Here is a 72,089-nt window from a genome sequence, read left to right as displayed (position 1 = left end):
TTTTATTTTTACAGGTAATCCGTGGATTCTACTGGACAAGTGGACGTGAATCGAAGAGTTGGAGGTAGGTAAGTACGTGAGTGTGTAAGTGTGTGTAAATAAAATTGTACTGTCACAGTGTGTGTGTAGTGTTTTTTGGGGGGTATATTTTGTAGTAGAACTACAGGTACCAGTGAGCCCATTATTTCCCTACATGCTGGTACTTGTGGTTCTCCAAGTACCAGCTTGCTGGGGAGGCTTGCTGGGACTTGTAGTTCTTCTACAAAAAACAATATTCTTTAATTTTACACAAAGGCTATCAGCCTCCCATCCAACGCCCACGGATGGGGGGACAGCCTTGGGCTTCACCCCTGGCCCTTGGGTGGCTGGAGGGGGGGACCCCTTGATTTAAGGGGTCCCCATTCCTCCAGGGTACCTCGGCCAGGGGTGACTAGTTGGGGGGTAGTGCCACGGCCACAGGGACCTATATAAAAGTGTCCGCCGGCTGTGGCATTATCTCTGTGGCTAGTGGAGCCCGGTGCTGGTTTAAAAAATACGGTGGACCCCTACATGTTTTGTCCCCTGTATTTTTTGAACCAGGACCAGGCGCAGAGCCCGGTGCTGGTTGTTTAAATATGGGGGAACCCCAGTAATTTTTCCCCCTGTATTTTTACAACCAGGACCGGCACAAAGAGCCCGAGGCTGGTTATGCTTAGGAGGGGGGACCCCACGCAATTTTTTTCTTTAATTTATCACACTTTCACATCCCTACCCACAGATAAGCATGCACGGATCTCACTGATCCGTGCATACCTATCAGTATATGGATTAAAAAAGCAGGTCTATTTTAAAACTGCTTTTTTTTACGAATTCTATGATTTACCGGCAGTGTTTGGCTTTTGCCGGCAGTGATTGTGAATACGAATTCTTAGTAAATTACTGAGTTGTATAAAATAACAGGCGTGTTTGACCGATGGTGTAGTCATTCGTATTTGTGATCTCTGCCGTTAAAACAAATATGAATGCCCTCATCACTGCCGAGATTTCTGTTTAGTACATTCCCGAGAGGGCACTTTGAAAAAAAAAAAATCGGTAAAAATCTGGAACTTAGTAAATATACCCCCCGGTAAAATAAGACTTGACAGTGTAATAAGACGTACATAAAATGAGAATGGCAATACATGGTTGTAGTCATAGTTGTATATGTTCTGGAAGTGACTGTAGACATGAGCATTTTATGGCCTACCTGATACAACATCCATGCTTATGCATACAGTCCGTACTCATCCCCATTATTAGAAAAATATATAATCCATGTTGTGAAAAACAGATCATCAATATTTATGGCACAAAATACTAAAAAGTGGCTGCATTCCCAGAATAAGCCACATAACTTATGGAAATATTTCTTTCTTTTGTTCAGTCTTTCACATGATGAAAATGTGCATATCATTGCAAAGTCTGTCACTGCACCAAACTCCTGTTTGCAGTTAAACCGACATGTGTTGTGACAAACAGCTGAAATGAAATGGAATTTTTCCCCTTTGATGCGGCTCTACAAAAATCAAACAAAGAAAGACATACATTAATTTTGAACATGTGCAGAGACTTGGATTGCAGCACAACACCAAAATGTGTTGCACATTGTATTCAAATGGGTGTCGGAAAAGTTAACTTTAATGGCAAACATGTTTCAAAACTCATTTTGCTTCATACTGAAGAATTTCAATAACTCGGTTATGACTGAAAGATCAGACACACTCCCCTATATTCTGATATAATGGTCCAGAGAAGAGCCCTTTCTCCCATTTGGAAAAGACACATTAGGCAGCCTGATCCTAGGAACAGGTGATCTCACCGTGGATGCTACCAAGACCCTCATCCACGCAATGGTTATCTCCAGATTGGACTACTGTAACCGCCTCCGATCTGGCCTCCCTGACTCTTACCCTCTCCACTCCAATCTATCCTTATTACTGCCCGGCTCATCTTCCTCTCCAAACATACTACGTCTTCCTCCCCTCACCTACAATTCAAGCTTTTTACACTCACTTACAAATCACTCACTCATTCATCTCCCATTTACACCTCTGACCTCATCTACCCTCACACTCCTGCCTCCCTCTTTGCTCCACAAATGAATGCCGTCTTTTCTGCCAACTGATTACTTCCTCCCGCCTCCAAGATTTTACTCATTCTGTTCCCAGAATTTGGATAGCCTACTGTATATACCTGACTCACGCCTCTATACAGAAACATGATTGGAGATGTGAAATGCCTGCAATAAAAATACATTATTCTGAATGTATGACGAGTCTGATGCATCTCAAGATGTACCAAGATCTGTGACAGCAACATATGCTTTTGGCACAGAGATGTGGCTTCTTAGTGATAGCAGCAAATGCAAGCATTACCCAATTTGTACACATGTAATACTGTAATGAAGTGTCATGTATATAAGTTATAATAGTAGAGAGTTACCACCTGCGCACCGAGGCGATGCTGTCTAATGAATATGGCGAGCTGCTAATGTTTGTAGGTGATCTATCCTACTACGCAAATTACAAAGTATGGGAAACACTGCGCTCAGCCCCTGATGTCTTACCGTACAGAATGTCAGTGTTATCTCTATGTACATGCAGTCTGAATTCTTAATGTGTTGTAAATGGGAGCCAAATGTTTCATCAATTTATGTCAAACAGGTGAAAAATGCACAGTGTGGGTACCAAAATAACCTTTTAATGAGGAGTCACAGTGCTCCTACCAGACAACTTGTTAATGCTGTAAGTTATCCTGTTCGCAATGAGAAGTTAATTCTGTCCATGCAAATGGCGTGAATTAGTCCCATATAAAATCCCTTTAAAAGTCTCTAATCACTATTATTTGTCCAGCAAAATTACTGCACCTACATGATCCGATTACCAAAGTATATGATCAAATGCTGATCGCAAATGGATGTGGTTTAAAGCTGGTATTGCGCTCGGAGCAATCCTTGGTGCTGCTGACCGCAGCAAATGTTTAGTTGAACAATACAAATACGTGGTGGGGGATATATGTTCTGGGGGTGCGGTGTCCCGTAACCCTCAGGTACATATATTTACCCTTCTTCTTCTGATCGTCCTCGTCTGCCGGCTCCCGCTGCGCTTCCTTCCTTCCCCGTCCCGGTCCCAGGCAGGTGTGGATCCTATGTGTGCAAGCCTACACACTGATGAGTGAGCCTCCGGGACAGCGAGACCACCGGCGGCTGCGGCACTTCCGGGTACTGTTACCCTGGTGTGGGTGTTCAGTCCCTGGCACGCTGCAGCGCTGACGGCAGCTCAGCCTTAATTGGCCTTCCTCTGGGAGTAGTGTATAGCAATCTATACACTACTCCCAGAGGAAGGCCAATTAAGGATGAAACGCGTTGGAGAAACAAGACACTTATTCACATAGACTATCTGCAAAGAACCGCCGATAGCCTCCACCGACTTGTTCCCCCAGTCTCCTTCACTGCTAGTGAAGTGGAGCCACCGTCAGCGCTGCAGCGCGCCAGGGACTGAACATCCACACCAGGGTAACAGTACCCGGAAGTGCCGCAGCCGCCGGTGGTCTCGCTGTCCCGGAGGCTCACTCATCAGTGTGCAGGCTTGCACACATAGGATCCACACCTGCCTGGGACCGGGACGGGGAAGGAAGAAAGCGCAGCGGGAGCCGGCAGACGAGGACGATCAGAAGTAGAAGGGTAAATATATGTACCTGAGGGTTACGGGACACCGCACCCCCAGAACATATATCCCCCACCACGTATTTGTATTGTCCAACTAAACATTTGCTGCGGTCAGCAGCACCAAGGATTGCTCCGAGCGCAATACCAGCTTTAAACCACATCCATTTGCGATCAGCATTTGATCATATACTTTGGTAATCGGATCATGTAGGTGCAATAATTTTGCTGGACAAATAATAGTGATTAGAGACTTTTAAAGGGATTTTATATGGGACTAATTCACGCCATTTGCATGGACAGAATTAACTTCTCATTGTGAACAGGATAACTTACAGCATTAACAAGTTGTCTGGTAGGAGCACTGTGACTCCTCATTAAAAGGTTATTTTGGTACCCACACTGTGCATTTTTCACCTGTTTGACATAAATTGATGAAACATTTGGCTCCCATTTACAACACATTAAGAATTCAGACTGCATGTACATAGAGATAACACTGACATTCTGTACGGTAAGACATCAGGGGCTGAGCGCAGTGTTTCCCATACTTTGTAAGTTATAATAGTGTCTGGACAGAGAGTTTAATAAATGTGAAAGCTGCATTTTCCATGTAAAATACAATTAATTATAGACAGAAATATAAACTAAAAGAACAAATTCAGATGCAATCAGCCAATCAGAAGTGGCTGGTGATCAACGTCATGAGGAAACGGTGGATAAAATTGATGCCAAATAGATGTTCTCTGTGTTTGTGATGCTTTCCTCCAGACACTCTAGTTTCCTCCCACAAAGCCCAAAGAACATAATTCATACTTACATAATGTTTGCTGCTCACCTCCAGAGATCTCACAAAGGAAAGTCCATGGTATCAATGTGGGGGTATGGTGATGTCAATTCAGTCATCATCCACCCTCCTGCTGCACCTGCTGGTGCGATTCATACCCCTTTCACATCGCACAAATAAGCCGGTATCAACCCGGTATATTGCCGAGTCAACATAGATCACTGTGTGATGTGAAAGGGGCCATGGAGAATTCCCGGGTTGCCTGACCCGGTTATTCAACCCAGGTTATAACAAGTGTTATTCCTGGGTTGAATACCTGGTCAGTTGCAGTGTGAACGGGTTCCCGGGTCAATGTGACCCAGGACCTGTTCACTACAAAGGGAGAGGCGGTGCGGAGATGAGCTAATCTCCCAGCTCTGCCTCCGCCCCTCCACCACTGCCGGCTCCGCCCCCGCCGGTATGGCAACCCGGCCCAGCATATTGCCAGGTTGGGAAACCTGGTGTTAGGGTCCAATGCTGGCTCCCACCTGGGAAGGACCCATTTCCTATTCCCAGGTGGGATCCGGCATTGGAGATGTGAAAAGGGGTATCACTGTATCACATGATTCCTCACAAATTATATCATCACATTCATCCTGCCAGTAGGGTGGATTACTCTGCCAGGAGTCTGTGGAGTCTCACAGACATTCCTGGAGAGTAGAGAAGTATGACATATTAGTAGGTTAATTGGACTCTGAAAAAACTTGACCTTAGCATTATGTATATGTTAGGATATCTAGGCTGTAAGCTCCAATGGGACAGGAACTGATGTGAATGATTACTTAGGGTGAAATATATTTGATTTCACTGCCCCGAGCAGTATTGCATGCCCGACGGCAGCTACTCAATTGTTTCTGTTGATGGGCGCAATGGAATGATTTCTGCTAGCTGCCTCCTGAGGGGAGAAATTGGTGAAAAAGCCATGTTTTAGGCACACAAACTGCTGGTTGGGCACACTAACCAGGACTTTAGCTGGGTTTAACTGTTTATGTGATTAAACCTGGTCTATTTGGGCACAAGGTGGGTGCAAATTAATTGACCCCCCCCCCCCTTAAAATAGCAACTAGTCCGATATATGGCGAAAGGTGCTCTATAAATAAATATTATTATTATCGCCATCACTGTTTATTATGCACCAAGTGTCATGCACCGCCAAGAGATATTACTGCAGACAGGCACATATGTCTTTGTCCATGACTAACTTGCTTGCATTTACAGTATATGAAACATGCACTTACTGTTTTTGTCCTATGCTACAAACGATATGTTAACTTTCATTTGCTGTACTTATCAAGTTACACTATTACTATTTTTTTTGTACAATGACAAAGAGATTCCATAAATGAATGCTGCCTCTCCTCCCAACTAATTACTTTCTCCCGCTCCCACCTCCAAAATTTTGCCCATGCTGTACCCTACCACTGGAACTCTCTCCCTAGCAGAATCTCCACCTCTCTATAAAATGTCAAACGGGCTCTCAAGACCAACTTCTTCATCAGAGCCTTCCAGCTTTCATCCTAACTCACTGCTCCATGCTCCTGGCTCACTGTCCCTTTTTTCTGTGCCACTCCTGTCTGCCTATCCCTCCCCTTTAGACTATAAGCTCTCACAAGCAGGGCCTTATTCCCTCATGTGTTTTTCCTTCCCTCACTTAAACCATCATCTTCCTACCTCCAACAACAACACTCCAAACTTTTGCGTTCAGCTGTTCTGCTGCTCATTTGGGTCTTATGACTGCTAATGCAGCAATGTTTACAAAACTTGTAGTCTAGGTTTTGCTATATTTTGTACTGTAAGTAACTTTTTCTTGTTTTGCTCATACGGTACTTTGTAAGGCATTGTGGCACCATGTAAATAAAGCATAATAATAATAATAATAATAATAATAATAATAATAATGTGTAGGATGTGATTCAATCTGTATATGGACAGTAAAGTAAAAAAAAAAATTCTAGCCCCCTCTTCCTTATGCCATCATATAAATGAAAGGAGAGGTTAGAGTTCAGAGATCAAGTAACAATCTCTTGGGAAGGAGTATGAGTGCTGAAATTCAGATGATTTCCAGAGATATTTGGGAAGATTAAGTTATAGAGGGACATCCAAGAAAATTACTTTCAACTTCATATAAAAGAGATATCAATATGGCTCTTTAGAGAAAGCTGTGTTGTTACAACTTTACTGTCATATATCAGTGGATTAATATGGTTAACATCTTATTATCCTATTATTATTTGCTGTTGTTGTTAGGATCTCCTGCTCTGTGCTGCCACGTCGCCATGGCAACCGGGAGGCAAGTGTTAGCGAAGTAACCTGAGCGCAGCTGATACTCCGGTCCGGGTTTTTACTGTGTAGTGGTTACAGGCTCTGTGCACGGCAGTGAATCCGGCGCTGGTTTTGTGCTCACAGTCTGTGAGGTCTGAGTGGGGCGTGGACAGCACCTGCTATATAAACCATCCTCTCAGGCTAGGCAAATGCTGCTGAATCTTTGTTTGTTAGTCAGTTCCAGAGAGTTAGCTAGTACTGTGTGACTTTGTATTTACTTGTTGCTTACTGCGAATAGGCCTTGGGATACGGTACTTCATTCTGCCAATCCGGACCTAGCAGTAAGACTGGAGTCAGTTGTTTGACCTGCTGGGGTTCTTTTGCTATTCTGTGAACCCAGCAGGTTTGCGGCTGTACTCTCAGACCTGCTTGCTTAATCCTCCCTCACTGTGCAGGGCGTCCAGGTGTCAGTTTAGTGTCAGTAAGCTGAACCTGTGCCCTGCAAGTGGGGGTTAGGATTGTGGATACTCTCCTTGTATCTATATTTCTATCTCTGACCAAGGAGTTTATTCCCGCACCCGTTGGTAACCCTTTGGGTTTTTTTCTGTTGCTCTTAGCAACATCATTTCAGGTGCTCCACATGTTAAATCACTACACATCGCTTCATTGTCCGCTCTATTCCATCTGAGCATTCCTGACACTAGGGAGACACCCAATTCCTGAGCCTTTGGGCTTCTCCGTTCACTTTGTGTTTATTAGTTATTCCATCACCTCCTGTGTATGTTATGTTATACTGTCTGTGAGTTTGTTTGCTTTGCTTCCCTCTCTGTTCATACACCGGTATACTCCTGTTAGCACTGGTGTGCGTAACATATTCAGCAGCCCTACTCCTGTTGAAATTTTGTGGGAATATGGAGCATACCCCTCAAAATACTTTGCAACAGGTGGTCGATCAGGTGCAGGTCCTGACTCGACAATTTAATGAGATGTCCATTAAAATGAACACCCCGCAGGCCGCTAGCGGAGCTCCCGCAGCAGCAGCGGCAAGTTCAGGGGTTAAGGAGCCGAAAGTAAATCTCCCGGATCGTTTTTCTGGAGATCGCTCGCAGTTCTTTTGTTTCAAGCAGAGCTGTAAGCTATATTTCAGACTTAGACCCCAGTCTTCTGGGTCGGAGATTCAGCGGGTGGGCATGGTGATTTCCTTGCTACAAGGAGACCCACAGGTCTGGGCATATGGGTTACAGCCTGACTGTCCGTCGCTTAAAAGTGTTGATGCTTTTTTTACGGCACTGGGCATTTTGTATGATGACCCTAAGCAAGGGCAAGGGCGAAGGCCAGCTGAGGTTTATAGTACGGAGTTTCGGAGGTTGGCTCATGATACCCAGTGGAATGACCCAGCCCTGAGAAACCAGTACCGAAGGGGCCTTTCTGACCAGATAAAGGACCAACTGGTACAATATCCCTCGCCTGATAGCTTAGATCAGCTCATGCAGTTATCCATCCGGGTGGATAGACGGCTGAGAGAGCGTAGGCTTGAAAGGGAGACCGCAGTTTCCTTTTTTTCCAAGGGAACCTCAGACTCTGAGGAATATTCCGAGGAGCCTATGCAGATTGGGGCTACCCGCCTCTCCTCGCGTGAGAAGACGCGGAGGAGACAGCAGGGTTTGTGTTTGTACTGTGGGAATAAAGGTCATGTTGTAGTATCATGCCCAGAAAAAACGGAAAACTTCAGGGCCTGAGGGTGATGGGAAATATCCTGTCAGGCCAGAAGTCAGAATTTCCCAAAAAGACTTTTCTCATTCCGGTGACTTTGGAGATCCTCGGTCAAACTGTCAAGACTGAAGCCTTTGTTGACAGTGGGGCCGATGGGGTTTTCATGGACCGTCAATTCGCCCTGGAACACTCTGTTCCCTCAGTACCTTTGGCATCAGAGATTGAGATCTGTGGGTTAAACGGGGAACCATTGTCCCAGGGTAAAATTACCTCCTGCACCAGCCAAATTCCTTTGTTTATTGGAGCCACACACTCTGAAAAATTGTCTTTTTATGTGACTGTCTGTACTTTTGCCCATTGGTTTTGGGGTTACCCTGGTTAAGGGCCCATAACCCTCAATTTGACTGGGTCTCTGGGGAGATTCTTAGTTGGGGTAGTGATTGTTTCAGGAGTTGCTTGAGCCTTCCAGTCAGGCTCTCGCAGCTAAGTTTGCCAGGATTGCCAGGATGTTATGCAGATTTTGCGGATGTGTTCTCCAAAAAAGTTGCGGAGGTACTACCTCCCCATCGCCCCTATGACTGTGCCATTGATTTGTTGCCGGATGCTAAGCTTCCCAAGAGCAGGTTGTACTCCCTGTCACGTCCTGAGACTCAGGCTATGGCAGAGTACATTCAGGAGAACTTGGCTAAGGGATTTATCAGACCCTCACAGTCCCCAGTTGGGTCGGGGTTCTTTTTCGTGGGTAAAAATGACGGTTCGTTGCGACCCTGCATCGACTTCAGGGAATTGAACCGTATCACGATTAAAAACTCGTACCCACTGCCTCTCATTTCGGTTTTGTTTGACCAGCTTCGTACTGCCACCATTTTTTCTAAGATTGACCTACGCGGTGCTTACAATCTAATCCGAATAAGAGAGGGGGATGAATGGAAGACTGCCTTTAATACCCACTCAGGGCATTATGAATATTTGGTGATGCCTTTTGGGCTCTCTAATGCCCCGGCAGTCTTCCAGGAATTCATGAACGATGTGCTCAGGGAATATTTGGATAGATTCATAGATGTTTATCTAGATGACATCCTAATCATCTCTCATTCCCTGGAGGAACATCGGAAGCATGTACGCTTAGTCCTCCAGAATCTCAGAGACCACCAGCTTGGGGCGAAGCCGGAGAAGTGCGAGTTTGAAGTCCAGCAAATCACATTTCTAGGGTATATTATCTCCTCAGAAGGTTTCCAAATGGAGGGTTCTAAGGTACAGGCAGTCCTGAATTGGGTGCAGCCCACTAGTTTGAAGGCGCTTCAGCGTTTTCTGGGCTTTGCAAATTTTTATAGACGGTTTATCGCTGGATTTTCGTCTATAGTGGCCCCCTTGGTGGCACTCACTAAGAAAGGGGCGGATGTTGCTCACTGGTCTTGTGAGGCCAAAGCGGCCTTTGCCCATCTCAAAAGGGCATTTGTCTCGGCCAAGGTGCTGCGACACCCAGATCCAGAGCGTCCTTTTGTGGTAGAAGTGGATGCCTCTGAGATAGGTATTGGGGCAGTGCTCTCTCAGATGGGGGTGTCTGATAATCGCCTTCATCCCTGTGCTTACTTTTCCCGTAAATTTTCGTCTGCCGAGATGAATTATGATGTGGGTAACCGGGAATTGTTGGCTATAAAGGATGCACTCGGGGAGTGGAGACACTGGCTTGAGGGGGCTAAGTTTGTGGTCTCAATTCTCACCGACCATAAGAATCTGGCATATTTAGAGTCAGCGAAGCGGCTCAATGCCAGGCAGGCACGATGGGCTTTGTTTTTTGCTCGCTTTAATTTTTTGATAACATATCGCCCTGGGTCAAAAAACATCAAGGCTGATGCGCTCTCGCGGAGTTTTGCTCCAGTTCAAGAGACCACCGAGGAGCCATTGCCCATTGTGTCCCCATCATGTATTAAAGTGGGCATTACCCAGGACCTCTTGTCATTAGTCCTTAGAGCACAGGAGCAGGCTCCTCCAGACCTTCCGGTAGGTCTCTTGTTTGTGCCTCCTAGGTTAAGACAGCGAGTGTTCCTGGAATTCCATGCCAAGAGGTCGGCAGGGCATCCGGGTATTGCCAGAACTCGGGAGTTGCTGTCTAGGGCGGTGTGGTGGCCCTCGGTGGCTAGGGATGTGGATCAGTGGGTTTGGGCATGTGACGTTTGTACCCGAAATAAAACTCCTAGAGGGGTTCCTGTCGGCCCATTACATCCACTCTCTATTCCGTCTAAGCCATGGACCCACATTTCCATGGATTTTGTGGTGGACTTGCCCAAATCCTCGGGGATGACAGCCATTTGGGTTGTCGTTGACAGGTTTTCGAAGATGGCGCATTTCGTTCCACTGGTTGGGTTGCCATCGGCCAGACGCCTGTCTGAGTTATTTATGCAGCATGTTGTGCGCCTCCACGGGTTGCCACTTGATGTGGTCTCTGACCGTGGATCCCAGTTTGTGGCCAAATTCTGGAGGGCATTTTGTTCTGATCTCCAGATTTCTGTGAGCTTGTCGTCAGGCTACCATCCACAGTCTAATGGGCAGACTGAGAGGGTGAACCAGTCCTTGGAGCAGTTCCTCAGGTGTTATGTTTCCAAGTGTCATACTGACTGGGTTGCTCATCTGTCCATGGCGGAGTTTGCCTATTACAACGCGGCTCACTCTGCTACAGGGATCTCTCCCTTCCTTTGTGTGTATGGGCATCATCCTAAGGCCAATTCTTTTGACCCCTTGGATTCCACGCCTGGTGGTTCCTCTGTTGTTTCGGTCTTTAGGGGTATTTGGAGGAAAGTGAAGAAAGCCCTTGTGTCTGTGTCATTAGTGACCAAAAGGGTTTTTGATAAGCGGAGAAGACCCTGCAGCTTCAAATTAGGAGACTTCTTCTGGTTGTCCACCAAGAATTTGAAGTTGAGACAGCCATCTCATAAGTTAGGCCCCCGTTCATCAGCCCTTATAAGATCACCAGGGTTATCAATCCGGTGGCATTTCAGTTAGATCTGCCCCGTTCATTGGGTATCAATAAAACATTTCATTGTTCCCTTTTAAAACTGGCGGTTAGTAATCCTTCTTCCAGTGGAAGACCTTCTCCTCTTCTGATACGGGGTCAGAGGGAGTTTGTGGTTGAAAGGGTTCTTGACTCCAAGATGGTTCGGGGTTGGCTATCATTTTTGGTGCACTGGAAGGGGTATGGCCCGGAGGAGCGGTCGTGGGTGCGCAGTTGTGATCTTCATGCCCCCAGACTGATACGCTCTATCTTCTCGCAGTTCCCCGATAAACCCGGTGGTAGGGGTTCTTTGACCCCTCGTCAGAGGGGGGGTACTGTTAGGATCTACTGCTCTGTGCTGCCACGTCGCCATGGCAACCGGGAGGCAAGTGTAAGCGAAGTAACCTGAGCGCAGCTGATACTCCGGTCCGGGTTTTTACTGTGTAGTGGTTACAGGCTCTGTGCACGGCAGGGAATCCGGCGCTGGTTTTGTGCTCACAGTCTGTGAGGTCTGAGTGGGGCGTGGACAGCACCTGCTATATAAACCATCCTCTCAGGCTAGACAAATGCTGCTGAATCTTTGTTTGTTAGTCAGTTCCAGAGAGTTAGCTAGTACTGTGTGACTTTGTATTTACTTGTTGCTTACTGCGAATAGGCCTTGGGATTCGGTACTTCATTCTGCCAATCCGGACCTAGCAGTAAGACTGGAGTCAGTTGTTTGACCTGCTGGGGTTCTTTTGCTATTCTGTGAACCCAGCGGGTTTGCGGCTGTACTCTCAGACCTGCTTGCTTAATCCTCCCTCACTGTGCAGGGCGTCCAGGTGTCAGTTTAGTGGCAGTAAGCTGAACCTGTGCCCTGCAAGTGGGGGTTAGGATTGTGGATACTCTCCTTGTGTCTATATTTCTATCTCTGACCAAGGAGTTTATTCCCACACCCGTTGGTAACCTTTTGGGGTTTTTTCTGTTGCTCTTAGCAACATCATTTCAGGTGCTCCACATGTTAAATCACTACACATCGCTTCATTGTCCGCTCTATTCCATCTGAGCATTCCTGACACTAGGGAGACACCCAATTCCTGAGCCTTTGGGCTTCTCCGTTCACTTTGTGTTTATTAGTTATTCCATCACCTCCTGTGTATGTTATGTTATACTGTCTGTGAGTTTGTTTGCTTTGCTTCCCTCTCTGTTCATACACCGGTATACTCCTGTTAGCACTGGTGTGCGTAACAGTTGTAAGACTGACTGGATCCGTGTTGATTTGACGTGTTGGGGTTTCATTTATTAAATGGTGGTTTATTGGCAGAATTTAGAGTGTATATTTTTCTTTAAAATGTCATATATGCCATTTACAGCCTTATTTTTTTAAATATTAAAACCCATGGCAAAACTGCTGGGGGAAAAATCAGGTGCTTGCAAAACCACCATTTAGTAAATAAGTGGTCTATTGACTTAGCCTTGGAAAAACAAAAAGTGGACAGGATTAAAGTACCAACAAACAGCTCCTAAGTGACATTTTTCAAACACACAGGGGTCTATTCATGAAGCAGTGAAAAATGTCTCTATCGTGGCAGTTAGGAGCTGATTGGCTGGTACTTTATTTTTCTCCAAGACTTAGTACATAGACCCCTAAATCCCATAGAGCTGAAAAAACATGACTTGAAATTCACAACAAACACTATAAGGAAGAAAAGAAGACTCTTGTGTGGGCGCACTCGTTAGTATAATTAATGGTGAAAGAGTATAATGAATGGTGATTTAAAACCACAATTTTATTAAGCACATAAAATAATGTAGTATCCCACAGTTACACACTTCCAAAAAATTATGGGAGAACCACTGGATTGAGGTGAAAATAAATATAATTTAATAAAAATAATAATAAAAATAAAAGATGTGTTCTGGTTTAATCTATTGGACACTAAAGGTCCTAAATTTCCATTTTGACTTTAACCAATTAAGGTTTCATTAAATACAAGCATTGCTTGGGCTGGTGTGATGAGACACTGCTGCAGTACTGTTGGTGTCTGCAGTCCCTCATCAATCTATAATAAATATAGTTAAACCAGAACACATCTTTTATTTTTATTATTATTTTTATTTAATTATATTTATTTTCACCTCAATCCAGTGGTTCTTCCGCATTTTTTGGAAGTGTGTAACTGTGGGATACTACATTATTTTATGTACTTAATAAAAATTTGGTTTTAAATCACCATTCATTATACTCTTTCACCATTAATTATACTAACGAGTGCGCCCACACAAGAGTCTTCTTTTCTTCCTTATATTGTTCCTAGGTATAACACTGACTCAGGGCGCACCACCAGATTTGCGTAATTAGGTAGTTTCTCATTCCCCGGGGATTACCTAATTCTGGTTTCTAATGAATACTGCATTTCTTTGACTTGTGTGGAATCATTAACCCCTATTCATTGTGTATTCACAACAAATACTTAAGAAAATTTGATTTTATGTTGAAAAGTAAAAAGTGTACTACAGAAGTAAAATGTCTGCTCTGAAACTAGCATTCTGCACATTTTTATTAACTTATGTTGGTTTTGTGATCCAGGCATCTATACTCCTTTTGAGACATTGTAGAACAGCAATAAAATCAAAGACAGTTAAATTAAACACACGTAATCAAATTAAATCAGTGGATGTCATACTTATGGAAAAGGTCTCTTTCCAGGACAACGAAAATGTTTTATTTATTCTCTTTTGCTGAAATAGTTTCCTCGAATGCTTTCAATTATACAAAGTGATTATGTCCCCTTCCTACTGGGAACTGAGCCCACTTTAATATGGTTGGGCTATTTTAAGATATCTCCTCCCAGAGAAAGTTATGCAACATTTTTGTCTTTCACGAAAATGTCTTCAGCGTGTTTATAAAGGGTTCTTGCTTCTTACTACTTTGCATCCATTCTGCTAGGGCTACCATGAACCTGAAAGCTGTCCTTATTCTCTTGGCTGTGGCACTGGCTACTATACTGGCACTGGTAGCTGTTTTGCTATCAGGAACAGGAAAGTCTGGGCAAACTTGTAGTTCTCAGCCACAGCATGGGAATCTCAGAACCAATGCTGCACAGCAGAAAAAAACAAGCAACAAAAAATCACTATTTCTGGACCTGACACCAGCCGAGTTTTCTGCAACCGTTGACTACCTGAAAAAAAGTCTTGGCAAAGAGTTAGTCAATGCAGCTGATGCGAAACCCACAGAAAATTGCATCTACTACATTGATGTTAAATACCCTCCAAAACAACATGCTTTAGATTATTTAGATAAGGGAGGGGAAAAGCCTAAAAGAGAGGCGCTTGCTGTGGTGTTTTTTGGAAATCAAGAGGAGCCTAACATTACAGAATATGTGGTAGGTCCTCTTCCCAATCCATCATACCATAATGACATTACACTGGAAAAATACAAAGTAAAGTTGCCATATTATCGTCGACCTGTGATTGGTAAGGAGTATGTTGATGCTTACGATCTGGTTTACGAAAAGGAGTTTAAAACTGCACCAAATTTTTTAAAAGCTATTGGCTATGATGGAAATAATTTTGCTGCACTTACAACAGTTCCAAGAGGTTTCAAATCTGGAGATAGAAGCACCTGGTTTGTTATGTTTCTCAAAGTAAAAGAAAGCTGTTTTGCTGTTCATCCAGTTGGATTGGAACTACTTCTTGACCATAAAAGTCTTGACGTGACCATGTGGAAAGTTATCAAAGTGTTTTACAAAGGTGTTTATTTTTCTAATATGGCTGACCTGGAGAAACAATATAATTCAGGGACAGTTGAGGCCATAAAATTGAAAAGTGTAACACCAGAAAATGATGTTGGCTCTATGAACCCTAAAGTCCAACCTGTGCCTGGTGCACCTTTTCAATTTGACCCATTTGGTAAGCGTTACACTGTTACCAATAATCAGGTTACTTTCCAGTCATGGAATTTTGCATTTGGTATAAATGTGAACTCTGGTCTACGACTTTTTGACATTCAATTTAACAATGAACGTATTGCCTATGAAATTAGTACGCAAGAGGCAATTGCTATTTACGGCTCTAATGCACCTGGTGGGATGATCACACGATACCTTGATGGTAGTTTTGGTATTGGAAGATTCTCTTTTGAGTTGGTAAAGGGTGTTGATTGTCCTTATCTAGCAACTTATGTTGATGCTCATTATCTCATGGAATCTGAGACTCCCGAAACAACAAAGAATGCTATATGTATATTTGAACAAAATTTGGGTGTTCCTCTTCGACGCCACTATTCTAATATGCATTCCATGTATTATGGAGGACTTGCCAGTACTGTTTTAGTTGTTCGAGCTGTGTCAACACTTATTAATTATGATTATGTCTGGGATTTCATCTTCTATCAAAATGGAGTCATTGAAGCCAAGATGCATGCTACTGGATATATTAGCACTTCATTCTACTTTGCTGAGGGAAAAGATTATGGCTCAAGGATTGATGAATACACATTGGGAACACTTCATACACATTTTATTAATTACAAAGTGGATTTGGATGTTGGAGGTAAGCTGCATTTAATTATTCACCTTTAACAATGCCAATAAGGAAATGGGTTATTTTTGTCTTACCAGGGTTTATTTGCTATAATCAGTATAAATTGTTATTTTGATCACAACATTAATGAAGGTTTATGTACAGTGGCATAGCAGTGACAGCAATAGTGGCAACTCTAAAAATGTAAATATTTGTAAGCTCTATCCATAATGACTGTATGTTATTATGGTTTGTCAGCAAGCCTGGAGATACCACAGGAGAAACTTCTTGAATAATAGGACTTCTATGTGCCGAAGTGTTCCCTAGCCTGCCCAGAGGCGTATTCCCCTAGCATTCACACAGACAGCAAAATGAATATCATCAGTGGAAAGTGAAGCCTATAATTGTTCTAATGCATTGTAAACATAAAATGAGAACATTGATTGACTGATCACCTTCATGATACATGGGTCCTAGTGTGAATGAAATTATGAGTGCCCTACTGAAACAGCCTTAGCACCATTTGTACAGTCACAATATACTGTAATAATATCAGTAACACAGTAATGTGCAGTCACCATTTATTAAATAAAATAACAATCCATTAAAATACCCCCTATTCATGGTAGACATTTCTGGTCCTTTCCACATGAATAGCACATAAACTTACAAATACTAAAAATGAAAACAATTAAAATGAAAACAACAGATAATAACAAATCCCATGTATAGGCTTAGCCCAGGGTGACACTGACTTGCTGAACGGTAACGTGATTCTAGGAGGGAATAGCTAGATGTGCAAGGGGTGCTTTATCTACTAACCCTGTGTAGATAATCCTGGCAAATAGAGAATGTACTGTCATTCTTTGGTTCTTCACATGAGGATAATGAAAGGATGTAACAACAGGGATTCAGTATGAAATGCCGACATACAGTATTATCACAGTTCTCATAGATGGTAACAACCACTTAATTTACTCTGATTTAGAACTTGTGACATAAATATATGTATATCCACAGTGGTGCTGAGAAGGGAGTGGGTTGAAGATACCCTGGGCCCCCCCTTTAGCTTTATGGACGTGGAACAAAATTAAATCACATCATACAGATTAGATGACGATTAAAGTGTGTGTGATACTTTGGGACTCATACATATTGCTTGTTTGTTTAGGTAAAATACACAAATTTGCACAGCATGTGCTCACAAACAGAACCCATACGCCAACGCACATATGCAGATCTGACCCCTGTGCCTTCTGATGCTTAAAGAGGGGAAAAGCATAGTCAAAGTCTAAGAGAGAGAAAAGCATAGTCAACGTCTAAGAGAGGGAAAAGCATAGTCAAAGTCTAAGAGAGAAAAAAGCATAGTCAAAGTCTAAGAGAGGGAAAAGCATAGTCAAAGTCTAAAATGGGTGTGAATAGAAGCAGATATTCAAAAGGACATAGATACACCTGGCAGTAGCCATATCCCTTGGGGTGCTGAGGGCTGGTGTAAAGACACACGTGAGGAGGATGATGATGATGATGATGATGATGATGATGATGATGATTACAGTCACCAGCTGTAGCTAGCAGCTTCATATTGGGAAACTGTCCTTTCCTTCGTGAAATGTGCCATATTTATCACAATTCACTAACCCCTAGACGTCAAAATAGGGTTAGTGCGCGCCGAAGGCGCACGTAAAAAATGGGTGTGTGGCTTCATAGGAATGGGGCGTGGTCAGTTTTGCTCCCTGTAGTTTTGCCCCCTGTAGCGTTGGGCACCCTGTAGAGCTGTGCCCACAGTAGCTGTGTTGTGCCCCCTGCAGCTGTTGTGCCCCCTGCAGCTGTGCCCCCAGTAGCTGTTATGCCCCCTGCAGCTGTGCCCCAGTAGCTGTTATGCCCCCCTGCAGCTGTGCCCCCATTAGTTGTGGCCCCAGTAGTTGTGCCCCCCTTAGTGTGCCCCCTGCAGCTGTGCCCCCATTAGTTGTGGCCCCAGTAGTTGTGCCCCCTACAGCTGTGCCCCCATTAGTTGTAGCCCCAGTAGTTTTGCCCCCCCTTAGTGTGCCCCCTGCAGCTGTGCCCCCATTAGTTGTGGCCCCAGTAGTTGTGCCCCCTGCAGCTGTGCCCCTATTAGTTGTGGCCCCTGCAGCTGTGCTCCCATTAGTTGTGGCCCCCATAGTTGTGCCCCCATTAGTTGTATAAAAAATACTTACCAGCCTGTGGCCGGAGAGACCAACCAGCCACACGTGTAATGGCGGCTGCGGCACTGAAGGTGTTAACCCTTGTGCCTGGCGCCATATTAAGGGACAATGGGCGCTGGGCGTCACTGTTAAACGTACTTACGGCGCTGGGTACGGACTGTTTAAAAGTTTGTTTAATGATGTGTTTTAACATGTCATATGTAGTGCTCTATGCACAATTGCAGGAATGCATGTTTAACTGTATTTTATATTCAAGATGTGGTCATCTGTATATTTAAAGAGGAAAATGCACTTACTATTATAGATGTCTGAATAATCATGTCTTATCCTTTGGGAATGGGACAGGGCCCTTAGCATGCCACTTCCTATCAGAGAGGTGTGAAGGACAATACCTTTTGATGTGTAAGTTCCTTAGAGAGAGATGCTAATCACCGGGTTTATGGGCTTGGAACTTGTTTCATGTACCTGATTTAATTGACATGCGAGCGACCTATGCAGGAAGGAAGACTGTTTGTATTGTAGCCTTCCTGTTGTGGTCTCAGACACTGGGTTTGCCTGGAGATGTGAATGAGACAGACACATTTGTATTTTGAAGATATGTGATAAATTTATCAATAGTGAATGTTAATCTGATACCAAACGCCTGTGTCAGAGGATGGAGGATATTGTTTTATTGCACTTATATCCTTGTAAAATGTAATTTATTGGTATTTTGTGAAATAACCTGATTGGTTGGAGAAGACAGGGAGGGCTTACCTCCCTGTGATACTGTGTGGAAAACTGACATAAAAAGGAGACCTGCGTGCCTCCAGGTTGTAGTTATACCATCTTATTCTGCTGGAACATCTTGCTGTATGCTGTTGCCCCTAGCAATAGGGAAGAGTTCTCTTTAGAACTATATTTGAGCAAATAAACATCATTGCCTCAAGAAGATTGCTTCATCTTGTGACCAACAGGGTTAGGCCAAACCTAGCCCCGTCCTCCGGCTGTCCAGGGAAGCACCTAACGTCTCCAAGCTCCGCCTTCCGCCAGCTACCGGTAGAGGCCTAGCAAGTGGCTAGTGGGGATTCGTCAGCACCACACAGCTGTGGTAAGGCAGTGCGTCGGCACATACAGAGCAGAACCGTGGTTCCAAACGCCACGGCAGGTTAGGAGTTTGGTGGTGGCAGCGAGAACCCGCCCACAGCGTAGTGGGTGGAGTCAGTAACAGGCGGTTACTGACGGTAAGCGGGAATCCCCTATGTGGTCAGGCCTCGTGCGGCTTGACCTTCCATTCTGTGCGCAGTCAACGGGACGCGGAAGCAGCGAGTGCTCCCGTACGGCACCGTCCTGTCACAGAAATTGGTGGCATAGTGGTGGGATATTCCCAGGTGGCTTTTCATCACCCGATTGGAGAAGCCGAGTTACTCAGGAGAGGAGTAACTGCAGCGCAGGAGGACGCACAAGATGGCGGAATTCGGCGGAATGTCCAAGGAGGATCTGGAGATCGTATGCCAGGGGAAGGGTGTGGATATCCCTTTCAACGCGTCCAGGAGCGTCATGCAGGCGGCGCTCAGGAGCATGGAGGAGTCTCATCGGGCGGAGGTGGAGAGCACTGACGGCGTCAGCATCGCAGAGGACGGCCCAACAGTGGACCTTCGTAAGGAACCGGTGAGAACCACAAGCCCCGCCTCTCTCACAGCAGCAATGTTTCCCAGCAATCCCTAGCAGGGCCAGGATCCCAACGTCCCAGGGGGGGCGGCCCGGATACCCTAGCAGATCGGCTAGCGGAATTGGGGGAAAGGGCAACGGAGCAAGAACGCATGCTTGTCATTCGGATGTGGCATGCGGAGCGGGCATCACAGGCCGTGGTACCCCGGGAGCCGTTGTCAGCTGTTGTACACAGATCAGGACGTATTCAGTTTGCCAAGTTTGCAGACAGTGATGGGGACATTGATGGACATATACAAGTTTTTGAAAGGACTTGCAAATTACATGATCTACCCAAGTCAGAGTGGGTGAGACACCTTGTGCCCACTCTGCATGGAGAGGCCTTGGAGGCCTATCGAGGAGTGGCGACGGAGGACTGTGGGAACTACGACGAAGTCGCGAAGGCCCTCCTCCAGCGATTCTTCATCACTCCCGAGTCTTACAGGAAGAAATTCAGAGACTTGCCTAAGAATCCTAGCAGCACCCATGAGCAATTCGCCACCCAGCTGCGGCAGTACGTGGTGAAGTGGGTGAAGGATTCGGAAGCCACTACATGGGACGCACTGATCGACCTGATCTGCAGGGAGCAGTTCTACCGCAGGTGCGCCCAAGAAGTGAAGGAGTGGGTGCTAGATCGGGAGCCACCCAGCTTAAAAATGGCGGCCCAATTAGCCGACAAATATGTGGCAATTCGGCCACGGGGGCAGAAGCGCCCCGCCAGCAGCCAGCTCCAACAGACTGTACCACCAAGGGGACCACCCTCTTCAGCTCATCACCCCCAAAGACAAGCATCTTCCAACCCGGGTGCTCTTAGCCAGCAACCGCACCGCAGAGTCCCTGCAACTGATCAGAGATCATCGGTGCCACGACTGGAGAAGAAGTGCTACGGCTGTGGGAAAATCGGACATCTGAGGATGAACTGTCCTGCATCCCAAGCACCCCAGACTCGTGCCCCAAATCCGAGTGCTGGAGCCCGGATCGCTTGTTTGTCGAGAGGAGATGAGCCTACAGAGACTGTTCCCCCTCCAGTCAGTCCGATGGAGTGTGGCGAGAGACAGGTGCACTCTGCGGAGAGAGTCACCTGCATGGCCAAACAGCCCCTACACAACATGTGGAGGCACCTGCAGCCAGTCCACGTGGGACCCCTGCAGGGAGAAGGCCTAAGAGACTCTGGGGCCTCAATCACTGTGGTGAGCCCCCACCTCATAGATCCTGCTGCAGTATTGCAGGGTCGCACTGCCACGGTCACCCTGGCAGAAGGAACAGAAAAAGCGGTTCCCATGGCAAGAGTCTACCTGGACTGGGGAGCTGGACCAGAGTTGCGAGAAGTTGCCGTCATGGATGGTCTCCCAACTGATGTGGTCCTAGGAAATGATCTGGGTGGTGGGATCGTCACTATGTTTGTTGGCGCCATTCCCCGGAGTCAAGTTCCAAAACCACCGTTGACATCAGCTACTCCAGCACCGCCCAGCCCAGAGGAAAAGACTACAGCTGCTAGACAACTGCCAGCACAGCCAACCACAGCATCAACCAGCCCAGAGGAAAAGATTACAGCGGCTAGATCAGTACATCGACCCCGCATGCCTTTTGCCTCTGGTATGCCTACGTCCCCTAGCAACGCAGAGGATGTCGGTTCCAGCTCGTGTGATCCTGTGGGGGTGCCCAATGATGCTCCTGACCCAAGTGGTTTGCCAACTCCGGCGGTGAGTATGAGAAACCACACTGACTTTTCCATGACTGACCCCTACCAGACTGACCCTAGTAGTCCCCACCTAGATCCCCCTGTAGAGTGTCCCAATTTAGGAGAGATTGAGGGCCACAGGCAGGAGTTTAGGGAGGCTCAACTCTCTGACCCATCCCCGAAAGGCATGAGGCGCCACTCTGGCAGCGGCCTTGACAGGGTTGGGGCAGGAAGTTTGACCGGGCGGGAAGGGTTAAGGTACAGGGTAGACAGGAAAGTGGGAGGGGATAGACCAGATAGGGAATGTGTCCAACTGGTCCCCTCCGGGAAAGTTCCTGCGCAACCGGTGTCGGTTGCCAGCGAAACCCCTTTGGACAGTAACCCGGAGACAGACCGTACCCTGAAGTGCCTGACACAGAGCTTACCCTGGTCTGGAATGTCGGATGACGCCCAGACCACATGTAAGGCTGGTGCCATGCGTTGGCAGCCGGGGCACTCCAGCGGTTGTGTTGTCTCTGGGCCTCTGCCCATAGGAGAACCCTTGCAGCAAGTTGCTGTGGACATAGCAGGTCCCTTGCCTGTGCACAGTAGATTGGGGAAGACACTCAGCCTCCCTGTAGTGGATGCCACACAGGATCCAGAGGCTGGTGGTCTGGCCGCCATCACTGTGGCACAGGTAGCGGACGAGGAGGGAAGAGTAGGCCTAGGTGACAGGGTAGGTTTCCCGAGTCATAGGTCGACAGAGGAGGATTGGAGGGCAGGTCTGACGGTTAGGGCAGACAGTTGCCAGTTAGGTATGACGGAGGTGCAGTGCCTGGGGCACCATGTGGGAGGAGACAGGGGTAGGCCCAACCCAGAGGGGGTGGAGGCAACCAGAGGCTGTCCCCGACCCACATCACCCAGACCGGTACTGACCTTAGAACCTGTAAGGCCCTACGGACATGTTGTCATTGACTTTAGTCCTGTAGTGAACCCCTTGACAGAGATGGCTAGGAAGGGCATTCCCAAGTCAGTGGACTTTGCACCCGCTTGCGAGTTGGCATTCCAGTCATTGAAAGAGGCTCGGGTACCCGCTCCAGTGCTGATGGCGCACATTCTTGACCAGGACTGTGTGTTACGAACTATTGCGCCACTGCACGGACTGGGAGCAGTACCGAGCCAGAAAGAGCCATATGGGCAGGAGAACCCTGTGGCCTGGTTGAGCAGTATACTGCTATTGTGGGAGGTGGGGTATGCCACGATTGGGACACCTTGGGTGGCACTTGTTTGTAATCGGCCCCCCACCGTGGTGACTTACCACCTACCCGTTAGGTGGCGGCAACCTACCTTGGGGGAATTGGACAGACTTTTGTGGTGGAGCCTTGAACTTGGACTTCAGGTGGACTATTTGAAGATTGTGCACCCACGAAGAGAGGCCCACTGCACTATGGATGAACTGTCTAGGCCAGAGCCTACACATCCCAGGTAGCGTCCCCTTCACCCCAACGGACTGCGGGACCAGGACCCAAATCGTTGGGACATGGGTCCCTGGTTGACCCGCTTGAATGGGGGGGGAGGAGTGTGGCCGGAGAGACCAACCAGCCACACGTGTAATGGCGGCTGCGGCACTGAAGGTGTTAACCCTTGTGCCTGGCGCCATATTAAGGGACAATGGGCGCTGGGCGTCACTGTTAAACGTACTTACGGCGCTGGGTACGGACTGTTTAAAAGTTTGTTTAATGATGTGTTTTAACATGTCATATGTAGTGCTCTATGCACAATTGCAGGAATGCATGTTTAACTGTATTTTATATTCAAGATGTGGTCATCTGTATATTTAAAGAGGAAAATGCACTTACTATTATAGATGTCTGAATAATCATGTCTTATCCTTTGGGAATGGGACAGGGCCCTTAGCATGCCACTTCCTATCAGAGAGGTGTGAAGGACAATACCTTTTGATGTGTAAGTTCCTTAGAGAGAGATGCTAATCACTGGGTTTATGGGCTTGGAACTTGTTTCATGTACCTGATTTAATTGACATGCGAGCGACCTATGCAGGAAGGAAGACTGTTTGTATTGTAGCCTTCCTGTTGTGGTCTCAGACACTGGGTTTGCCTGGAGATGTGAATGAGACAGACACATTTGTATTTTGAAGATATGTGATAAATTTATCAATAGTGAATGTTAATCTGATACCAAACGCCTGTGTCAGAGGATGGAGGATATTGTTTTATTGCACTTATATCCTTGTAAAATGTAATTTATTGGTATTTTGTGAAATAACCTGATTGGTTGGAGAAGACAGGGAGGGCTTACCTCCCTGTGATACTGTGTGGAAAACTGACATAAAAAGGAGACCTGCGTGCCTCCAGGTTGTAGTTATACCATCTTATTCTGCTGGAACATCTTGCTGTATGCTGTTGCCCCTAGCAATAGGGAAGAGTTCTCTTTAGAACTATATTTGAGCAAATAAACATCATTGCCTCAAGAAGATTGCTTCATCTTGTGACCAACAGGGTTAGGCCAAACCTAGCCCCGTCCTCCGGCTGTCCAGGGAAGCACCTAACGTCTCCAAGCTCCGCCTTCCGCCAGCTACCGGTAGAGGCCTAACAAGTGGCTAGTGGGGATTCGTCAGCACCACACAGCTGTGGTAAGGCAGTGCGTCGGCACATACAGAGCAGAACCGTGGTTCCAAACGCCACGGCAGGTTAGGAGTTTGGTGGTGGCAGCGAGAACCCGCCCACAGCGTAGTGGGTGGAGTCAGTAACAGGCGGTTACTGACGGTAAGCGGGAATCCCCTATGTGGTCAGGCCTCGTGCGGCTTGACCTTCCATTCTGTGCGCAGTCAACGGGACGCGGAAGCAGCGAATGCTCCCGTACGGCACCGTCCTGTCACACAGCCCCGTTCCTGTTCCCGACCACTGCACTGTCTCCACCGCCGGCACCGCTCCTCTGATCTATGGGAGAGACGTCTCTCCCATAGCGCTGCACAGAAAAGTACTCTCCGCGAAGGGAAACTAGACGCTACCTCACTGCGTGTCTAGATTCCCTTCGTGGAGAGGACCTTTTCAAAACCGCCGCCGCCATCCTAGTTAGTAGCGGCTATTGCCACGGCGGCAGCACCCCTGGGACAGCGGCGCCCCGGGCAAAGGTACTGCTTGCCCGTGGCAAGAGCCGCTACTGAATGCAGAACAGTACAAACAGAAAGTTTCAATAACACAGGTAGAAAGACAAAAAAGGGGCAGAGAAAAAAGAATAGTAGATTTACATAGAAATGGAGGTGCTTAGGTATATAATGAAAAGGCCTCAGTAAAAAAAAGTTGAATATTCCAGTGAGCCATAGAGCCACCAAAGGTCATAACATAGCAACAGATTAAATATATGACATCAAATTCTAAACAATATGAAGCAATTAGAAGGGGACTATTTGGGTGGGTGCACAAGTGAAGCAGCAATGGGTATGATAATGTTAGACAGAAACAAAGTCCAAGCCAATGGTCGAGTTAAGGACAAATTAAGTAAGCAATGGAGGGTGTGTAACTAAAAAGATTCAGGCGATAAAACTCCGGTGTTGTGCGATAAGTAGGTACCACTTTAATTTGTACAGATAATAATAATAATAATAATAATAATTTTATTTATATAGTGCTCTTTCTCCAGCAGGACTCAAGGCGCTTATACAGAGTCAAAGGGGAAATATAGTAGGGTGTGAGAATCAGAAAGTGAGATATTTTGGTAAAATTCTCCTGTTTTTATAATGTGGCGATCATTTACATGGCTAAATCACCCTGGTTTTGCCATGTAAATGATTGCCACTTTAAAAAAACAGGAGAATTTTACCAAAATCTCTCACTTTCTGATTCTCACACCCTATTACATTTCCCCCTTTATGCTGACGGGGCACTCTAAACTTTGGGCTTTGAAAGTACTAGCATAATTAATTTAATTGAGAAACAGGCTCAGATAAGAGCTCATCCCAGCTAAGAACCGGAAGCAGAGAGATAGCTTATGCTATAAGTCTGCTTCCTTGTTCGGGTGCTCTGTGGCTCATGTCTATGCATTCCTGTTGACCTGTACATTCGTCATCAGAGGCCAACAATGAGGGATCCATAGGCTACTAAAGGCTAACACCATTTTCGCATTCCGGAGTTGGTAAATCCAATAGTACAGCAGCCTCACAATCAGGGCCGGTTCAAGCCTGCTCGGCGCCCCGGGCAGGAAACGGGGCGTGGCCTAATACAGGGGGCGTGGTCAGTTACGCCCCCTGTACATTACTAGCGCCGCTTGACTGCTGAGCGGTGCGCGATGACGTCATTGCGCACCGCACAGCAAAAGGTCCTCTCCACGAAGGGAAACTAGACGCGTAGCGTCTAGTTTCCCTTCATGGAGAGGACCTTTTGCTGTGCGGTGCGCGATGACGTCATCGCGCACCGCTCAGCAAAGGTACACTCCACGAAGGGAAACTAGACGCTACGCGTCTAGTTCCCTTCACAGGAGGCAGGGACACAGCGGGCAGCGGAGGCGGACGGGGGACACAGCGGGCAGCAGTGGCGGATCTTGCCACGGTGCGGCGCCTTCCGGATGGCGCCAGCGCCCTCCGGAAGGCGGCGCCCCGGGCAAAAGTCCTGCTTGCCCGTGGCAAGATCCGCTACTGCTCACAATGACCTATGGGGGCTGCTTTGCTGTCAGAAATGGAGGGACTATGGCAGATATTGGAGATCCTTGCATGTTAAATCATGGGGTTGCTTAATATTTGTGCGTATGGAATATCCTGCAAATCCTTTTTTATAAATAAGCCCCATTGTGCCTATGCTCCAACAATTTTTGTGACCACCTTTAGTAGATGCTGAAGTACCATCATAACTGGCAGCAGCCACAGCATTAACACTGGGTTCTTGCTCCTGGTCTTCTATCGACTGTTCCATCGACTCACAGCGCTCCTAGTACCATCACCTTAAGGATGTTAATTCTTTACTAACATTTTGTTTATTGAAGCATGAAAGTATATGTAATATATGGAAAAAGTATATAAAAATGTATACAATAGTTAATTGTTAACATTGTAACAAAGATACAATAAACTTAAAAATTCACAAATTACAATGTAAAAGGTCTCATAAATTCTTAGTAACAAGAAAAATAAATAATATTTAGAAAGTGTGGCAAGGACAGCATGATTCCTCATGAGGTTAATGCAGAACAGCAGGATTTTGCAGGATTGGAGCAGCAGGTCTGATGGAATCCAGACGGGGTTTTAGCTGAGTCTGTTGTAGGCCACAGCTTAGCTAATCACTACAACTTCTCTGCTAGCTTTAAAAATCTCAGTTTATGGCATTTCATCTCTTTCTGCAAAGCACCAATAATAGGGTGATTACCCCAGGACACATCAATTAGCCAGGGCCGAAACTAGGATTTTCGGCACCCGGGGCAAGGCGGTAATATAGCGCCCCCCCCCCCCCCCACACACACACACAAAAATAATAATAATAATAATAAAATAATAATTATATATATATATATATATATAAACATACATAATTATAATAAAGAAATAAAAAAATTAAATAAAAAAATTAAAATAAAATTTAAATAAATATATATAAAAAAATAAAAAAATATTATATATAGCTATATACACACGATGTGGAAGGATCGGCACTCCTCCTATATCAGTCAGCAATGCTCAGGTGCCATCTGGAAAATGTAGTTATAAACAAAAGTCCTCCAACAAGCAGCGGCACTCTGAGACTTGATTTGTCAATGAATCACAATAAAGTGCATTTAATAAATCATCCTGTGAGCCAACGTTTCGGGGCCAATAACGCCCCTTTGTCAAGGTGATGACACCTTGACAAAGGGGCATTATTGGCCTCAAAATGTTGACACCGTGATGACACCTTGACAAAGGGGCATTATTGGCCCCGAAACGTTGGCTCACAGGATGATTTATTAAATGCACTTTATTGTGATTCATAGTATGACAAATCAAGTCTCAGAGTGCTGCTGCTTGTTGGAGGACGTTTTATATATATATATATATATATATATATACACATACACACATATACTATATATACATATATTGTAAAGCCTACTGCCCATCCTGCCCACCCCCCCTCACAATGCCCACTTGCCTCATCACAAAGTGGGGGAAGCGATTCACTTGTTCCTGGCTCTTTCCTGTCCAGCTTCCCTCCGGAGGAGTCAGGCAGCCGGGCAGGAGAGTGGGCGGAGGTGCTGACGAGCGGGAGGGCAGAGGGAGGCTCCGGAGTCCTGCGGCCACACATGCAGAGGGAGATGGAGCAGCAGCGGTGGGAACGGTGTCATACGAGGCTGCCGCTGCAGGAGGTGGTCGCGGTGGGGAGGAGCAACTTGGTGAGAGAGCTGGAGAGAGTTCTTTGCGCGCCCCTCAAGTAAAGCAATCGCAGGGGGTGGGAGTGAAGGTCGAAGGAGCCAGGCAGCGTTTGCCGTGCCCCCTGAACTCCTGCGCCCGGGGCACGTGACCCCTTAGCCCCCCACTAGTTACGGCCGTGAATAAGCATTCTTGAAAACTCAGGACTAAGCTTTTTTTCATAATACCGGTGGCATATTGGGAATAGGTTTAATACATTGGACACTAACATACAATGTACCTCAGTGGGTGAGATTCCTTTCTTTTCAGGATATTTATCAATTGATAATGTTTGAAAAAAAATTTGGGCATCAAATGTATGTGATTTGTATTTATTAAATATGTATTGATTATACTAACACAATAACAGTGTTTTTATACAAGAGCGCTGCTCCCTATTGTTTTATAGCTTTAAAAATGTGTTTGTTCGGTAGGTCATGGCTTCCTGTGCCAGCAAGTGACTAGGCGATAGATTGGGGGTCTGGGGTTACGTTAGGATCCATTTGGAATCTGTACTGTTGGTGATTACCAGAACTTGGAATGTTGTCCTGCTGTTTTAAAAACTGCCTGTAAAACCTGACCTGCAAAGCCTGCATGAATTGTGTATCCTGCTTGACATGAACTAAAGTGAGTGAAATAAAGTGAGTTGAACTGTACTCCATCTGTGTGATTCCTGTCACATTTGGTGCTTGAACAGGGACATCAATTGCTGGACAGTATCCACAGCAAAACCATAAAAACTTTAACTGGATCCACCCACAGTGGTAGTGAGACACATTGCGGATGGTATCCGTGTGTGTGTGTGTGTGTGTGTGTGTGTGTGTGTGTGTGTGTGTGTGTGTGTGTGTGTGTGTCTGTGTGTGTGTCTGTGTGTGTGTCTGTGTGTGTGTTTTTTCTTTTCTTTTTTGTTCTGCAGAGTCCACAATTCCACATCCTCACGTTCAGGCACCTTATGTGAAATGATGTCAGAATCAAATGGTGCTCGCATCTACTCGTAATGCTGAAGTTTGATGGTATCAGTTTCAATGGAAACTGAACCACATATCTCTTATTTTTTATGCTTATTTCTAGATTTGTTTTTTTGGTTTGTTTGCATTTCCTCTTTTTTTCTGTCATAATTGTTTTCACTGCTGGTTTGTATGGCCATCCACCAGGGGAAGACCCTAGATGAGTAGGACTGGAGCTACAGTTCACATGCCGGGTAATGAGATTTATCATTATCATGCAACATGTGAGTTGTTCCTTCACCCAGTTAATATACTTTGTTGCCTCTATCAGCTTTGCGCTGGTTTTGGAGCAGAGCTGTGTTCTACTTAAAACAACAATTCTTACATCTGGCAGCACTTAGCTCCAGTAAAGGAACACTTCTGCATTTAAATTATTTAGACTACATTTGATTAGAAGATAGTTATCTATGCCAAAATCTAGGCATTCACAGGAAAGATAATTGCCTAAATGAAATACAAACCGATAACAATATTTGTACTGTAGTTTCATTTTTATGAAGTTATGTCATGTAAACAGGATGTGCTGGTTTCGTGAATGCCATCAGAAGAAAACATTCCGCCTCTGTACAACAAATAATTTACCCACTACTATTTTTCTTTATAGGTACTGCAAATTCAATCATGACCCAGGATATGCAGTTTAATCCCCTTAATATACCATGGCAGCCAGATGTGACAATACAAAGGCCAAAGGTGGTACGTACTGTATTAGAAACAGAAAACCAAGCTGCATTTGAGCTGGATGCCAAGATGCCTCGGTACATCCACTTCTCAAGCAATGTGACAAATAAATGGGGACATCCTCGCTCCTACAGGGTCCAGATGGTGAGCTTTGCTGGAGAGTTTTTGCCAAAAGAAAGTCCTGTAGAGAAAGCAATGGGATGGGCCAGGTGAGGAATAGGGAATGTGAGTTTCTCTATGCCAGGCATGTCCAAACTGCGTCCCTCCAGCTGCTGTGAAACTACATATCCCAGCATGCCCTGACACAGTTTTGCTGTCAGAGAATGCTAAAGCTGTGTCAGGGCATGCTGGGATGTGTAGTTTCTCAACAGCTGGAGGGCCGCAGTTTGGACATGCCTGCTCTATGCAGATAAGCAATGACTATATAAACTGTGACCTGCCCCCTGCTTCATTATTCAGAACATTATGCAAAGGGGGCAAGAGCATAATACAATTCACAACAAATCGCATGATGCAGCCCTACTCCACCCACCCACTTGACTGATGAAACGATAGGAATCCTGGTGCTTTGTCTACTCTCCTGGAATCATGAAGGAACTACTCAAAGTTTGGGAGTCTTCTAGGCATTCTGGGAGAGTAGGCAAGTACAGTAAGATTATGGTGCTAAATTTGCTTTCTGTATTCTTATGTATAACCTAGAGATGAGCGGGTTCGGTTTCTCTGAATCCGAACCCGCCAGAACTTCATGTTTTTTTTCACGGGTCCGAGCGACTCGGATCTTCCCGCCTTGCTCGGTTAACCCGAGCGCGCCCGAACGTCATCATGACGCTGTCGGATTCTCGCGAGGCTCGGATTCTATCGCGAGACTCGGATTCTATATAAGGAGCCGCGCGTCGCCGCCATTTTCACACGTGCATTGAGATTGATAGGGAGAGGACGTGGCTGGCGTCCTCTCCGTTTAGAATAGATTAGAGAGACACTTGATTTACTAATTTTGGGGAGCATTAGGAGTACTCAGTACAGTGCAGAGTTTTGCTGATAGTGACCACCAGTTTTATTTATAATCCGTTCTCTGCCTGAAAAAAGCGATACACAGCACACAGTGACTCAGTCACATACCATATCTGTGTGCACTGCTCAGGCTCAGGCCAGTGTGCTGCATCATCTATTATCTATATATAATATTATATATATCTGTCTGACTGCTCAGCTCACACAGCTTATAATTGTGGGGGAGACTGGGGAGCACTACTGCAGTGCCAGTTATAGGTTATAGCAGGAGCCAGGAGTACATAATATATTATATAGTGAGTGACCACCAGACACACAGTGCAGTTTATTTAATATATCCGTTCTCTGCCTGAAAAAAGCGATACACACAGTGACTCAGTCAGTCACATACCATATCTGTGTGCACTGCTCAGGCTCAGGCCAGTGTGCTGCATCATCTATATATATTATATATCTGTCTGACTGCTCAGCTCACACAGCTTATAATTGTGGGGGAGACTGGGGAGCACTACTGCAGTGCCAGTTATAGGTTATAGCAGGAGCCAGGAGTACATAATATTATATTAAAATTAAACAGTGCACACTTTTGCTGCAGGAGTGCCACTGCCAGTGTGACTAGTGACCAGTGACCTGACCACCAGTATATATAATATTAGTAGTATACTATCTCTTTATCAACCAGTCTATATTAGCAGCAGACACAGTACAGTGCGGTAGTTCACGGCTGTGGCTACCTCTGTGTCGGCACTCGGCAGCCCGTCCATAATTGTATATACCACCTAACCGTGGTTTTTTTTTCTTTCTTTATACATACATACTAGTTACGAGTATACTATCTCTTTATCAACCAGTCTATATTAGCAGCAGACACAGTACAGTGCGGTAGTTCACGGCTGTGGCTACCTCTGTGTCGGCACTCGGCAGCCCGTCCATAATTGTATATACCACCTAACCGTGGTTTTTTTTTTCTTTCTTTATACATACATACTAGTTACGAGTATACTATCTCTTTATCAACCAGTCTATATATTAGCAGCAGACACAGTACAGTGCGGTAGTTCACGGCTGTGGCTACCTCTGTGTCGGCACTCGGCAGCCCGTCCATAATTGTATATACCACCTAACCGTGGTTTTTTTTTTCTTTCTTTATACATGCATACTAGTTACGAGTATACTATCTCTTTATCAACCAGTCTATATTAGCAGCAGACACAGTACAGTGCGGTAGTTCACGGCTGTGGCTACCTCTGTGTCGGCACTTGGCAGCCCGTCCATAATTGTATATACCACCTAACCGTGGTTTTTTTTTCTTTCTTTATACATACATACTAGTTACGAGTATACTATCTCTTTATCAACCAGTCTATATATTAGCAGCAGACACAGTACAGTGCGGTAGTTCACGGCTGTGGCTACCTCTGTGTCGGCACTCGGCAGCCCGTCCATAATTGTATATACCACCTAACCGTGGTTTTTTTTTCTTTCTTTATACATACATACTAGTTACGAGTATACTATCTCTTTATCAACCAGTCTATATTAGCAGCAGACACAGTACAGTGCGGTAGTTCACGGCTGTGGCTACCTCTGTGTCGGCACTCGGCAGCCCGTCCATAATTGTATATACCACCTAACCGTGGTTTTTTTTTCTTTCTTTATACATACATACTAGTTACGAGTATACTATCTCTTTATCAACCAGTCTATATATTAGCAGCAGACACAGTACAGTGCGGTAGTTCACGGCTGTGGCTACCTCTGTGTCGGCACTCGGCAGCCCGTCCATAATTGTATATACCACCTAACCGTGGTTTTTTTTTCTTTCTTTATACATACATACTAGTTACGAGTATACTATCTCTTTATCAACCAGTCTATATATTAGCAGCAGACACAGTACAGTGCGGTAGTTCACGGCTGTGGCTACCTCTGTGTCGGCACTCGGCAGCCCGTCCATAATTGTATACTAGTATCCAATCCATCCATCTCCATTGTTTACCTGAGGTGCCTTTTAGTTGTGCCTATTAAAATATGGAGAACAAAAATGTTGAGGTTCCAAAATTAGGGAAAGATCAAGATCCACTTCCACCTCGTGCTGAAGCTGCTGCCACTAGTCATGGCCGAGACGATGAAATGCCAGCAACGTTGTCTGCCAAGGCCGATGCCCAATGTCATAGTACAGAGCATGTCAAATCCAAAACACCAAATATCAGTAAAAAAAGGACTCCAAAACCTAAAATAAAATTGTCGGAGGAGAAGCGTAAACTTGCCAATATGCCATTTACCACACGGAGTGGCAAGGAACGGCTGAGGCCCTGGCCTATGTTCATGGCTAGTGGTTCAGCTTCACATGAGGATGGAAGCACTCAGCCTCTCGCTAGAAAAATGAAAAGACTCAAGCTGGCAAAAGCAGCACAGCAAAGAACTGTGCATTCTTCGAAATCCCAAATCCACAAGGAGAGTCCAATTGTGTCGGTTGCGATGCCTGACCTTCCCAACACTGGACGTGAAGAGCATGCGCCTTCCACCATTTGCACGCCCCCTGCAAGTGCTGGAAGGAGCACCCGCAGTCCAGTTCCTGATAGTCAGATTGAAGATGTCAGTGTTGAAGTACACCAGGATGAGGAGGATATGGGTGTTGCTGGCGCTGGGGAGGAAATTGACCAGGAGGATTCTGATGGTGAGGTGGTTTGTTTAAGTCAGGCACCCGGGGAGACACCTGTTGTCCGTGGGAGGAATATGGCCGTTGACATGCCAGGTGAAAATACCAAAAAAATCAGCTCTTCGGTGTGGAGGTATTTCACCAGAAATGCGGACAACAGGTGTCAAGCCGTGTGTTCCCTTTGTCAAGCTGTAATAAGTAGGGGTAAGGACGTTAACCACCTCGGAACATCCTCCCTTATACGTCACCTGCAGCGCATTCATAATAAGTCAGTGACAAGTTCAAAAACTTTGGGTGACAGCGGAAGCAGTCCACTGACCAGTAAATCCCTTCCTCTTGTAACCAAGCTCACGCAAACCACCCCACCAACTCCCTCAGTGTCAATTTCCTCCTTCCCCAGGAATGCCAATAGTCCTGCAGGCCATGTCACTGGCAATTCTGACGAGTCCTCTCCTGCCTGGGATTCCTCCGATGCATCCTTGCGTGTAACGCCTACTGCTGCTGGCGCTGCTGTTGTTGCCGCTGGGAGTCGATGGTCATCCCAGAGGGGAAGTCGTAAGCCCACTTGTACTACTTCCAGTAAGCAATTGACTGTTCAACAGTCCTTTGCGAGGAAGATGAAATATCACAGCAGTCATCCTACTGCAAAGCGGATAACTGAGGCCTTGGCATCCTGGGTGGTGAGAAACGTGGTTCCGGTATCCATCATTACTGCAGAGCCAACTAGAGACTTGTTGGAGGTACTGTGTCCCCGGTACCAAATACCATCTAGGTTCCATTTCTCTAGGCAGGCGATACCGAAAATGTACACAGACCTCAGAAAAAGAGTCACCAGTGTCCTAAAAAATGCAGCTGTACCCAATGTCCACTTAACCACGGACATGTGGACAAGTGGAGCAGGGCAGGGTCAGGACTATATGACTGTGACAGCCCACTGGGTAGATGTATGGACTCCCGCCGCAAGAACAGCAGCGGCGGCACCAGTAGCAGCATCTCGCAAACGCCAACTCTTTCCTAGGCAGGCTACGCTTTGTATCACCGGTTTCCAGAATATGCACACAGCTGAAAACCTCTTACGGCAACTGAGGAAGATCATCGCGGAATGGCTTACCCCAATTGGACTCTCCTGTGGATTTGTGGCATCGGACAACGCCAGCAATATTGTGTGTGCATTAAATATGGGCAAATTCCAGCACGTCCCATGTTTTGCACATACCTTGAATTTGGTGGTGCAGAATTTTTTAAAAAACGACAGGGGCGTGCAAGAGATGCTGTCGGTGGCCAGAAAAATTGCGGGACACTTTCGGCGTACAGGCACCACGTACAGAAGACTGGAGCACCACCAAAAACTACTGAACCTGCCCTGCCATCATCTGAAGCAAGAAGTGGTAACGAGGTGGAATTCAACCCTCTATATGCTTCAGAGGTTGGAGGAGCAGCAAAAGGCCATTCAAGCCTATACAATTGAGCACGATATAGTAGGTGGAATGCACCTGTCTCAAGTGCAGTGGAGAATGATTTCAACGTTGTGCAAGGTTCTGATGCCCTTTGAACTTGCCACACGTGAAGTCAGTTCAGACACTGCCAGCCTGAGTCAGGTCATTCCCCTCATCAGGCTTTTGCAGAAGAAGCTGGAGGCATTGAAGAAGGAGCTAAAAGGGAGCGATTCCGCTAGGCATGTGGGACTTGTGGATGCAGCCCTTAATTCGCTTAACAAGGATTCACGGGTGGTCAATCTGTTGAAATCAGAGCACTACATTTTGGCCACCGTGCTCGATCCTAGATTTAAAGCCTACCTTGGATCTCTCTTTCCGGCAGACACAGGTCTGCTGGGGTTGAAAGACCTGCTGGTGACAAAATTGTCAAGTCAAGCGGAACGCGACCTGTCAACATCTCCTCCTTCACATTCTCCCGCAACTGGGGGTGCGAGGAAAAGGCTCAGAATTCCGAGCCCACCCGCTGGCGGTGATGCAGGGCAGTCTGGAGCGACTGCTGATGCTGACATCTGGTCCGGACTGAAGGACCTGACAACGATTACAGACATGTCGTCTACTGTCACTGCATATGATTCTCTCAACATTGATAGAATGGTGGAGGATTATATGAGTGACCGCATCCAAGTAGGCACGTCACACAGTCCGTACTTATACTGGCAGGAAAAAGAGGCAATTTGGAGGCCCTTGCACAAACTGGCTTTATTCTACCTAAGTTGCCCTCCCACAAGTGTGTACTCCGAAAGAGTGTTTAGTGCCGCCGCTCACCTTGTCAGCAATCGGCGTACGAGGTTACATCCAGAAAATGTGGAGAAGATGATGTTCATTAAAATGAATTATAATCAATTCCTCCGTGGAGACATTGACCAGCAGCAATTGCCTCCACAAAGTACACAGGGAGCTGAGATGGTGGATTCCAGTGGGGACGAATTGATAATCTGTGAGGAGGGGGATGTACACGGTGATATATCGGAGGGTGAAGATGAGGTGGACATCTTGCCTCTGTAGAGCCAGTTTGTGCAAGGAGAGATTAATTGCTTCTTTTTTGGGGGGGGTCCAAACCAACCCGTCATATCAGTCACAGTCGTGTGGCAGACCCTGTCACTGAAATGATGGGTTGGTTAAAGTGTGCATGTCCTGTTTTGTTTATACAACATAAGGGTGGGTGGGAGGGCCCAAGGACAATTCCATCTTGCACCTCTTTTTTCTTTTCTTTTTCTTTGCATCATGTGCTGATTGGGGAGGGTTTTTTGGAAGGGACATCCTGCGTGACACTGCAGTGCCACTCCTAGATGGGCCCGGTGTTTGTGTCGGCCACTAGGGTCGCTAATCTTACTCACACAGTCAGCTACCTCATTGCGCCTCTTTTTTTCTTTGCGTCATGTGCTGTTTGGGGAGGGTTTTTTGGAAGGGACATCCTGCGTGACACTGCAGTGCCACTCCTAGATGGGCCCGGTGTTTGTGTCGGCCACTAGGGTCGCTAATCTTACTCACACAGCTACCTCATTGCGCCTCTTTTTTTCTTTGCGTCATGTGCTGTTTGGGGAGGGTTTTTTGGAAGGGACATCCTGCGTGACACTGCAGTGCCACTCCTAGATGGGCCCGGTGTTTGTGTCGGCCACTAGGGTCGCTTATCTTACTCACACAGCGACCTCGGTGCAAATTTTAGGACTAAAAATAATATTGTGAGGTGTGAGGTATTCAGAATAGACTGAAAATGAGTGTAAATTATGGTTTTTGAGGTTAATAATACTTTGGGATCAAAATGACCCCCAAATTCTATGATTTAAGCTGTTTTTTAGTGTTTTTTGAAAAAAACACCCGAATCCAAAACACACCCGAATCCGACAAAAAAAATTCGGTGAGGTTTTGCCAAAACGCGTTCGAACCCAAAACACGGCCGCGGAACCGAACCCAAAACCAAAACACAAAACCCGAAAAATTTCAGGCGCTCATCTCTAGTATAACCACTGTTTTAGTCAGCTTCTGTTAAACAAAAATATTTCTCATACGTCTTAGAGGATGCTGGGAACGACATCAAGACCATGGGGTATAGATGGGATCCGCAGGAGACATGGGCACTCCAAAGACTTTTCATTGGGTGTGAACTGGCTCATCCCTCTATGCCTCTCCTCCAGACCTCAGTTTTAGAAATGTGCCCAGGATGCACTCTGAGGAGCTCTACTGAGTTTCTCTGAAAAGACTTAAGTTAGGTTTTTTATTTTCAGGGAGATCTGCTGGCATCAGACTCCCTGCTTTGTGGGACTGAGGGGGCAGAAGTAGCAACCAACTTCCTAAAGAGTTTCATGGCTCTGCTTCTGGCTGACAGGACACCATTAGCTCCTGAAGGGAACTGAACGCTAGCCGTGCCTAGATGCTCACTCCCACAGCACGCCGTCACCCCCCTCACAGAGCCAGAAGTCAGAAGACAGGTGAGTGTTAGAAGACAGATCTTCAATCAAGAAAGTGACGGCTAAAGGTACCGCGCGGCTGGCGGGAGCGCAGCGCGCCATGTTGCCCACACATACACAGGCACTGCAGGGTGCAGGGCGTGGGGGGGGGGTGTCGCCCTGGGCAGCTTGAAACCTATAGAAACTGGCATAAATAAGGGGCATAAGTTGCTGAGGCACAGTCCTACCCCCACCAGTATAAAAAATTACCTCATAAAAGCTGAGGAGAAACACACCATTGAAGAGTGGAGCTTCCTCCTTAGTCAGCCAGCACACTGCTCAGCGCCATTTTCTCTCTCTCCTCAGGCTGCAGAGACAACACTGGTCCTCCTCCACTACTGAACAAGTATCAGGGTGCAAAACAGGGGGGGGGGGCCACAGTGAATTTGGTGCTATATAATTGTGTGATTAACATTATAAAAGTGCTGAATGTCAGTGGGCATATTGTGTTCACAGACATTGTGTTACTGGTTCTGGGTTGTGAGCTGGCAAATCCCATCTGTGTCCCTCTGACAGATTTTACTGTGGGTCTGTCCCCCTATAAGTCCCGGAGTGTCTGTGGTGTGGTTCTGCACGTGTGTGACATGTATGTGGCAGGGAACTCTGTGGAGACATGTTAGGGACACAGAGGTGTAATATGACACCAAGAGCCTGACTGGGTGAAAGGTTACATGAATCATATCAGTAAGAGGTTGGACTGAATCTCATACAGAAAATGAAAATAATCTGTTGGAGATGTGATTTTTAATAGTTCTGCCTTTCATGCACAGGGACCTTTCTGGGTCACATACAAATTTGCACAAGCAGTACAAACTGATACCGACACGGACTCTAATTCCTGTGTCGACACTAGTGATTCCAGGGGAATAGGTCCTAAGTTAGCAAAAAAGCAGTCAAAACATGTTTTAGCTATAAAGGAGGTGTAAGAAGTTACAAAGCCCCCTCTTTTACCACAAGAAGAGGGTTTACTTTAGTAAAGAAGTAATGTAATTTTCCCTCCACCTCAGGTCTGATTTAACCTGAAAAGAAATTTCAGATTCCCAAAAGGAATTCAGGCAGCTTACCTTTTTCCAAAAAGGTGGGAGTCACCCCGCATTTTAGACAGGGCCCTATCATAAAAGAGAAAAGGAGCCGACAGACCGCAAGTGAGTGAGGTGATTTATTGATGTGGCCAATTGGACACTACTCAGGCCTACCATTGTCTGTGAGTGGGTGAGTAGTGCTATTGAAAAGTGGTCAGAAAACTTGTCATTAGATATTGACACAATAGATGGAGATGAGATACTCCTAACGTTAGGTAATATCAAAGACGCTGCTGCGTACATACTAGAATCCATGAAATATATTGGTTTCTTGGGATCAAGAACCGCTACCATGGCAGTATCGGCTCGGAGGGCGTTGTGGATTCGCCAGTGGAATGCTGATGTAGATTCCAAAATAAAATATGGAGGCTCTCCCGTATAAAGGTGAGGCCTTGTTTGGTGATGGGCTGGATGCGTTAGTCTCGGCGGCTACCGCAGGTAAGTCGACATTCTTGCCTTATGCTCCTACACCGGCGAAAAAGACACATCACTCTCACGTAAAGTCCTTTCGACCCAACAAATATAAAAAGCCCAAAGGTCTCCCCTTTTTTTGCAGGTAGGGGAAGGGGAAAAGGAAAGAAATCCGCAGCGTCTCCCGGATCGCAGGAGCAGAAGTCCACCCCTGCTTCTGCCAAATCTGCAGCATAACGCTGGGGCTCCCTTGCAGGAGTCCACTCGGGTGGGAGCACGTCTGAAACTTTTCAGCCAAATCTGGATTCAATCTGGCCTGGACCAATGGGTCTTACAAATAGTTGTCCATGGGTACAAACTAGAATTTCAAGACGTCCCCCCATGCCGATTTTTCAAATCGACCTTGCCAGCTTCTCTTCCGGGAAGAAAGGCAGTAACAACGGCAATTAAAAAATTATGTCAGGATCAGGTCATTGTCCTGGTACCCTTGGCACAGTAAGGAGAAGGTTTTTTATTCAAGCCTCTTCGTATTTCCGAAGCCGAACAGCTCGGTCAGACCGATTTTAAACCTGAAAATCTGAATCTCTACCTGAAAAGGTTCAAGTTCAAGATGGAATCCCTGAGGGTAGTGATTCCCAGTATGGAAGCGGGGGACTTCATGGTGTCAGTAGACATAAAAGATGCTTACTTGCATGTTCCCATTTATCCTCCTCACCAAGCTTATCTGAGATTCGCAGTACAGGATTGCCATTACCAGTTTCAGACGTTGCCGTTCGGACTCTCCACGGCACCGAGGGTATTCACCAAGGTGATGGCGGAGATGATGGTCCTCCTTCGTTAAAAAGGAGCCAATATAATTCCTTATCTGGACGATCTCCTGATAAAAGCGAGATCCAGGGAACAGTTGGTGCAGAACATTGCACTCTCCCTGTCAATACTCCAACAACACGGTTGGATCATGAATTTTCCAAAGTCGCAGTTGGAACCGACGACAAGATTGTCCTTTTTAGGGATGATTCTGGACACAGAAGTACGGAGAGTATTTCTTCCAGTGGAAAAGGCTCTGAAAATCCAGAAAATGGTCAAACAAATATTGAAACCAACAAGCGTGTTGATCCATCAATGCATTCGGTTGTTGGGGAAAATGGTAGCGGCCTACGAGGCCATACAGTTTGGCCGATTTCATGCCAGAGTATTCCAGTGGGACCTGTTGGACAAGTGGTCCGGATGCCACCTACACATACACCAGAAAATAATCCTGTCCCCCAAAGCCAGGATTTCACTCCTGTGGTGGCTACACAGTTCTCACCTACTAGAGGGACGCAGGTTTGGGATTCACGACTGGGTCCTAATAACCACGGATGCAAGTCTCCGAGGCTGGAGAGCTGTCACACAGGGGGAAAGCTTCCAAGGAAAATGGTCAAGTCAGGAAGCCTGTCTTCACATAAACGTTCTGGAATTGAGAGCCATTTACAACGGCCTTCTACAAGCGGTACATCTTCTTCAAGATCCCGTGCAGATACAGTCGGCCAATGTAACAGCAGTCAAGTACATAAACAGGCAAGGTGGAACGAAAAGCAGAGCGGCAATGGCAGAAGTGACAAGGATTCTCCTCTGGGCAGAAAGACATGTTAGAGCTCTGTCAGCAATTTTCATTCCAGGAGTGGACAACTGGGAAGAAGACTTCCTCAGCAGACACGATCCAGGAGAGTGGGGCCTCCACCAAGAAGTCTTTGCAGAGGTGACGAGTCTTTGGGGAGTTCCTCAAGTAGACATGATGGCATCTCGTCTAAACAAGAAGCTTCAGAGATATTGTTCCAGGTCGAGAGACCCTCAAGCAATGGCAGTGGATACACTGGTGACCCAGTGGGTGTTTCGGTCGGTATATGTTTTCCCTCCACTTCCACTGATTCCAAAAGTTCTCAAAATAATAATAAGAACAAGAGTTTGAGCAATCTTCATTGCCCCAGACTGGCCAAGGCGGGCTTGGTATCTAGATCTTCAGGAGTTGCTCATAGAAGATCCTTGGGTCTCTTCCTCCTCGAGAGGACCTACTACAGCAGGGGCCGTGTGTGTATCAAGACTTACCGCGGCTACGTTTGACGGCATGGCTGTTGAGCGTCGGATCCTAGCCCGAAAGGGTATTCCCATGGAAGTCATCCCCACTCTTATTCAGGCCAGGGAAGGAGTAACGTCTAAACATTACCACCGTATTTGGAGAAAATATGTGTCTTGGTGTGAATCCAACAAGGCTCCTACGGAAGAGTTTGAGTTGGGACGTTTTCTCCATTTTCTGCAGACTGGTGTGGATGCGGGCCTTAGATTGGGTGTCAATCAAGGTCCAGATTTCGGCCTTATAAGTTTTCTTTCAAAAACAATTGGCCTCCTTTCCAGAAGTTCAGGCGTTCGTGAAAGGGGTTCTGCACATCCAGCCTCCATTTGTGCCTCCAGTGGCACCATGGGACCTTAATGTGGTGTTGCAGTTCCTTCAATCGGGTTGGTTTGAGCCTCTACAAGAAATAGAGTTGAAGTTTCTCACTTGGAAAGTGGTGATGCTTTGGCGTTGGCATCCGCAAGGCGGGTGTCTGAATTGGGGGCCTTGTCCCACAAGAGCCCTTACCTGATCTTCCATGAAGATAGGGCAGAGTTGAGAACTCGTCAACATTTTCTTCCAAAGGTGGTTTCCTCTTTCCACATAAACCAACCTATTGTGGTGCCAGTTGCTACTGACACGTTCGCTGAGTCAAAGTCTCTAGATGTGGTTAGAGCTTTGAAGATTTATGTCACTAGAACAGCTCGAATACAGAAAACAGAGGTTTCGTTTGTCCTGTATGCTCCCAACAAGATTGGGTGTCCTGCTTCCAAGCAGACTATTGCGCGCTGGATCAGAGGTACGATTTAGCAATCTCATTCTACGGCTGGAATGCCGTTACCGATGTCGGTGAAGGCCCATTCTACTAGGAAGGTGGGCTCCTCCTGGGCGTCTGCCCGGGGGGTCTCGGCATTACAACTTTGCCGAGCAGCTACTTGGTCAGGGTCAAACACATTTGCAAAATTCTACAAGTTTAACACCTTGGCCGATGAGGACCTAAAGTTTGGTCAATCGGTGCTGCAGGGTCATCCGCACTCTCCCGCCCGTACTGGAGCTTTGGTATAAACCCCATGATGTCGTCCCCAGCATCCTCTAGGATGTATGAGAAAATAGGATTTTGATAACCTACCGGTAAATCCTTTTCTCCTAGTCCGTAGAGTATGCTGGGCGCCCGTCCCAGTGCGTACTTTACCTGCAGTTTAGTTATTACAGTTACACAAGTTGTGTTATCTTGGTTTCAGCATGTTGCTGCAATTAGTTCATCCCTGTTGGCGTGTGTTATGTTGAATGCCATGTGTGCGGCATGGTTGAGGGTGTGAGTTGGTAGATATCTCACCACTAGTTAAGTAATTCCTTTCCTCGAAATGTCAGTCTCCCTGGGCACAGTTACTACAACTGAGGTCTGGAGGAGGGGCATAGAGGGAGGAGCCAGTTCACACCCAATGAAAAGTCTTTGGATTGCCCATGTCTCCTGCGGATCTCGTCTATACCCCATGGTCTTGATGTCGTCCCCAGCATCCTCTACGGACTAGGAGAAAAGGATTTACCGGTAGGTTATCAAAATCCTATTTTTTTTCGCTGCATTTACAATTAGCCATTGAAAACATTTAGGCTAGCCACTTTAAAATGGCTGCAATATCCATATTTGCAGCTTCTAATCATCTTGCAGTGACGTGTGGTGATGTCAGTGGTTGGGTAAGCATTGGCTAGTATCAAGCCAAATTTACTGCATATACCACAGCCCATCACCTCTGCAACAACACAGTAATGGGCAGCAATCACGGCCTTATACAAGGTGTGGCTATTAAATAACGAGACTCTACTTGTATAAAAATAAACTATACTGCGTGAGTTAATGGGGGAACACTGACCTCAGACTATCCCAAAATGGTTTCACAAGTTTCACCTCTCTCGCACAGATAGTTTGCTGTCACACAGCTTTCAAGAAGTTGTGTTTTTCCCATGCGTTGTAAAAATGCTTAGGTCAACAGTACAGCAACTCGTTAACTTACATTTTTTAATTAAATTGAACAAAACTCCCACCGAATCTTTCCATATGCTAACCGAGGCTTACAGGGAAGATTGTATGTCATGTGCACGTGTTTTGAGTGGCACAAATGATTTAGTGATGGTCATGCGTATGTTGAAGTTGATGAACGTTCCGGAAGGCTTGCACATCAAAAACAAATGAAAATGTGGAAAAAAATTTATAAACTTCTTCAAAGTGACTGTAGACCAGGGGCGCCAGAACGTGTTGTGGTTCGGGGGTGGGGGTGGTGGGGGGCGTATATAAAAATAAATTTTGGCGCTCCACCCCCACGATAATCCACCCCACCACCCCATGCAGGGACCGCTTACCCCCAGGTCACCGCGGAGAATCTGACTTCAAAGCTCCGGCGCAGCAGCGTACTGCCCCGTGTACTTCTATCCTAGCTGGCTTTCAGATGCATTACTGGGAGGACACATGGCCTTGCTGAGCCTGCTGGGACATCCCCGCCTCCTCCCAGTAATGCCTCTGTGAAGAGCCGGCTGGACGGGACAAGGGGGAGCACGCTGCGGCGCCGGAGTTTTGAAGTCAGAGTCTCCGCAGTGATCTGGGGGTAAGCGCTCCCCCTCCCCACACCTGCGCCTCTGACATGTTTGGGGGGCACATGCTGCCCCCTTTTTCCCCCCTCCCCCCATTCCGACGCCTATGCTGTGGACTTGGCATCAAGATCTTAACATGACAAAAGTTTGTACTAAGATGGCTCCGAAGCTTCTCACTGTTGAGCAGATAGAAAATCGAAAGCAAATTTGTACAGACATTTTGGAACAAATTCAAGCAGATTCAAACTTTTTAGATAAAGTTATTACCTGTGATGAAACATGGATCTTCCATTATGGTCCTGAGACAAAACACCAGTCCATGCACTGGAAAACACCATCATCACCAAGAATGAAGAAAGCACGTCAAAGCAAATCCAAACTAAAAGCCATGTTAAATATGACAAAACTCCTTCTATTTTAATTGCTACATCCGCACAGCCAGGGCCTGCAACAGAAATCATTGGGCCCTGTACATTGATATCTCTGGGGTGCCTCCTCAACTCTCCCCCCTCCCCTGCTCCTCCCCTCCTCAACCCCTATGTCGGAACACAACCTGTAAGCGCCCTGTGCCCATTATACACACATACACACACACACACACACACATATATATAATGCAATATGTGTCCGGCACTCAGCTGTAAATGGATAGTGCCCCGGTGCCCCGGTTTTCAATAGCATAGAATTCCAAAGTAGCTGGCACTCGTGGACCAAGAGACAAAGCAGTACACAGGTAAATGCGTTCAACGTTTCGGGAGTTTACTCCCTCTATCAAGACCCTTGATAAAGGGAGTAATATCCCGAAACATTGAACGCATTTACAGTGATGAGCGGATTCGGTTTTACTCGGTTTTACTCGGTTCTCAAAACCGAATCTTATTGGCTCACTGATGTCACGTGTTTTGGATAGCCAATGATATTCGGTTTTGAGAACCGAGTCTAACCGAGTAAAACCGAATCCGCTCATCAGTTGCTTTGTCTCTTGGTCCACGAGTGCCTGCTACTTTGGAATTCTATATATAGATATATATGTATGTATATATATATATATATATATATATATATATATATATAGGAAAACAGAGACTGCGGCACTCCAAATGTTGAAAAAATACTTAGTGATGAAGCATAAGATTAAAAAGCTGCAACAAAACCATCATGTAGTTTTGTTGCAGCTTTTTAATCTTATGCTTCATCACTAAATATTTTTTCAACATTTGGAGTGCCGCAGTCTCTGTTTTCCTATACCTTGACTATTCACTGAAGGCACCCTATCTATAAGGAATATTCAGCGATGAGTGCGGATTCTACACCAGGTCTATATATTATATATATATATATATATATATATACACACAGTATATGCATGTATACATACATGTGACCAGACACAGACTGTTACAATGGTGAGGGAGGGTGCCAGAACCCAGGAGGGACTCACCGTCACTACAGCCAGGGTGTCTCTCTTGTCTGTAGGCAGCACAGCGATGGTACTGTGGGCGGATGCTACAATCTGTAAATGGCACGATCACAGGCTTGTGTACGGCAACTGAAAGAGACTGGAATGCTCCTCAGTAGCAAGAGACAGGGAAGGGCTGGCACAGCGTCACCTGCACGCACCACTGGGATGGACTGGACCAAGTGACAGGCAGGAGGAAGGAGGGGGGGTTGTGCAATCTTTTCATTAGCTATTTTACTAAATTGGCAGCGGACAGGAGAGCAGTTTAAAAAGTAGTAATAGGAGCTGCAGCGCCATATCAGGTGTGCCTGATTCCTGGCCGGGCCTCTCTGACCCATATGGGTGTCCCTTTTGTCCTCTGCTGTCACACATCTTTGCAGTTTATTATTGTTAGTGCTGATAGCAAAAGTCATTCTGTTTTATAAGGCCAAGTCGCTAAGTCTGGAGGGAAGTTGGAATTGTACCGAGTAGGTTAAAGGGGAGTGGAGAGAGTAAATAGGGGATAAGACCCTCATCTTCTTCCATAATTTGCACAGTTATCGGAGAAGTTATGATTCCGCACAAGTCAACCAAAATAACATGAGATGAAATTGACCAAGAATAGTATTAAATCCTACCTAGGAATGTCTTCCTAAATTACTGTCGCTTGGTGGTGCGCCCTGAGCCAGTAGCAAATATCTTATTTGGAAAGGGGAGAAAAAGAAGGCTCTTGTGTGGGCGCACTCTTAACGTTTAGGATTATTACATAAAGTAAGTACTTATAAAACAAAATTTTTATTTTTATTACATTAAAAGTTAAATCCACCGTCAATTAAACAGGACACTGACATGTCAATTATAATCCTTTTCTCCTAGTCTGTAGAGTATGCTGGGGTCCACTTCATGACCACGGGTTATAGACAGTTCCGCAGGAGCCATGGGCACTCTTAAGACTTTTCAATGGGTGTGAACTGGCTCCTCCCTCTATACCCCTCCTCCAGACCTCAGTTATAGGAACTGTGCCCAGGGAGACGGACATTTCAAGGAAAGGATTTACTTTAAACTAGTGGTGAGATACATACTAGCTCACACCTCAACCATGCCGCACAACATGGCATTCAACAGAACACACGCCAACAGGCATGAACCAATTACAGCAACATGCTGAAACTAATATAACACAACTTGTGTAATTCTAATAACAAAACTGCAGGTAAAGTACGCACTGGGACGGCGCCCAGCATCCTCTACGGACTAGGAGAAAAGGATTTACGGGTAGGTATCAAAATCCTGTTTTCTCATACGTCCTAGAGGATGCTGGGGTCCACTTCATGACCATAAGGTTTATACCAAAGCTCCAGTACGGGCGGGAGAGTGTGGATGACCCTGCAGCACCAACTGACCGAACTTGAGGTCTTCATCGGCCAAGGTGTCAAACCTGTAGAATTTTGCAAATGTGTCTGACCCCGACCAAGTAGCTGCTTGGCAAAGTTGCAATGCCGAGACCCCCCGGGCAGCCGCCCAGGATGAGCCCACCTTCCTAGTGGAATGGGCCTTCACCGACATCGGTAATGGCAATCCAGCCGTAGTATGAGCGTGCTGAATCGTACCTCTGATCCAACGCGCAATAGTCTGCTTGGAAGCAGGACACCCAATCTTGTTGGGAGCATACAGGACAAAGACTCTGTTTTCCGTATTCGAGCTGTTCTAGCGACATAAATCTTCAAAGCCCTGACCACATCTAGAGACTTTGACTCAGTGAACGTGTCAGTAACTACTGGCACCACAATAGGTTGGCTTATGTGGAAAGATGAAACCACCTTTGGAAGAAAATGTTGACGAGTTCTCAACTCTGCCCTATCTTCATGGAAGATCAGGTAAGGGCTCTTGTGGGACAAGGCCCCCAATTCAGACACCCGCGGTGCGGATGCCAATGCCAAAAGCATCACCACTTTCCAAGTGAGAAACTTCAACTCTATCTCTTGTAGAGGCTCAATCCAATCCGATTGAAGGAACTGCAACACCACATTAAGGTCCCATGGTGCCACTGGAGGCACAAATGGAGGTTGAATGTGCAGACCCCCTTTCACGAAGGTCTGAACCTCTGGAAGAGAGGCCAATTGTTTTTGGAAGAACACTGACAAGGCCGAAATCTGGACCTTGATTGACCCCAATCGGAGGCCCACCTCCACACCAGCCTGCAGAAAATGGAGAAAATATCCCAATTGAAACTCTTCTGTAGGAGTCTTCTTGGATTCACACCAAGACACATATTTTTTCCAAATACGGTGGTAATGTTTCGACGTTACTCCTTTCCTGGCCTGACTAAGGGTGGGGTTGACTTCCATGGGAATACCCTTTCGGGCTAGGATCCGGCGCTCAACAGCCCTGCCATCAAACGTAGCCGCGGTAAGTCTTGATACACACACGGCCTCTGCTGCAGCAGGTCCTCGCTAAGAGGAAGAGGCCGAGGATCTTCTATGAGCAATTCCTGAAGATCTGGGTACCAAGCCCTCCTTGGCCAGTCTGGGGCAATGAAGATTGCTCGAACTCTTGTTCTTCTTATGATCCTGAGCACTTTTGGGATCAGCGGAAGTGGAGGGAAGACATACACCGACCGGAACACCCACTGGGCCACTAGCGGATCCACTGCTATTGCTTGAGGCTCTCTCGACCTGGAACAATATTTCTGAAGCTTCTTGTTGAGACGAGATGCCATCATGTCTACTTGAGGAACTCCCCAAAGACTCGTCACCTCTGCAAAGACTTCTTGGTGGAGGCCCTACTCTCCTGGATGGAGATCGTGTCTGCTGAGGAAGTCTGCTTCCCAGTTGTCCACTCCCAGAATGAAAATTGCTGACAGAGCTCTTAAATGTCTTTCTGCCCAGAGAAGGATCTTCGTCACCTCTGCCATTGCCGCTCTGCTTTTCGTTCCACCCTGCTTGTTTATGTACGCAACTGCTGTTGCATTGTCTGACTGGATCTGCACGGGATGATCTTGAAGAAGATGTACCGCTTGCTGAAGGCCGTTGTAAATGGCTCTCAATTCCAGCACGTTTATGTGAAGGCAGGCTTCCTGACTTGACCATTTTCCTTGGAAGCTTTCCCCCTGAGTGACAGCTCCCCAGCCTCTGAGACTTGCATCCGTGGTTACCAGGACCCAGTCCTGAATCCCGAACCTGCATCCCTCTAGTAGGTGAGAACTGTGTAGCCATCACAGGAGCGAAATCCTGGCTTTTGACGACAGGATTATCTTCCGGTGCATGTGTAGGTGGGATCCCGACCACTTGTCCAACAGGTCCCACTGGAATACTCTGGCATGGAACCTGCCAAACTGTATCGCCTCGTAGGCCGCCACCATCTTCCCCAACAACCGAATGCACTGATGGATCGACACACTTGATGGATTCAATATCTGTATTACGATTTTCGGGATTTCCAGAGCCTCTTCCACCAGAAGAAATACTCTCTGAACTTCTGTGTCCAAAATCATCCCGAGAAAAGAGAATCTTGTCGTCGGTTCCAACTGTGACTTTGGATAATTTATGATCCAACCGTGTTGTTGGAGTATTGACAGGGAAAGTGTGATGTTTTGTACCAACTGCTCCCTGGATCTTGCCTTTATCAGAAGATCGTCTAGGATAAGGAATTATATTGACTCCTTTTTAACGCAGGAGAACCATCGTCTCCGCCATCTCCTTGGTGAATACTCCCGGCGCCGTGGAGAGACCGAAAGGTAATGTCTGGAATTGGTAATGGCAATCCTGAACCGCGAATCTCAGATAAGCCTGGTGAGGAGGATAAATGGGAACATGCAGGTAAGCATCTTTTATGTCTACAGACACCATGTAGTCCCCCTCCTCCAGACTGGAAATCACTGCCCTCAGTGATTCCATTTTGAACTTGAATCGTTTCAAGTAGAGATTCCGATTTTTTAGGTTTAGAATCGGTCTGACCAAGCCGTCCGGCTTCGGAACTACAAAAAGGCTTGAATAAAACCCCTCCCCTTGTTGTGACAAAGGTACTAGGACTATGACCTGATCCTGACATAATTTTTGGATTGCCGCTGTTACTGCTTCCCTTTCCGGAAGAGAAGCTGGCAAGGTCGATTTGAAAAATCGGCATGGGGGGACATCTTGAAACTCCAGCTTGTATCCCTGGGACACTATTTGCAACACCCAGGGATCCAGGCCAGACAGAATCCAACCTTGGCTGAACAGTTTGAGACGTGCTCCCACCCGAGCGGCCTCCCACAAAGGAGCCCCAGCGTTATCCTGAAGATTTGGCAGAGGTAGGGGCAGACTTCTGCTCCTGGGAACCTGAAGCCGCTGTGGACTTCTTTCCCTTTCCCCTACCTGCAAAGAAGGGGGAACCTCTCGCTTTTTTGTATTTATTGAGCCGAAAGGACTACATGTGAGGGTGATATGTTTTTTTTTTTTCCGGTGCAGGCGCAGAGGGCAAAAATGTCAACTTACCTGCAGTAGCCGCCGAGACTAACGCATCCAGTCCATCGCCAAATAAGGTCTCACCTTTATATGATAGAGCCTCCATATTTCTTTTGGAATCTGCATCCGCGTTCCACTGGCGAACCCACAACGCCCGCCGAGCCGATACTGCCATGATAGCGGCTTGTGAATTCAAGAGTCCAATATCTTTCATCGCTTCTAGTATGTATGCGGCAGCGTCTTTGATATTCCCTAACATAAGGAGTATATCATCTTTATCAATCATGTCAATTTCTGATGAGATGCTTTCTGACCATTTTTCAATAGCGCGACTCACCCACGCGCACGCAATTGTGGGCCTGAGCAGCGTACCATTGGCAACATAAATGGATTTCAATGTAGTTTCCATCTTTCGGTCTGCCGGCTCTTTTAGTGAAGCCGTGCCAGGTGCAGGGAGAATTACCTTCTTTGTCAACCTGGACAGTGCACTGTCTAACACAGGGAGTGACTCCCATTTTTTCCTGTCCTCCACCGGGAAAGGATAAGCTATCTGAATTCTCTTGGGAATACGAAATTTCTTTTCGGGATTCACCCACATCCCTTCAAAGAGAGTATTAAGCTCGTGGGAAGGAGGGAAAGTGACCTTAGATTTCTTTTCTTTATAGAAAAAAGCCTTCTCCTGAGGTACAGGAGTGGCTTCCGTGACTTCCAGAACTTCCCTTATAGCTACAATCATATATTGTATATTTTTTGCCAATTTATGATCTATTACTCTGGAGTCACTATCATCGACACAAGAATCAGTGTCCATGTTGGTATCAGTATTCACAATATTTGCAAATGGTCTCTTATGTGACCCAGAGGGTCGCCTGCGGATGGAAGAACAGAGCCCTGAAAAATCACATCCTCCACAGATTTCTCCAGCACTCAGCATGAGATTCAGACTTATCTAATCTCCTATTGATATGATGCATACTATCACGTATTTCTTTCACCCATGCAGGCTCTTGGTGTGCCGGCAGCACCACCACATTACAAATCTGTGTCCCTAAAATGGTTTCCTCCGGGAAGGAACTCCCTGCCTCTGACATGTCTTACACACGTGTACAACACACACAGACACACTGGGACTTACAGGGGACAGACCCACAGTAAAATCTATCAGAGGGACACAGTTTAAGAGCAGCCAGTTCACAACCCCAGCACCAGTATCTAATGCCTGTGAACACAGAATGCCCACTGACATGCAGCACTTTTTACACAGTAAAACACACTTGTAAAGCACCAAATTCGCTTGTGCCCCCCCTGTTTTTGCACCCTGATACTTGTAGTCAGAAGTGAAGGAGGGCCAGCGTTGTCTCTGCAGCCTGAGGAGAGAGAAAATGGTGCTGAGCAGTGTGCTGGCTGCCTGAGGAAGAAGCTACGCCCCCACAATGGCGCGTTTTTACCTCAGAAACTTTTTATAATATTTATACTGGCGGGGGTAGGGCTGTGCCTGGGATCTTATGCTCCCTTTTTGCCAGTTTATAGAGGTGTTTTTGCTGCCCAGGGCACCCCCCCGCGCCCTGCACCCTGCAGTGCCTGTGTGGGCAGCAATGGCGCGCTGCGCTCCCGCCAGCCGTGCTGTACCTCAGCCGTCACCTTTCTTGATAGAAGATCTGTTTTCTTCTGCTCCCCTGTCTTCTGACTTCTGGCTCTGTGAGGGGGGTGACGGCGTGCTGTGGAAGTGAGCATCTAGACACGACTAGCGTTCAGTACCCTTCATGAGCTAATGGTGTCTTGTCAGCCAGAAGCAGAGCCATGAAACTCTTCAGGAAGTTGGTTTCTACTTCTGCCCCCTTAGTCCCACGAAGCAGGGAGACTGTTGCCAGCAGTTCTCCCTGAAAATAAAAAACCTAACATAAAGTCTTTTCAGAGAAGCTCAGTAGAGCTCCCATAGAGTCCATCCAATCTGCCTGGGCACATTTCTAAAACTGAGGTCTGGAGGAGGGGCATAGAGGGAGGAGCCAGTTCACACCCATTGAAAAGTCTTAAGAGTGCCCATGGCTCTTGCGGAACCGTCTATACCCCATGGTCATGAAGTGGACCCCAGCATCCTCTAGGACGTATGAGAAACAAATGTTCTGGTCTCACATAATTATACAGTGATTTTGAAAAGAATGTAGACACTTGCAGTACTACATCTATTTCCCCTTGACCAGTACAGATAAATCTGTGTTAATAAGACTGTCATAGGTCAAAACAGAGCATATATGTGAGGACCTAAATTGGTAAAAAAAAACCACCTCAGATACCCTCACTCCCAATCTCGCATGGGAAAACCCGTATGGAGAGGGCTGACTGCGTATCTGTGTCCTTTGCTGATATATTAGCCAATTGCTCAACTGTTGTTATCAGACTAGAAGTCTAGTGAAGAAAGAAAAGTGGTGATACTGCTGTTAGTGTTGCATCATTGGGGAGCCTAGGAGATGCAAAGAAAGCTCTACAACACCAGGCATATTCAGTGTGGTATGATAGTAGATTTTTTCGATATTTGACGCAAATACCAATGAGAGTTCCCCGGAAAAGTGAGAAGAAGAAGATATCTAGTGCTAGATTGTAGGTAGGAGAGGAAGTTGGAAATAAAGTGGTGGATCTGCTGTCCAACGTTAGGCATGGGAGTGTCCCATGAATCGTGGATGAGAGTCCACTGAATGTTAGGGTATTGAAAAAAAGGGAGAGCTTAAGAAATGCTGTAATGTTGGATAATTTTGCCAGACCCTAAACAATAGGGTTAAAGGTACATTTCCTGAGGCAAAAGGAGAGAGAATAGCCAATGTTTGCGCTGTCTCAGTATTTATTATTAATACTTATAGGCAGTGAATGATACGAATAAAAATGCATCAGCTGGTTTGAGGCAAGGTCATAGAAACATGGAGCATAACAATGTAAAATATATGCCACTTACCATACAGACAGCTCCCGTTATTCACCACAAACAGTGAGTGTCGTCCTGCCCAGAAATCAGCATAGGGTGCAGTGACACACTCGATTCATTATAGCCCAGGTATGAGCACTGCTGGCTATAAATATTTATTTGTTTGGTAGGGATTGGCTACCTATTTGTCAACAGCAGTATAGTACAGTATAGTACAGTATAGTACAGTACAGAGTATAGATATCCAAAAATAAACTCTATGTCCTGTTACATAAAGTTACAGTTTTAACACAGGGTATAATAATGGACTCACATGTTGATAACAACAGTATAATTGTTGCTGGCTTGCAAAGAAATGTACTAGACACAGAGATACCTTAGTTGTGTATATGGTTTCTACCCTGAATAGTTCCTTGTTGGTGCAGGGTCCCTGTGGTGAAGATGCCTGTGAGGAAAACGCGTTTCGCCCATCCCGCGGGCTTGGTCACTTCCAATGTTTTCGAGAGTAAATATGGGATAAGACCCTCATCTTCTTCCATAATTTGCACAGTGGCAGAAACAGTAGGATGATCTCCCACCACCAAGTTTAAACTTAGACCCCAAATTCAGAACAACAAGCAAGACGTTTTGCAGAATCTAGGGTGTAGCTTAAAGCCACTCACGATAAAATATCCCATCACTTAAGACCATTGTCCCCTAGGCAGACTGTGCATATCCAAACCCCTGTCAAGGTTCTTTCAACAGGCCCTCCAACTATGTGGTACAATCTGATAGTATTTTGTATGTGCTCAACAGGCACCAGCTCCTTGGGGTTTGTGAGCTAACACCTCCACCTCACCTAACACTGACTAAGGGTGTTGGAATACCCATTGTCATGGACAATAACTACACTGTGCAAAATAGTGAGCCTGGACACCCCTTTCTTTGTCATCAAAGTTCCACAACTACGTCATTTAATCTCCCATTTTTTAATTTATGTTTGTTTTTTGTTGCATACTGTCCCCGTTTGTTATACAGAAAGTTCCTTGCTCAGCATGACTGCAGCTAGTAAAGACATACTTATGAAGCTCTCCTGAATCCTGTGGTGATTTGCACACAGACCACTTTACACTTATAATGCAATATATATTGCTTTTTAATATTTTATTATGATGGACTGCCTAATAGTGTGGTATTATTAACTTATTTTAATTATTCCCAAGATACAAGTTATCAGTGACCAAACGCAAAGATGAAGAACATGAGAGCAGTTCCATCTACAATCAAAATGATCCCTGGAGTCCTAGTGTGAAGTTCTCTAATTTTATAAATGATGAGAATATACAAAATCAGGTAAGGCAAAAATAAAGTTTAGGCAATTGACATGAACACTATAGGATTCTGAATATCTCTATTTCAACCTTTCTTTAATAGGATGATAATTGAGCCCTCATACACTCTCTACATACTGTATCTCTTGCAAATACTCTAATAGGCCCTACACACTGGTCGATCCGCCGCCGAGCTGGCCGACGCCGGAGACGGCCGACCCGGCGGGGGGGGGGGGGCAGTAACGGGGGGAGTGAAGTTTCTTCACTCCCCCCGTCACCCGGCTGCATTGAAGTGCAGGCAAATATGGACGAGATCGTCCATATTGGCCTGCATGTACAGGCGACGGGGGACCAGCGATGAACGAGCGTGGGGCCGCGCATCGTTCATCGCTGGAGCCTCCACACTGCACGATATGAACGTAATCTCGTTCATTATCGTGCAGTCATGTCGGCCGGTGTGTAGGGCCCATATCGTGCAGTCATGTCGTGCAGTCATGTCGGCCGTCATGTCGGCCGGTGTGTAGGGCCCATATCGTGCAGTCATGTCGGCCGGCGTGTAGGGCCCACAATATGTATGAACTATAGTTGAAGACTTTGTCATTAGGTTTATCAGGGGGTTCTGCCATGGCATTCAAGATTAAGAAAAGCACTAAAGCCAGTTTCAAGAAAGAAAAGCATAAGAAAGTGAATATACTGTATTCTGATGTGGCCAATTGTAAATCAGAATTATCTGTATTTCTGTATTCGTTTTACTTTTACTACAATCTGGCCTGACTATAAATTCCAATAATAGATAAAGCCAATCTAATTACTAATTTTTTATTATATTTTCCTTTCTTTATTTGAAATATTACTTCTGCAACAATCATTCTGTTTATTAATTGTTGCTTTAATATGCTTCAGTGGGACTTAGAGGCACATTTATTATCATTATTTTTACAAATTTTTTTTAAAAAGGGTGTTTTCACACACTTTTCTAATTTTTTTAGTATCACTTCAATGTAGTAAAGGGCATTTGGAGCAGTTTTCATGAAAAACTGCTCCAAACCCTTTAATTGTATTTTTTTTCAGTAACTCCCATCGCATTTCCCATAATTATAATGGAAAATGCGATGTGGCCGAATTTACAAAAATAAAAAAGTAAAAAAAACACTGCAGTGTGCCCTATGATAATCTCGCCAGCTCAGGCTGGTGAAATCACAGGGCAGCACTGTGATATGCAGCCTTTGCCCAGCTTTCTCTGCCCCCTGGGTGATCACTGTTTAAAACAAAACAAAAAAAGGAAAAAAAAAATCAAATCATACTTACCCGTCCTGGAGCCAGTGATCAATGCTACTGTGCAGGCTGCCGGGCGCCGAGTCCCCCATGTGCTGCGCTGTGACCGCCGGTGCAGTAAAGTGATGCTGCAATGCAGCAGTGCACTTTACAACACCGGAGGTCACCGCAGCGCACAGAATCCGGTGCCTGGCAGCCCTGCAGGAGCAGCGTGGACCGGAGTGGTACTGTAAGTATATTGTCCTGTGGGGGAAACCGCGGCGTGTGGTAAGTTAGTCGCGATGGGGGGTCGACCCAGCAGCGGCGGTAGTGGTGATGTCAGTGGGGGTGGCACATGCGCAGCAGTACATTGGGGTATTTTTCCCGAAAAATACCCCGATAATGCTGTGGAGTGTCATCGCAGGGACAGATCTTGCTCACAAGCTTTGTCCCTGTATGCGATAACTGATACATCCCTGTGATGTAATCAATTATCGCAGTGCGATTATGGGCGATTTTATCACCTCACCTCTATGGATGCAGATGGTGATAAATAGACCCCTTAGGCTTGTTATCCAGAATTAAGTTCACGCTCAGTGACTAAAAAGTCATCTAGATTGTAAGTTGGATAGCAGCCACACCATGTTACTCCTATAAATGTGCTTAATGGTTGGGGTAGGATTAATACAGTACAACTAATTTTAATACATTTTCTTTAAGCATAATGTTTCTCATTTCCGATAAAAAAAACCCATAGAATTCCATTTGTGTTGCATCTACCCACAGAACATTCTTCCAGTAGCCTTCTGAATCATTCAAGTGGGTCTTAGGGAAACTTAAAACAGGCAGCATTATTTTTTTTGAAGAACAGATGTTTCCTACTTGATATCTAGCTATGCATACCACTTAGTTTTTCTAATGGTTATTACATAAACACTAGTTTTAACTATGTAGTCTTTATATCCTCTGTGATATTCTAGCAACCTTTCCCCAAGATACTGAAAATACCTTTAGGCATCACCTATGTTTTTAGATAAGGTACTTCCGTTACCTAACAAGCTCCACACAAGTGCAGAACTGAATTTTTAAGTAGCTTTCTGAAGTTACATAATTTATTACAGTATGTTGCATGTTTAAGAATTGTTAGCGCAGAACTAGCTTTTCTTCCACTCAACCTGAGTATCGAGCTGACACTCAACAAAAAGTGCTGAAATGTCCCATAGTAGCAGAAAGCTCTCTGTTGTGACCAACATCACGTGCCATAGGATGCCACTGCGCCCCATACAGTGTTAGTAGTACTGCCACTGTCTGGAAGCAATATGGTTAGCATGAGAATGTTCACAGCACTATACCAACCTGCAGCCAATCAGAGCCTTACAACTTCACAATTTGGGCTGAACAAATCAGAAGATTAGAAAGCGCACAACACAAAATAAAACAAATTGACTCCGGTAGAGAATCACATTTAGTGTAAAATGCACCTCAATCTCCAGTTGTATACCTTACCCACATGGGATGACTGGCAAGAGGCAATGAAGATATTCTGGAGAGGACGATTTACAGAAATAGCCCCGATAATACTTCTATAGTTGTGATCTTAAGATACGCAGGAGCCACACTGCGCCTGTGCAGAGAGATGTCACTCACAGTGCCCAAAAAGCTGCAGTATGGCTGGTGTTTGTGGGTGGCGATGGGCAGCGTTTCAGGAAATGAGGGCGTGTCGGCAGCACTCGGATATCTGGGTACTGGCCATCAGAACTCCTCTGCTGGGGCCAAGGAGCCTGTGTCCGAAGATGCAGACCTAGGGCTCAGCTCGCCGACAAAACGGGACGACCCAACCCCCCACCCATTTCTGCATCCAAATGCAAATCATGCTGTGAGCGATCATGCCAAGACTTGTTCTGCACGTGCACAGTTCTCACACTATTGGGTTAGTACATAAATCCTCAGGTTTATGTAGTGACCTGAATCAGGCCTTATGTTAATTGCAGTGCTTTCAGCATTTAAGCTACCTTTTCAGACATAGGGGGAAACGTAATATGTTGTGAGAATTAGAAACTGAGATATTTTGTGAGAGTTCTCCAGTTTTCTTAAAGTGGCAATCATTTATATGGCAAAACCAGGTTGATTTTACCATGTAAATGATTGCCACTTTTAAAAAAAAACAGGAGAGCTTTCAAAATTTTATTTTCTGATTCTCACACCCTATTACATTCCCTCCATAGTATTATTAAGTAACTATATGAAGTAGGAATATTTCTATTAAGTATCTAATTTGCTGGCTTTCTCCATACAGGACCTGGTTGCGTGGATCACAGTCGGATTCCTTCATATCCCTCACACTGAGGACCTCCCAAACACAGCAACTCCTGGCAATGGGGTGGGGTTTCTCCTCAGACCCTACAACTATTTTGAAATAGATCCTTCAGTGTACTCACCAGATGGGGTTTATTTCCAGAGCGAGCAGGATTACAGCTCATGTGAGGTCAACCATATGGCCTGTCTGTCCAAAACAGCATCCTGTGCCCCCAAGATCCCTCCTTTCACCTATGAAGGCTTTAAGAATATTGTGAATTTATAAGCAATATATGCATAAATACCTTTCAGAGAGAGCTAGACAGAATGGGCCTGATTCAAGTTTGTAAGTAAAGCAAAAAAAGCAAGCAACTTTCTGTCTGGAGCAAACCATGTTGCCAGGCAACGGGAGCAAATAAAAAAAAAATTCTGTATAGGGTAAATACTGACTGCTTTTGCATGTAGCTCACAGATGTTAGACAGCTTTATTTTTACACTGTAATTTAGATTTCAATTTGGACACACCCCACCCAAATCTTAATCTCTCTGCACATGTTATACCTGCCCCCAGTGGCCTCACAAGGTGGGGGGGGGGGGGAGCTCCCGGGTGTCACCCACCGAGGGGTGGAGGGGTGACACCAAAATGCCAGCTCCTACACAGTGACAGGAGCCGAGTGCTGCAATATTATGTGCAGCACTCGGCTCCTGTCACTGTGTAGGAGCCAGCACTGCAGGAACAGTACCCCTGGGAGTCAGCCCTCACCTCCCACACCTCCCAGTGACAAAAAAAAGGGTGTCGGGACGCGAAGCCCCACCCCTCCCGCAAAGCCCCACCCCTTTTTGTGCCTTCAATGGGCTAAAAATGGGTGCCGTCCGTGAAGCCCCGCCCCTCTATTTAAGCCCTGCCCATTTCTGTGAATCCCCGCCCCCTTTTTCTCGCTGCCACGCCGGGTGTTACAGAGGTGAGTGACGCCTCTGCCTGCCCCATCTGCTGTGCAACATGGTTTTGCCTAGTTACTTGCTTTTTTGCTTTACTTACAAACATGAATGAGGCCCTATCTGTTATTGCGCTGTTCATCTCATGCACTGTATAATACCATCTTACCAATAATAACAAGGTTGAAAGGGATCAGCTTAAACTATTTTAAATCTTAGTGGAATCAATGTAGTAAAATATTGTTATAGTAGATGTGGAATTTGAGGTTTTCTAGAAGTTGCCACTGTCTATGTCTTGAAGCTGACAGTTTTGCACTCAATGTAGATTTTGTATGCAGTAGACCATTTATCGCCACCGCGCCTGCATATGTTGCACTATGTACTGTACATGCTGCAGTGAAAGTTGTAGTGAGGATTTTTTCGCAAAGTGAGTAACAGGCCGGCAGCGTTTGTGTGAGGTAACGGGGAAGTGGCGATTAAAACTCAAGCCTGTCACAGCCATGTCAGGGTCATGTCATGATCCCATAGGCAGTTAGTTACAGAGGTGTCCTCATACATCTAGCCTTTATAAGCCACTTAGAATCTCATGGGACCTGGCATGTCGAGAAGGGCTGTTTGGAACGACTGGAACAATGATGTATGAGGACACATCTGTACGTTGGTTACTGGTGTCTCAGAAGGTCCAAGGCTGGATGTGCGTCCGATGGTTGTGTCTTTGTATGCAAGCAGTGGTTCAGAGTCGCCTCCAGTGGCTGTCTCAATACAAATCCCAGCAGCTGTGACATTTGCATATTGTCACAGAGCTGCTGCGTACACATTTGCAGCTGCAGTGGCATTAGCGTAGATCTCTGAATGAAGTCCTCATTTTTTCTTTCTGTTAATCCATTCGCCTAAAAACTGCTGAAACCCATTTGTGTATTAGAAGCTGCTCTTTTCTCAGACCTTAGAATCTGATGGTATTCTAGGGGCATGGACTAAGATTCAGACATACTTGCCTAATGCGGGAGACTCCCAGTCCCCTACACCCACAGATGAGTGGGCAGATTTCCCGCATCCTGCCCACTTCCTAGTGAAAATGGCAGGATGAGGAGATTATACAGGGAATTACAAAACCGTATGGGGGAAGCCTGACTAAATAACTGACAGCCCGGTCCTGCCCCCCCGGTGGCAAGTAGTACCTCTTCTCCAGACTTCTTCCGGAAAGGAGACTTAAAAAGTAGGATTGAGATGAGTTCCACTGAATGACTTGTTGTGCCATATGCAGTGGCGGCTCCAGAGGTGTGACTGCAGTGCAGTTCAAAATTAAAATTGGGGAGCCACACCAACCGCCACCCTAAACGCTGCCAAACATCGCTGGCCAGGACTTGCTGGCAGTTGGTGTAGCTCCCCTATTTGAATTTTGCTACAGTCGCCACTGGTCATCATGTGGTATCAAAGTGGTCTCATTACCCACCAATAGAGGCAGCTATTCCTACTGAACTGAAAAAGACCTATTCTTATAAATATGAATTCAGTCTCAAGAACTTCAGCCGCCACTGTTTGTACTGTAGGTAATAGGGGTGGTCTTCACTATGCCGAATGTCTGGATCCCGGCACACAGTATACTGGCGCCGGAATCCCGACACCCGGCATACCGACATATATTCTCCCTCGTGGGGGTCCACGACCCCCCTGGAGGGAGAATAAAATAGCGTGGCACGCGTAGCGCGCCACCGAGCCCGCAAGGGGCTCATTTGCACTCGCCACAGTGTCGGTATGCCGGCGGTCGGGCTCCCGGCGCCGGTATGCTGGTCGCCGGGAGCCCGGCCGCCAGCATACCATACTACACCCAGGTAATAGGTAATGTTTAACCTAGGCTTTTAGAACAATGGGCTTACTTCGGGTGTGGTTCATCAAATCGACAGTGTCTAGGTCGACAGTCACTAGGTCGACATGGATGGAAGGTCGACAGGGTTTCTAGGTCGACACGTGCTAGGTCGACAGGTCTAAAGGTCGACATGAGGATTTTTTTTTTTTTTTCATTTTCTTCGTAGAGTGACCCGGATCCCAAATTAGTGCACCGCGTCCCCTCGCATGGCTCGCTTCGCTCGCCATGCTTCGGGCATGGTGCCTTCGCTCCGCTACCGCTTTGCTCGGCACACTTTTCCGTTTCAATCGTAGTCCACGTGGATCGTTAAGTATGAAAAAATCCCCCCCCAATTTTTTTTTTAAAAACTCATGTCGACCTTTAGACCTGTCGACCTAGCACATGTCGACCTAGAAACCCTGTCGACCTTCCATCCATGTCGACCTAGTGACTGTCGACCTATAGTGGTCGACCTAAACATTGTCGACCTAGACACTGTCGATCTTCAGACCGGATCCCGCTTACTTCATGTTTGTACACAATGCTGATGTTTTTGCAACAGATCGATTATCAACAGACTGCGTATGTGCCACGATCGCCTTTGTGTCCGCCCTCGCACTGACATTTTATACGCAGAGTGATTGACAGAAAGGGGCCACTTGTAGGAGTTAACGTGGGAGTGGCAGCAAAAACGCAGTCGTGTTATTGCCCAAGTGAGTATCTGCCTGTATCTCATGTACGTAGGGAAACATGACACCAGCATTGCTACTGCTGCGGCCATTCTGTGTAGCCATAGGGATACCATCGATGTTCCTCATTATTGCATATAGTCTGTGTATGTTTATGCAGTTTTGAATAAGTTTGCAATGGCTCCGTAGGGTGTCTATCTTCTTTTCTGGGCGGAAGCATGACTATTTTTGCCTTAATAAAATCTATATTTTCAGATTGTCTGTTTACCACGTACATGTAAACGAAATGAGCATGTAATTTTGCATGGTATAGTGGACAAAGGGCTTATTAAATAGTTCTGTTAAAAAGTTTTTAATATGGTTGCAATTAAACGTTAGGTTTTAATTTACATATGGTTCTTAACAAGTGTGCCAACAAAGGGTCTTTCTTTCGGGTGGTCTTCAGTATGCCGGCGGTCTGGCACCCGGCGACCAGCATACCGGCGCCGGGAGCCCGACAGCCGGCATACCGACACTTATTCTCCCTTGTGGGGGTCCACGACCACCCTGGAGGGAGAATAAAATAGTGTGGCGCGCGTAGCGCGCCACCGTGCCTGTAGCGTGGCGAGCGCAGCGAGCCCGCAAGGGGCTCATTTGCGCTCGCCACACTGTCGGTAAGCCGGCAGTCGGGCTCCCGGCATCGGTATGCTGGTCGCCGGGAGCCCGACCGCCGGCATATCGTAGTGAACCCTTTCTTTCTTGTCTCTAGTACATTGACTATCAGCAGTATTTTACTGTACCCTGGTGCACCACCAACTAAGTATAACTGGCAATATTAGCACTTAGAATATTTACAGTTGGTTTCATTAATATAACACTAATTTCTGCTTTGATTATTCATTGGTGCGGAAACATTACTGTATTATAGTAAGCAGAAGCATGACTTGCAATGATTAGCAATTCCGCAGCCTAAGTAATTTGCAGCTGTATAGGCAAGTGCATACAAACATGAATTAGGCCCAGTGACTTCAGCTGGAAGAAAAAAATATACTGCTCATTTGTAATGCTATAATTATTTGGATACAAATGGAGTAATTTTCATAGTACAATAGTGAAACACAATTATGTTGTATAATGTGCTAATGGTTTATTCATGCAAGCATCTTATTTTACAATAAAATATACACATGAAGATAATACAATTTTGCATTGATTTTTTTAATTTATTTTATGAAAATGGAGAACATTGTGTGATTTCAGACATTTCAATTTAACATGAGTGTCATTTGTATTGCACCTTGTCTCACGACATACAGCCAGCGCTGAATTCCGAAAACAGAATATTCCAGGTAAGCACTATTACTCCTCTATCAGGTCCCCTTCTTTGCAGTCTCAGGGTTGCTCGTGGGGTATGCGGTCAGCATACCGATGGACAGGATCCCGGCTGTTACAATACCGATGCCAGAATCCTGCCAGGGGCACCATACCGCCGCCTGAATACTGGCGAGGTAGGTGATTCCTCCTCCGGGATCCCAACATCAGTTTAATGACCACCGGGATCACATACTGATCCCGCTCGTGGTTTGAAAAATGCAGGGCGATCTCAACATATGGGTACACTGAGCAGTGATAGGGTCCCACGATTATAGGGCCCTCCGAGCAGGGATGGGCTTGGTAAGAGGGCATCTGCTCTCCTGGTTGGTGCCCCCAAAGCTTCTTGGGAAACAGGGAGAGAATGCTGCCTGGCTGTGTTTATAAATGATGCAAAATCAGAGCAGCCAGGCAGCATTATCCACCAGAGTGCTGACAGACGTTCATTGTATGGAAGCATGGAGGAGTAAGTTATGATTTTTTTTATTTATTTATTCCCCTGAATTGGTGAATAGGGGACCAGTGCGTTGCTTTGCCCAGGGATTACACTGCTGTTAAGACAGCCCTGGGAAAATGTAACAGTATGAGTCATTTATGTAAAGTCAGGTGACTGGCAAAATCCAACAGTAGATGTGCAATCTTCAGGCAGGGAAGTGGTCAGGATCCCGATGGTAAGAATACCAATGGATTGCGAAGGTAAGTAATGGCCTTGGGGTTAGGGTTAGGCACAAAGGGGAAGGTTCGGCTATGGGCATAGCAGAGGCTAGGGTTAGGCTGCGGCGGGGAGTGTAGTGTTAGGCTGTGTCAGAGGTAGGTTAGGATTACAATGCGGGAGTGGGAGGTTAGGTTTAGGCTGTGGCAGGTAGAGGATAGGATTATGGGTAGGGTAAATATTAAATATGTGTACCTGACCCTTTTTGCTGGTTTTGGTTCTAATTTATAGTTTGATTTTGGTTTTGTGTTTTTTTTTTAATTTACAAAAAAAGCTGAAATCACATAATTTGTTTGTTTTTTTTGCTCCTAGAGTATAATTAACCTCAATAACATTACTTTCTAGTCATTTCCACTCAATTTTAACAACCTCACATTTCAGAAAATTGTTTTCAACCAGTTTAGGCCAAAAGGCTGCACTAAGCTAGCTGGCTGTGTAAGCTAAGTGACAGTGAGGTGAGGCCTAGCAACAAAAATACTTTTTTAGCAAATGACAACTCACAGTGGCAAATGACCCTGCTAATATTTATTATGTCAACAATAAAATAATAAGAAAAAAAAATACTGATTGTGGTAGGCAAGGAAACTGTATGGTCCACTAGGGAAGACACTGGTGTGAATGAACTTTTATATGTGAGACCTAGCAGCAAAACTTTTCTCTGTGAGGCCTAGCAGCAAAAAGACAATAAAAGAATTAAAAAAAACTGATTGATTGATTGATTGATTGATTGATTGATTGTGGTAGGCATTGGCTACTGTATGGTCCACTAAGGAAGTGACGGATGTGAATGAATGAATGAATGAATGAATGAATGAATGAATGAATGAACTGTGTGAGGTGAGGCCTACTGGCAAAAGGACAATAAAAGAATTAAAAAAAAATATTGATTGTGGTTGGCACTGGTAAATGTATTGTCCATATTCTCTGTGAGGTGAGGCCTAGTGACAAAAAAAACAAAAAAGAATAAGACAGTCACCAATGCCCCCCAAAAATGCAGCCCATAATGAAAATAGAACTATTACCAATAGAAAAAATCTATACCAATAAGACCATCCCTAGTGTTCCCCAAACAGTACAGCCCATTTTGAAAAGAAAAGTGGTGCAAGATGGAATTGTCCTTGGGACCTCCCACCATTATGTTGGATATTAAAAAGTACATGCACAGTTTAATGAAACAAGCACATCAGCGACAGGGACTGACACTTGTGGCTGAAGTGCTTGGTTTGTTTGGGGCCCCACTAAACAAGCTACCAATGGGTTTACAGCAGCTATACTAACAGCTCTGCAGTGGCAAGAAGTCATCATCACTTCCAACCTCATCCTCAACCCATCATTCTCATACAATATCAATTCATCCCTGCTAGAATCCACCATTACAGAAGTCTTCCTAATGGAATTTGATGAACATCATCTTTTCCACATTGTGAGGAAGTAGTCTCCTATGCTGATCGCTGACAAGGGTCTCGGCTGTGCTGGAAACTCTTTCTGAGTACACACTGGACAGAGGGCAGCTTAAGTATCACAAAAACAGTTGTACAAGGGCCACCAAATAGCTTTTTTGTCTTTCCAGTAGTCAAAGTGACTCTGTGACATGCCTATTTGTATGATGTAATGAAAAAAATCCTCCACCATTCTTTGGATGGTGACCGTATCAGATGGCGTTACGGTAGAGGTGTCACTAATTTTAGGCAATTCTTTTAGACACAATTCTTTTAGACACAATGTTGTGTGACACCTTTTCCTCACCACTGGGTTTTCTGGCAGCTGCTGGAGAAACTGAAGGAGTAGATGTCATGTCATGTACCACTTGAGCTGCCAACTTGCTCACCAGGAGTTCTTTGCATCTCTTAAGATCTGGGTCAGTTGTAAAGAAAGACACAATGTATGACAAACTTAGGATCAAGCACAGTCGTCAAAATGTAGTGATCCGATTTTAAGATATTGGCAACCCTTGGATCCTGGCAATGCCAATTAAGGACTAGATCTACAAGTCCAACATACTTAGTGGAATCACTTTGTTTGATCTGCTCCTTAAATTTCTTGAGCTGCTTTTCCAAAAGTCTAATTGGGGAATCACCTGACTCATGGTGGCAGTGTCTGAACTCACTTCACAGGTGTCTACTTCGAAAGGTTTCATAACCTTGCACAACACAGAAAGCATTTCTCACTGCACTGCAGAAAGGAACAATCCCCCCCCCCCCCTACACACACCTCCCCCTCTCCTAATATCCTGGCTTGTTGTGTAGTTTTGGATGGCTTTTTGCTGAGCCTTCATCCACTGAAGCATACAGATAGTGAAATTCTTATCACATCTTGCTTCAGTTGGTGGCGGGGCAAATTAAACTGTTCTTGGAGCTGCTGCAATCTCCTGCATGCTGTTGCTGAAGATGATGGTGTTAGCTGTGGCGATTGCGGGTTCTGGAATCTAGTTATGAGACGGGAGCTAGCTGATGCTGAACTGCTTGGTTTGTTTTTAGCAGCAGTTTCTGATTTTGTCAAAAACTTCTATGAGTTGGCTGCAAATTACTTAACAGGGAGGCGGTTCCTAGATGGTTGACGGCCCTACTTCTAATTGCTGTGGTTTCACAAATGCTATAGATGGCTTTACAATTGTTTTCAGGATTTGGGTAAAGATAATTCCACACATAAGAGGTGGATTTGTTTGTCCTAAGCCCAGGCATGACAATGGCCCTATTCTTATCATGGCCAAGAGTTGTTTCCACTGGTGTCTTACTCACACAAACAATATCCTTATCATCAAAAGCCTCAGCACCGCTGGCATCAGTTACACAAATATCCCATTCATTCTCGTGCACTTTCATGGTCGCTTCCTCAATTTCTATGCCATCAACTAGGTTTTTGTCCATAGTAACCAATTAGATTCTACTTATCATTTATCTAGAAGATAATAGCTAGAATCTGATTGGTTGGTATGGGTTTTAGGAAATATACCCCTTAGACTCCTCTCAGGGACTTGTGACTTTTCTGTTTCTGAACACACAGTTGGTTCTACTGCCTTAGTGTTTTCATTTTTTTTTATACCTCTTGTAGATTCTGAGTGAAAAGATCTTGCATCAGCATGAGAGGCAGAAGATGCCTCACCGACAGTTGCAGAACCACCACTCAACTACAGTTTAATAGTATTATTTATTTACTTGAACCTTTTGTTTTTAAATCACCACTCACTGCGGAGTCACAGTACTTACATGTTATGGACACACAGTGGGGAATGGCCTGCGTTGTCACAGATACACAGTGGGATACAGTACAAAAGAAAAACACTGTGTTCACTTTTTTTTCAACTGTGTTCGCAAATGACTCTGCAAAATCACACCGCTAATTTGACCACATTGGAGTATGGCCTGCAAAGTCACAGAACTTGTATGTTATGGCTAAACACTGGGGTTTGTCTCGCAATGTCACAGAACTTTTATGTTATGGCTAAACACTAGTGATGAGCGGGTTCGGTTCCTCGGAATCCGAACCCGCCCGAACTTCACCTTTTTTTTTACACGGGTCCGAGCGACTCGGATCCTCCCGCCTTGCTCGGTTAACCCGAGCGCGCCCGAACGTCATCATCCCGCTGTCGGATTCTCGCGAGACTCGGATTCTATATAAGGGAGCCGCGCGTCGCCGCCATTTTCACACGTGCATTGAGATTGATAGGGAGAGGATGTGGCTGGCGTCCTCTCCGTTATAGTAGAACACAGAGTGACTTAGTTAGTTATAATTGGGGGGACGGGGAGCAGCTGATAGGGAGTACAGTGCAGGGTTTTGATTAGTTTAATCCTTTGTTTCTCTGCCTGAAAAAAAGTCTCCACCATATCTGTGCTCACTCAGTGTGCTGCACTGCTGCATGATATATCTGTGCTGAGGGCACTGCTCACACTGCCTAATTGTGGGGACTGGGGAGCAGTTATAGCAGGAGTACAGTGCACAGTTTTGCTGACAGTGACCACCAGTCCAGTATACGTTTGTCTGCCTGAAAAACACTGTGGTGTTTTTTTTTTTCTTTCTTCATGCTAGTTTGTTTAGCAGTCTGCTGACAGTGTCCACCAGGTCCGTTATACAGTATATTATATATATAAGCACTAAGCAGCAGTACGGTAGGCCACGGCTGTACCTACCTCTGTGTCGTCAGTGCACTCGTCGTCCATAAGTATAAGTAATACTATACTATCCATCCATCTACATTGTATACCTGTGGTGTTTTTTTTTTTCTTTCTTCATACTAGTTTGTTTAGCAGTCTGCTGACAGTGTCCACCAGGTCCGTTATACAGTATATTATATATATAAGCACTAAGCAGCAGTACGGTAGGCCACGGCTGTACCTACCTCTGTGTCGTCAGTGCACTCGTCGTCCATAAGTATAAGTAATACTAATACTATCCATCCATCTACATTGTATACCTGTGGTGTTTTTTTTTTCTTTCTTCATACTAGTTTGTTTAGCAGTCTGCTGACAGTGTCCACCAGGTCCGTTATACAGTATATTATATATATAAGCACTAAGCAGCAGTACGGTAGGCCACGGCTGTACCTACCTCTGTGTCGTCAGTGCACTCGTCGTCCATAAGTATAAGTAATATTATACTATCCATCCATCTACATTGTATACCTGTGGTGTTTTTTTTTTTCTTTCTTCATACTAGTTTGTTTAGCAGTCTGCTGACAGTGTCCACCAGGTCCGTTATACAGTATATTATATATACAAGCACTAAGCAGCAGTACGGTAGGCCACGGCTGTACCTACCTCTGTGTCGTCAGTGCACTCGTCGTCCATAAGTATAAGTAATACTAATACTATCCATCCATCTACATTGTATACCTGTGGTGTTTTTTTTTTCTTTCTTCATACTAGTTTGTTTAGCAGTCTGCTGACAGTGTCCACCAGGTCCGTTATACAATATATTATATATATAAGAACTAAGCAGCAGTACAGTAGGCCACGGCTGTACCTACCTCTGTGTCGTCAGTGCACTCGTCGTCCATAAGTATAAGTAATACTATACTATCCATCCATCTACATTGTATACCTGTGGTGTTTTTTTTTTCTTTCTTCATACTAGTTTGTTTAGCAGTCTACTGACAGTGTCCACCAGGTCCGTTATACAGTATATTATATATATAAGCACTAAGCAGCAGTACGGTAGGCCACGGCTGTACCTACCTCTGTGTCATCAGTGCACTCGTCGTCCATAAGTATAAGTAATACTAATACTATCCATCCATCTACATTGTATACCTGTGGTGTTTTTTTTTTCTTTCTTCATACTAGTTTGTTTAGCAGTCTGCTGACAGTGTCCACCAGGTCCGTTATACAGTATATTATATATATAAGCACTAAGCAGCAGTACGGTAGGCCACGGCTGTACCTACCTCTGTGTCGTCAGTGCACTCGTCGTCCATAAGTATAAGTAATACTATACTATCCATCCATCTACATTGTATACCTGTGGTGTTTTTTTTTTCTTTCTTCATACTAGTTTGTTTAGCAGTCTGCTGACAGTGTCCACCAGGTCCGTTATACAGTATATTATATATATAAGCACTAAGCAGCAGTACGGTAGGCCATGGCTGTACCTACCTCTGTGTCGTCAGTGCACTCGTCGTCCATAAGTATAAGTAATACTAATACTATCCATCCATCTACATTGTATACCTGTGGTGTTTTTTTTTTCTTTCTTCATACTAGTTTGTTTAGCAGTCTGCTGACAGTGTCCACCAGGTCCATTATACAGTATATTATATATATAAGCACTAAGCAGCAGTACGGTAGGCCACGGCTGTACCTACCTCTGTGTCGTCAGTGCACTCGTCGTCCATAAGTATAAGTAATACTATACTATCCATCCATCTACATTGTATACCTGTGGTGTTTTTTTTTTCTTTCTTCATACTAGTTTGTTTAGCAGTCTGCTGACAGTGTCCACCAGGTCCGTTATACAGTATATTATATATATATAAGCACTAAGCAGCAGTACGATAGGCAACGGCTGTACCTACCTCTGTGTCGTCAGTGCACTCGTCGTCCATAAGTATAAGTAATACTATACTATCCATCCATCTACATTGTATACCTGTGGTGTTTTTTTTTTCTTTCTTCATACTAGTTTGTTTAGCAGTCTGCTGACAGTGTCCACCAGGTCCGTTATACAGTATATTATATATATAAGCACTAAGCAGCAGTACGGTAGGCCACGGCTGTACCTACCTCTGTGTCGTCAGTGCACTCGTCGTCCATAAGTATAAATAATACTATACTATCCATCTATCTACATTGTATACCTGTGGTGTTTTTTTTTTCTTTCTTCATACTAGTTTGTTTAGCAGTCTGCTGACAGTGTCCACCAGGTCCGTTATACAGTATATTATATATATAAGCACTAAGCAGCAGTACGGTAGGCCATGGCTGTACCTACCTCTGTGTCGTCACTCGTCGTCCATAAGTATAAGTAATAATAGTATACTATCCATCCATCTACATTGTATACCTGTGGTGGCTTTTAGTTGTGCGCAAAATATGGAGAACAAAAATGTGGAGGTTAAAAAAACAGGGAAAGATCAAGATCAACTTCCACCTCGTGCTGCAGCTGCTGCCACTAGTCATGGCCGAGACGATGAAATGCCATCAACGTCGTCTGCCAAGGCCAATGCCCAATGTCATAGTACAGAGCATGTAAAATCCAAAACACAAAAGATCAGTAAAAAAATTACCCAAAAATCAAAATTAAAAGCGTCTGAGGAGAAGCGTAAACTTGCCAATATGCCATTTACGACACGAAGTGGCAAGGAACGGCTGAGGCCCTGGCCTATGTTCATGGCTAGTGGTTCAGCTTCACATGAGGATGGAAGCACTCATCCTCTCGTTAGAAAAAAGAAAAGACTTGCGGCAAAAGCACAGCAAAGAACTGTGCGTTCTTCGAAATCACAAATCCCAAAGGAGAGTCCACTTGTGTCGGTTGCGATGCCTGACCTTCCCAACACTGGACGGGAAGAGCTTGCGCCTTCCACCATTTGCACGCCCCCTGCAAGTGTTGAAAGGAGCACCCGCAGTCCAGTTCCTGATAGTGAAATTGAAGATGTCAGTGTTGAAGTACACCAGGATGAGGATATGGGTGTTGCTGGCGCTGGGGAGGAAATTGACAAGGAGGATTCTGATGGTGAGGTGGTTTGTTTAAGTCAGGCACCCGGGGAGACACCTGTTGTCCGTGGGAGGAATATGGCCATTGACATGCCAGGTGAAAATACCAAAAAAATCAGCTCTTCAGTGTGGAAGTATTTCAACAGAAATGCGGACAACAGGTGTCAAGCCGTGTGTTGCCTTTGTCAAGCTGTAATAAGTAGGGGTAAGGACATTTACCACCTCGGAACATCCTCCCTTATACGTCACCTGCAGCGCATTCATAATAAGTCAGTGACAAGTTCAAAAACTTTGGGCGACAGCGGAAGCAGTCCACTGACCAGTAAATACCTTCCTCTTGTAACCAAGCTCGCGCAAACCACACCACCAACTCCCTCAGTGTCAATTTCCTCCTTACCCAGGAAAGCCAATAGTCCTGCAGGCCATGTCACTGGCAAGTCTGACGCGTCCTCTCCTGCCTGGGATTCCTACGATGCATCCTTGAGTGTAACGCCTACTGCTGCTGGCGCTGCTGTTGTTGCTGCTGGGAGTCAATCGTCATCCCAGAGGGGAAGTCGGAAGACCACTTGTACTACTTCCAGTAAGCAATTGACTGTCCAACAGTCCTTTGCGAGGAAGATGAAATATCACAGCAGTCATCCTGTTGCAAAGCGGATAACTGAGGCCTTGACAACTATGTTGGTGTTAGACGTGCGTCCGGTATCCGCCGTTAGTTCACAGGGAACTAGACAATTTCTTGAGGTAGTGTGCCCCCGTTACCAAATACCATCTAGGTTCCACTTCTCTAGGCAGGCGATACCGAGAATGTACACGGACATCAGAAAAAGACTCACCAGTGTCCTAAAAAATGCAGTTGTACCCAATGTCCACTTAACCACGGACATGTGGACAAGTGGAGCAGGGCAGACTCAGGACTACATGACTGTAACAGCCCACTGGGTAGATGTATTGCCTCCCGCTGCAAGAACAGCAGCGGCGGCACCAGTAGCAGCATCTCGCAAACGCCAACTCGTTCCTAGGCAGGCTACGCTTTGTATCACCGCTTTCCAGAATACGCACACAGCTGAAAACCTCTTACGGCAACTGAGGAAGATCATCGCAGAATGGCTTACCCCAATTGGACTCTCCTGGGGATTTGTGGCATCGGACAACGCCAGCAATGTTGTGCGTGCATTACATCTGGGCAAATTCCAGCACGTCCCATGTTTTGCACATACCTTGAATTTGGTGGTGCAGAATTATTTAAAAAACGACAGGGGCATGCAAGAGATGCTGTCGGTGGCCAGACGAATTGCGGGCCACTTTCGGCGTACAGGCACCGTGTACAGAAGACTGGAGCACCACCAAAAAAAACCTGAACCTGCCCTGCCATCATCTGAAGCAAGAGGTGGTAACGAGGTGGAATTCAACCCTCTATATGCTTCAGAGGATGGAGGAGCAGCAAAAGGCCATTCAAGCCTATACATCTGGCCACGATATAGGCAAAGGAGGTGGAATGCACCTGTCTCAAGCGCAGTGGAGAATGATTTCAACGTTGTGCAAGGTTCTGCTGCCCTTTGAACTTGCCACACGTGAAGTCAGTTCAGACACTGCCAGCCTGAGTCAGGTCATTCCCCTCATCAGGCTTTTGCAGAAGAAGCTGGAGGCATTGAAGGAGGAGCTAAAACAGCGATTCCGTTAGGCATGTGGGACTTGTGGATGGAGCCCTTCATTCGCTTAACCAGGATTCACGTGTGGTCAATCTGTTGAAATCAGAGCACTACATTTTGGCCACCGTGCTCGATCCTAGATTTAAAACCTACGTTGGATCTCTCTTTCCGGCAGACACAAGTCTGCAGGGGTTCAAAGAACTGCTGGTGAGAAAATTGTCAAGTCAAGCGGAACGCGACCTGTCAACATCTCCTCCTTCACATTCTCCCGCAACTGGGGGTGCGAGGAAAAGGCTACGAATTCCGAGCCCACCCGCTGGCGGTGATGCAGGGCAGTCTGGAGCGACTGCTGATGCTGACATCTGGTCCGGACTGAAGGACCTGCCAACGATTACTGACATGTCGTCTACTGTCACTGCATATGATTCTCTCACCATTGAAAGAATGGTGGAGGATTATATGAGTGACCGCATCCAAGTAGGCACGTCAGACAGTCCGTACGTATACTGGCAGGGAAAAGAGGCAATTTGGAGGCCCTTGCACAAACTGGCTTTATTCTACCTAAGTTGCCCTCCCTCCAGTGTGTACTCCGAAAGAGTGTTTAGTGCCGCCGCTCACCTTGTCAGCAATCGGCGTACGAGGTTACTTCCAGAAAATGTGGAGAAGATGATGTTCATTAAAATGAATTATAATCAATTCCTCCATGGAGACATTCACCAGCAGC

General features: G+C 45.7%; 1 protein-coding gene across 1 annotated transcript; it reads left to right on the top strand.

Annotated features, from left to right (window-relative positions):
- The first annotated feature begins 14,344 nt into the window (after positions 1–14,344).
- On the top strand, positions 14,345–61,690 carry LOC135055716 (membrane primary amine oxidase-like). The gene is made up of 4 exons (XM_063960094.1): positions 14,345–16,008; positions 29,516–29,801; positions 53,382–53,511; positions 57,040–61,690. Exons 1-4 carry the CDS (start codon positions 14,412–14,414, stop codon positions 57,322–57,324), a joined length of 2,298 nt encoding a protein of 765 aa, XP_063816164.1. The 5' UTR covers positions 14,345–14,411; the 3' UTR covers positions 57,325–61,690.
- Positions 61,691–72,089: the final 10,399 nt, after the last annotated feature.

Source organism: Pseudophryne corroboree, chromosome 3 (assembly GCF_028390025.1).
Source record: "Pseudophryne corroboree isolate aPseCor3 chromosome 3, aPseCor3.hap2, whole genome shotgun sequence".
Lineage (NCBI taxonomy): Eukaryota > Metazoa > Chordata > Amphibia > Anura > Myobatrachidae > Pseudophryne > Pseudophryne corroboree.
The sequence above is the reverse complement of the archived record's forward strand: the minus strand, read 5'-3'. Positions and strand labels throughout refer to the sequence as shown.

Bases quoted from the DNA above. Each gene is read 5' to 3' on its own strand.
- LOC135055716 (XM_063960094.1), top strand. From the start codon at position 14,412: ATGAACCTGAAAGCTGTCCTTATTCTCTTGGCTGTGGCACTGGCTACT. The intron at 16,009-29,515 runs GTAAGCTGCATT...TTTTCTTTATAG, and splicing joins AGTGGATTTGGATGTTGGAG to GTACTGCAAATTCAATCATG. The intron at 53,512-57,039 runs GTAAGGCAAAAA...TTCTCCATACAG, and splicing joins ATGAGAATATACAAAATCAG to GACCTGGTTGCGTGGATCAC.